At 37.1% G+C, this 54368-nt stretch overlaps 1 protein-coding gene across 1 annotated transcript; it reads right to left on the reverse strand.

Moving 5' to 3' along the window:
* Positions 1–8603: 8603 nt before the first annotated feature.
* Positions 8604–43924, reverse strand: LOC117339784 (keratin-associated protein 16-1-like). The gene is made up of 2 exons (XM_033901494.1): positions 43775–43924; positions 8604–9374 (listed from the first exon to the last, which is right to left on the reverse strand). The coding sequence occupies exons 1-2, from the start codon at positions 43922–43924 to the stop codon at positions 8604–8606; spliced, it is 921 nt and encodes a 306-aa protein (XP_033757385.1).
* Positions 43925–54368: the final 10444 nt, after the last annotated feature.

The raw sequence follows: 54368 nt of genomic DNA on the forward strand, positions 1-54368 counted from the left end.
TATAAATATGTGTCTACGTCTGGTTATTGGCTGAGAATGTGTTCATATAGATTATATACGTAACCTTCGGTACTATTGGCTGAGAATGTGTTCATATATATTATATACGTAACCGTCGTTACTATTGGCTGAGAATGTGTTCATATAGATTATATACGTAACCTTCGGTACTATTGGCTGAGAATGTGTTCATATAGATTATATTTACATTCTGTGTTGCATTTGCCTATATGTCGTTAGTAAACCAAATTGTATTCATCAGAGTGTATACTACAATTTACAGTGATTCGGTCAGAGTAGGGATACAGCCCCAGGTGCTGCTGGTCAAAACAATGGTCCCCAGTTACATTCGGCCAGGAGATATTTCGAATGCTAGCATTTATCTACGTAAACCACCACAAAAAAAAGCAACGCAAGTTATGAGAGTAAAATTTAATAATAGAAAAAATGAAGTCGACCGACTCGACACAAAATTATTATAAGCTCTATTCCTGATCTATAGGAAGTAATCAAATTGTCACTGTCGTCACACAGGGGCTCGTTGTCGAATTGTCAGAAATGCTAGACACGACAACATTTAAAGTCCAGCCTTTTAAAAAAAAAAAATCTTGCGAAAAATCGGCAGTATCGACATGGTTTCTGGTTGTGTATGCATACTGAATTATAGTTATGTGGTTATTCACTGATGTCAAATGCCTACCTTACTCCAAAATCGAGCCCCTGTGAAGTTGAACATCGTCTGCTAAGTTAGCGACACTGATGTGACCGGTTAGACTGGATTCTGTTTCTAATGAAATATCCTTGGAATCGTTTTCACCTACTGTCAAGACGACGTTCATTTAGAATTTAAGAGATGATATTCCTCTGAAAATAACGTAAATCCAGTCGATAGAAACATAAGTGTTTCCGAGGAATCGAGTCCGTCCTGTGCAGTACCCATTCAACGCCGCATCACTTCTAAATGTTAACCGTATATCATGCGCCGAAAAACGGCTTTATTTTTAAACAGTCAGAAATTATGCAATTGTGAACAATTTGAAGATATCTACAAACGTTTTTAAAATATAATATAAAGCCAAATTGTGTAAAAAACATTTCATGTGATTGCTATTGTTAACGACATGAGGGACTATATTATTCCTTCTGGAAATTTTGGCTGTTCCGGTATTTGAACTTGATGACGTCAGTGATAGGAGAAGTGGCAAATTTAAACGCGTCTTAAGCTGCAGTAAATAAAATAAAATTATGAATGTAAATATAAGCATTGAACTAACGGGCGACATTCTATTTATCTGTCACCCAAATTGTATTCATATCGACTGTATACTACCATTTGGTAACAGTTCAATGTTTAAATATACGTAACCTTCGGTACTATTGGCTGAGAATGTGTTCATATAGATTATATATAACCTTCGGTACTATTGGCCGGGAATGTGTTTATATGGATTACACGTAACCTTCAGCACTATATCAGATTGCTCCTGTTTCTGGCATTCTATAGCGACATTGGGACCAGCGATTGAATCGACAAGGTGATGTAAAATGGCCAGAATCTACTAATTGAATAATAATTTAGAATGGATCAAATAAACGAAATAGATTTGAATTTATTGTTATTTTACACCGTCATACTATCTTCCGCTCCCAACTAACTTCAGTCTCCTAAATAGCATCAAAATTACATTAAAGTAAATGTTGCAACAACGTACACAATCTTCAGTCAGAAGAAATGGCTATACCACTATCTCCACCGTTAACTATTAATGTCGCTGATTCTAGAAGTCAATTTGCGTCCCTGCTATTGTCGTGGGTTTTTTTATCCATAATTTGCACAATTTATGTGATCGTAAAGTTGCCGATCCTCTTTAGCGACACGAATCAGTTTTGTCTTACATTATATAATATTTAAACGTAAATGAGTTTTAAATTATATGCCTAATACTCAATGCACTGTTTTACTTAAACTATATATCAAATATGTTTTTAGATATGGTATATAAACTTAGCAAGAGCATAACTAGATATAGAAATACAGAATGATTTACCATGAATATCTCCAATACCATAAAAACCAAGATAAAATAATAAGGAAAGCTCCATTTTAATGAGGACAAAGATAGCTGTAATTAATCGCCCATTGTTAGCTGATGACGTTAGATGTGTCTTCCTTTGTTTCGCCTGTCGTTGGATCAGGCAACAATGTCAGTGCAAAATTGTTTTGAACTTAAATTAATTAGGCAAAGGATGGTTGATTAATTAATTTTCTGGACTTCCTTGTTTGAAATCAACTAATTTGAATCTCAGGTAGTTATCTTGATATGTTGATTTGTCAGGTAAAAACCGGACCATCTGAGTTCAAGTCGAGGTTGTAGTGTGTCGGTGACTTTAAATTTGGCCAGAGTAGTGGTTGGGAAGTATGTGAGTGAGCTATATGGACATAATGATATACAGTTATATAACATGAAGCACGATACACGAGCTTATGTAAGTGATTTCCAAGAACATTTGGCAACCTAATCTATTTTACAGTGTTTCAATAACTACTTTGTAGCATACGACATATAGCACTGATTAAAAAAAATCATAGATATTTTCCATTTTCCCACCTGAGATTTATATTTCTGATAGAATTTACTGTTCATCAGATTGATTTACGGGCGAATGTGTAGCTCCTTTAATAAAATATTATTTAATTGACTAGCAATTACTAAGGCACTTGATAACACCTTCAACTTACAAAATAACCATGATATCACAATACACAATAATCCTGATAATGTTAATGATAAAGGTGGGATGATATTGTAGGTAATTCTGAAGGGTATTGGATCACCTGTAACTAATGCTTCAGATAAGGACTGGAACATAGCTTCATCCTCCCTGGCACCGTTTGCCGGTCTTTCTAAATAAAAATGATCCCGTCGATTATAGGATAACATACTTGACATACATGTTATATAACTTAAAATCTAGGATTACTAATTTTTACTGTTTCCGGAAAGATCGTATCTCCAATGTAGGTGTTAGAGTTGTGAGATTTTGAAAGAAATGTTGAAGAAGTAAAAGATTTCCAGGGTAGATATATTTAATATTTTGATGAGTACGACATCCTGTCTTTCTCGCGAGTAAGTACAAAGCAGGATTAGTGTGGGAACACAAGCTACTTTTATTACACAAAAGTTATAACCAGCTTTTATTTTCCCTGATGGTTGCTTTTGATTTCATAGGCATACTTTTGTAGACTTATTTGCTTGAGTCCTCGAGCTCAACGAATTGTGCCAGTTTTTCTTGATCGAATCTGAAACTACATTTTTCCAGAACCATATCTTAGTTATTACGGAAAAAATCCATTACCCATGTTGAAACAGCGACGGATGAGGAAGTTATTGTAAATCTGAATTACTGACTTTAAAGATCGAATAGCTTGAAGCGGTAACTCATAGTAACAATTTTATCAAGCAGAAACTACCAATTGGAAGCTTATATAAGTTAATCATGCATTTCCTATTTGAAGCTTATCTAAGTTAATTATGCAGTACCTATTTGAATCTTATTTAAGTTAATTATGCAGTACCTATTTGACGCTTATACAAAAATGTACCTATTTGAAGCTTATTTAAGTTGATGCAGTATCTATTTGAAGCTTATATAACTTTGTTATGCAGTACCTATTTGAAGCTTATCTAAGTTAATTATGCAGTAACTACACTTTACATGTATGGATATTATAGAAATTAATTATGCTGTAAGAACATGTATGAAGCTGTATATAAATGAATGGTTTATTATGATGAAACTGCATGAGTGAAGTTGTATATAAGTGAATTATGCCGTAACTGCATATCTAAAACTGTATATAAGTTAATTATGATGTTGCTACATGTATGCAGATGTTTATAAGTTAATAATGTTTTAACTACATGTATGAACACGTGTAATATTGTGTGTAAGCTTTATACAGTATATACTCATGTATTTTGTTCACGGACTTTCAATATGGCACGCTAAAGTTTGTCTTACAGTACCAGATTGAGTGACTTTACACTTCCCAAACCCCACTCCTTAATTATCCGGCTGCCTGCTATGTGTATTTAATTTAGTTTAACAATATTATTATTCAAAATTAATTCAAATATATATACATTTTCAAAATTTGGGATCGGGAAACAAGCTTATATATATATATGGATATGTGTTACCCTGTCACTACACTTTTTCGTCCACTGAAAGGCCGTAATAGCGGACGTTGATATAAACAATTATAGACTTTTCATAAGGTCGATACATAGTTTTATAAAACTGAAAAAAAGATATCGACCGAGGACGAAGTCCAAGGTTGATATTTTTTTTCAGATAGTTAATACCATGTATTGACAGAAATCAAATGTCTATGATAGTTTTATCATAAAATGACTGTTTCGATGTTTAATAATCACGAAATGAATGCAAGTACATTACATTTAATGATGAAGGCTATTTGTTGAGCGATGGAAAATATTTCATTGTTACTTTTAATCACTGCCCAATCAAAAGGTAAACAGATACATTATAATGCATCATTAAATAACTAATTTTGACGATAATTTAATATTCTAACAATTAAGATATTACTTGTCATATTTCACACCGTTGGATACTACCAAGGGGAGGTAATTCATAATCAATCTATTTTTAGAAACACGCAGTTAACAAGCAATTTTTAACAATTTTTTTTTCACGGCTGATCAATATGACTTTTTTTATCGTGAATTATATGACACTCTTTTAGCCAATCAGAGAGTGTGAAAATGTGAATTCATAAATATATATATATATACATACGTTTCCCTTTGATCATGATCGGTTAACGTATAACAAACACTTCCGACAGAGTTATCTGGTTGTGATGGTTAAGAGTACCTATACAAATAATGTATTAAAAATATACTTCATTCCTGTTTTTTTTAAATCATAAGGGGCCGCGACAAAACAGTCGGTTAGAGCGCCGGCCATCTGATCTCGGGTGAAGACCCGAGGTGCGTGATTCGACGCTTCCAACGTTAACCCGTGCCGGTTTGTGTATTCCAGGAAGCTGAGAAACGGGACGATCTGTGTTGTTGTGGTTTTTGGCAGGACACCTTACCCTAATTGATCTAGATGGCATGCAATGAACCTCCTGTATGTTGTCAAGTGAGGTAGTCATTAACTACAACAATGAGCCTGCTGTATGTTGTCAAGTGAGGTAGTCACTAACTACAACAATGAGCCTCCTGTATGTTGTCAAGTGAGGTAGTCACTAATTACTACAAGGATCCTTCTGTATGTTGTTCAGTGAGGTAGTCACTAACTACTACAAGGAGACCCCTGTATGTTGTTCAGTGAGGTAGTCACTAACTACAACAAGGAGCCTCCTGTATGTTGTTCAGTGAGGTAGTCACCAACTACCACAAGGAGACCCCCGCCTCAAAATGACCTGGATGTTCCCAGGGCGTTATATAAACCAAACAAACATAAAATCATATTCCTTAATCCTTATAATTTAATCTACAATACACAATCTCTCTGAAAACTCCTTTTGTTGGTAGACTATTTGCATTTTACAAGCAGGATTAACTTGCAATAGATAAAGATATATAGTTTACCTGTGACGATCTGGTAGGCCTTATTACACTGATACAGAATGTCTTAAAGATATATATTTTACCTGTGACGATCTGGTAGGCCTTATTAGACTGATACAGAATGTCTTTACACTTGTTAAAGGTCGGAAGTCAATGTCATTGATCTGTAACTTGTTCAGTGCATTAAAATATGACAATAAATCAGAAAAGTGATTAGTGTTGTAAGTCGTGATCACGTTTATCGCCAGATTAGGACATTTTGCATAGTCACAATTATATATATATCTCCGTATGGGGGTATGACAGATTATGTCTGTCATTTGTTCCTCTTCAAAGTATTTTCTGGTATTCCTACCAAATCTGTCTAGACAGTACTTGTCGTTTTAAAGGTGATCTGCTTTAAATGTGTTCTAATTAATCAAATCAATTTAAATAATCATTACCGCTATTAATAGAAATGACAAAAAAAGTGCAGGTGTCAAATTGTAACATTTTGCTGATAAGATATGCAATTCTAGGGTGCACTTAGGTTATGATCTAGATTGAATTTGAGATAATATGGTGCTGATTAGCTTCGACACGTGTGTAAGTAGATATCTATTTGTTTTTGATACTACTGGCTGATAGACGTAGAGACTCGATACTCTGTCTGATGCACAAAATTATCAACAACCACGTAGCCATCAGCCAACACAACAGACTCATACCAACAAACAGGCAATCAAGGCATACCCATCACAAATCATTTAAACTACCACACTGCTAAACGTGGCCAGAAAACAGTCATTTTTTCCCACACACAATATCTGAGTGGAACAACATCCCACAAGATATCATATCCTCCTGTCCAACAGCTAAATCGTTTAAGACTGCCCTCCTGTCAGTATACATATCTCCCAAAATTAATATATACACATGTTTTTTTGCTTTTTTTTTTTTAGGAAACAACTGCATTTTTTTTTTCTCTCATGACATTATCTTCAAATTGTTGAAGTTAGTCATTATCATTTAGAAGTAAACGTATTAAATACGTTGACTTTATTTCTCCTGCAATTATGAACTTGTGCAAAGGGGTCTTCATGCTGAACAGGTAACCGATTAAAGAGCATGTGTACTATATCTATGTGTTTACTTTTCAAGGTCGAGTTGCTGATTAAAACATTTTATTCTTGCTACCCCCTGTACTTTAGAAGTTGTATTACAACCTTGACTGTCCTGTGATAAGATACACCGTACGTGTGTGTGCATGTCCACTGCGGTTATGTAAACAGTTACGTATTGAGGGATGAAGGAGAGAGGTGTGTTATCGCTGGCGGTAAACAAATAATAACCAGCCTCCTCTACTCTACTTAGTAAGTCAGTCTTGGCCGTCTTCCTGTGGTCGGGCGGACCGACTTCGAAGGCGTTAGAGTTACGGTTAAATATATAGGAAAATATATTTGGACAACAAACGTTCGCCAGTATCATCATTGCATAGCAATATGTGTTCGTAACCAGTATTTACCTGGCTTGACCTAGATTTACCTAGCGGATGTCAACAATAAACAACTTGCCCGACCTTTTTAAACAGCTATATTTTGTTTATTTTAAACCAATTTTGAGATGGATGACGACTTTGTACACTTTTCTAGAACTACGTATATTTTCTGGTCCATTTCCGATTTATCTATATATATTATCTAAACATCAAGATGTTCGGTAAATCAAAATAGCTATTACTCTGACAGGTAAGGTCACCTAAGTGCACGTGAACGCCTATAAAGGTATATATATATTTATTAACAATAGTATAGAGGACATTCGTACTTATCAATGCCGCCAGTTTACGATCAAACATAACCGCTCGTAATTTGTGTGTGTTCCGAGACAATCATGTGGTATAGATGTTATATAGAGGTAAAATGAGGCTGTTCACACAGGTCAAAATCAAATTATTTCTCGAACTGTATTTACCACGGGATAATAAACGTCGGTGGGTCATTAACAGTCGTGTATTTAATGTATAAATGGTAATAAGAGGAAAACATATAACCAGGTCTAACACTTTATAAATATACCAAACGTACGTAACAATATGGGCAATGATATCAATCACCACAGCTGAACACGGAACTTCACATTCCGGAGATTTTATGGCGAGTTTATACATGATGATTCGATCACCATTACCAGGTACATAGCTGGATATCGACGAGGAGAGAAAACTCCATGGTAGTGCCACATAGATAGATGATAGATGGTGTTATACAAACCAGCTTACACGAACTATATGAACTATATGAACTATATTGTTATATTATGAATAAACAACTTCATTAACTATTTCACACCAGACATCACCTGTTCCGGAATAGGATAGGACTAGAAGTATGTTGTCATTTGACTTACGATATTGGACGACTTCAACAAAAACAAACATCTAATGCTGTATACTATTAAAACACTTGATTCTTAGGGGAGTATATTCATGTCGCATAGATAACCTAAATGAAGGTACATGTATTATCTTGCCGAAGTTAAGGTGTTAAATACACTTAATTAGCATACGAAATTTGTCCTTATTATCACGAGCAGTTGACCTTTTGGCTTTGGATCAACAGGTACTTTTTTGAGTTGTGGCGGGATTTTGCCTTCTTAGTTCTTGGGCCACTAGAAGTTATTCAGAAGGTGACGATGTAGTGTGATAAGGGAAATAAAGACTCGGTCACGAGTCATCACTCGCCTGACATCTAGTCCATGACCACTGACCCATCTCCACATGTGGCGCTGTATTTGACGTCCGGACACAGTGGTTTCTGGCACTCGACGTCCGGACACAGTTGTTTTTGGACACTCGACGTCCGGACACAGTGGTTTCTGACACTCGACGTCCGGACACAGTGGTTTCTGGTACTCGACGTCCGGACAAAGTGGTTTCTGGTACTCGACGTCCGGACAAAGTGGTTTCTGGTACTCGACGTCCGGACACAGTTGTTTCTGACACTCGACGTCCGGACACAGTCATTTCTGACACTCGACGTCCGGACTCAGTTGTTTCTGACACTCGACGTCCGGACACAGTTGTTTCTGACACTCGACGTCCGGACACAGTGGTTTCTGACACTCGACGTCCGGACACAGTGGTTTCTGACACTCGACGTCCGGACACAGTGGTTTCTGACACTCGACGTCCGGACACAGTGGTTTCTGACACTCGACGTCCGGACACAGTGGTTTCTGGTACTCGACGTCCGGACACAGTGGTTTCTGGTACTCGACGTCCGGACACAGTGGTTTCTGACACTCGACGTCCGGACACAGTGGTTTCTGACACTCGACGTCCGGACACAGTGGTTTCTGACACTCGACGTCCGGACTCAGTGGTTTCTGGTACTCGACGTCCGGACACAGTGGTTTCTGACACTCGACGTCCGGACACAGTTGTTTCTGACACTCGACGTCCGGACACAGTGGTTTCTGACACTCGACGTCCGGACACAGTGGTTTCTGGTACTCGACGTCCGGACACAGTGGTTTCTGACACTCGACGTCCGGACTCAGTGGTTTCTGGTACTCGGCGTCCGGACACAGTGGTTTCTGGTACTCGACGTCCGGACACAGTTGTTTCTGACACTCGACGTCCGGACACTCGACGTCCGGACACAGTGGTTTCTGACACTCGACGTCCGGACACAATGGTTTCTGACACTCGACGTCCGGACACAGTGGTTTCTGACACTCGACGTCCGGACACAGTGGTTTCTGACACTCGACGTCCGGACACAGTGGTTTCTGACACTCAAGTCACATGATACAGGGGTGTTTGTGACGATCTTTCGTAGTGTTAAACCTGGAGTGCCAACAATGTGTGTGTGCAGCTGAATGGCGCTGACTGTCTCGTAAACTTCTCTCCTTCTCGTGCACAATATGCCAAGCATGTCACACATGCAAGGTCTGCCTTATCATGCATAAAGAGAGCATATCACATTTGTCAGCAACATGTGTGGCAGGCAGGAGGGAGCTTCATTGAGGGTGACATTGTGTGGTCGGTCATTTCAACCTGTGTCTGTTCTAGGTCTATGACTTGCATATGTTCTTTTGCTTTTGCAACATTTTGCACGCAAGCTAGACAGCATAATAGAAAACTCTCATTTATTTTATCTCCTTTTCCTGTGTACATTTCACTCTTTGTAAAAGAATAATATCTCGCGCTTTTATGTCATATGGATCCCGCCTTTTTATGCAAGGTCATTCGTGCGTTATTTACGAGTCATCTGGTGCCAAATGACGCTTGTAACGAGAGGAAGATGTGCTATACCAGCTGTTTATACACAAAATATATATTCGCACTATAGATGTGATTTAGTTTCGTATACGTTGGTAACGTCTGCTTGTTGAGATAATTAGCAGTTTTTAGCCTTTTTCTAACGACGGCGGGAAAACCTAACGAGCGTCTGCTTGCACAACGCGCCATTGACGTCGGCGTGGTCATCGTGTCGGAGCGGCCTTGAGAGTGATGAGGATTGGTTTATAACGCTAGACCAGTGGTCATTCATCAGAGCTTGCCCTAACAATTACTGCCTCGTCTCCCCTGACCTTCCGGTAATCAGGGCCGATCGATAGTGGCGGAGAGAAATCCAGAATAGACCACCGATCTCTCCCCTCATTCTTCCGACCAGGAAGTTAAAGACTGACCTAACAGTGACACAATTGTCACTCAATTCATAGAATGATTACATAGGTGCGATAGAATCGACACAAGGTCAGCCGTTAGGCAGCCCTAGTGGGGATCTAGAGTGAATGTACTGTCTAAACCGACGTCAGCACTGTCCTCACAGATCCCGTACATCCGATTTTGTACAGACAATTTCCCCCTTTTCGTAGTTTAGTTTCAGTCGTCGTTTCTATTTTCTACGACGACGGAAGACAACTCCCAGCAGGTCCAGCCTGGAACGTCTTTGTCATATCAGCAATGGTAATAAAGAGTTGTTTTATTCCATCGTTTAAACATTTCAGGAATGCCATTCCTTCAGTATCGACTATGGTCTACACCATTGCGTGACGTCGCTACTGACGTAATCATCTGATACCACACAATCAAAGTTCCGGTCAATTTCAGGTGTCTAACATCCTATTGTTTCATTAATGTTATACTGTAACCAGCCGTTAGCATGTCAAGGAGTTCGGAAGTTATCGATTTTAAGTACTGCTAAACATAGACTTTATTTAGCCTTCAGCAAAATTCCATTTAGTTTTCGTATGGCCAATAATGTATTCATCTGCAAAATACCAAAAGGATTATTCAATAATGTTTAATACAAATTAATGTAAAAGTTGTCCTGTCATAATGACATATATATCTCAACAGTAGGATACTCACTATATGTACTTTCCTCAACTTACAGGGATACCTTAAGACAATACATTAATTAATACAAAATGTCTTCCCCATGATGAAAGTATGCTAAGATGACAGGTCGTCCAGACGATACCAACCCGACGCGCCCCCTATCTCCGCCCGGAGGAGAACATGTCCCTCCCTGGAGTACGTTTTCCCGGTGATTTGTCTAATATTTATTCTTTCTCATAACTGATATATCAGGTGTAAGCTAATCTTCCATGATACGTCAGTTCCGACTTGTGCTATCGCCCAATCAAAATACCGGGCGCGTGAAACGTCTAGTCACATTTGACACGTTCCCACTAATCAGGGGCGACAACTCATAGTGTTTGTCACTATTTATCTGGTGTACTTCTGACGTGTACATGCTTGGGCGCGTTCGACTTCGTGTTTTTTCTTGATGGAATCTGACAACCACTTGTACTACACAGAATTTGACGCAGCCCTTGACGTGAAGACTGCTAAACAGTTACAGTGGTTGACCTGTCCTACACGGTCAGTATACATGACTTCGACCACGTGATCTGGTGCAAGATACTTTTTGCTGTCATTTTTGTGAATGTAGCGACACTGTTTAATGTAATAGAAAAAAATGCGCTTGAACCATCACACGGGTTGTTACAGCACCAGGGAATATCTTTGCTTCTTAAATTAAGGAATTAGCAACCTGCTTCTCTTTTGCTTATCTAAAGAAATACGCGAAAAGCCTAATTCCATGACAGAACAATTAAAATGTCACGATCTCAATATGAGAACAAGGGCAATCACTTTTAAAAGGATCTGTTTACAATGGATCCGTTACCAGAAGAACATATTAACATGTGTACATCAAATTTATCAAGCGATCGAAAAATGCCGACACGACGGTAGTAAGACAGAAGTTTAGGAAAAATTGTCTGGTTCGTCGACGACATTAGCCATGGAATTTGTTGGTACGACGGTAGTTAGAGAGGGGTTCCGAAAAAAGTGTTTCTGGTTCGTCAACGACATTAGCCATTGATTATATTGGTACGACGGTAGTTGGAGAGGGGTTTCTAAAAAAAAGTGTTTCTGGTTCGTCAACGACATTAGCCATTGATCATATTGGTACGACGGTAGTTAGACAGGGGTTTCCGAAAAAAGTGTTTCCGGTTCATCGACGACATTAGCCATGGATTATATTGGTACAACGGTAGTTAGAGAGGGGTTTCCGAAAAAAGAATTTCTGGTTCGTCGACGACATAATGCCATCGATTATATTGGTACGACGGTTGTTAGAGAGGGGTTCCGAAAAAAAGTGTTTCTGGTTCGTCGACGAAATTAGCCATTGATTATATTGGTATGACGGTAGTAAGAGAGGGGTTCCGAAAAAAGTGTTTCTGGTTCGTCGACGACATTAGCCATGGATTATATTGGTACGACGGTAGTTAGAGAGGGGTTCCGAAAAAAACTGTTTCTGGTTCGTCGACGACATTAACCATGGATTATATTGGTACGACGGTTGTTAGAGAGGGGTTCCGAAAAAAAGAATTTCTGGTTTCCTCGACGACATTAGCCATGGGTTATATTGGTACGACGGTAGTAAGAGAGGGGTTCCGAAAAAAATTGTTTCTGGTTCGTCGACGACATTAGCCATGGATTATATTGGTACGACGGTAGTTAGAGAGGGGTTCCGAAAAAAACTGTTTCTGGTTCGTCGACGACATTAACCATGGATTATATTGGTACGACGGTTGTTAGAGAGGGGTTCCGAAAAAAAGAATTTCTGGTTTCCTCGACGACATTAGCCATGGGTTATATTGGTACGACGGTAGTAAGAGAGGGGTTCCGAAAAAAATTGTTTCTGGTTCGTCGACGAAATTAGCCATGGATTATATTGGTACGACGGTAGTTAGGCAGAGAAAAAAAAGTTTACCGACAACATCACTCATGGGAAATATTGGTACAATATAGGGTTCGGTGACGTCAGCAATCTTAATATCGTATCGACTGCGACTTTAGGTATTAATGACCGAAGTGATCATTCAACTTATTACTTTTTTAAAGAAAGTACGCGTTCAAAATTCCTGATTGAGAAAGGACTAACCAGGCTTTTTGTTACCCGTATTGATAAGCGAGTTTGGCATGGTTTGTTCCTAACTATATGTCAAAAGGCCGGTGGAAAATCTGCATTAATTCTTACAATATTCTTTCTCAAACTATTGGTTTGGGTTTTTCTTGTTTACGATTTGAATACAACCATTCTGTAAACGTCATGATAAAGGGCGATAATCCTGAGTGATGATACTTGATTAATATTTCAATAACATCAGGCTATAAATAGTAACACAAACAATAAAGGATCATTCGTAATTTATCGCAGAACGTCATAAATCTCATCGATAACACGACAAACACACGAACTGCCTTATTGTTTGTGTTTTATAGATTACGCTTTATGATTATTGGTGCTGATGAAATGATGTCATAAATCAGCCCATCAGTCCGTGATTCGGACAGGTAGTTATTGCACGTTATGCTGGGTATGTAACGTTTACACCAGTGACGTCTTTACACGACATAGCACTCCTCATCAACACACGCCAAAGTCGTAAATATAAGTCCCGTCTTAATTATAACGTTCCCGTATCATGTTTAGTGACGGAAGAGTTCATTCTGGTACAGATATCCGGGTCAAGGCTGAAATGGGACAGGGTCTGTCGTGTATGTGGGAACCATTAAAGACAATATACCTAACTACCCAGATAATATCCCCCCCATATAAAGGCTAGTTTATATCATAGATACTTGTCACGTGATGAAACGGTCTGTCATCGAGTTCACTACTAACCAATCACTTCATCACAACGGTTCTTCCTCATCCCCTGAATGTGTCTTCAATTTTGTTTCATGGCAGTTGTAACGTCCCCAAATTGACGGTTCTGTTTGTTCAGAATAGCTCTTTATTTAGATTATGTTTGCGACATTTAATCACTTCCTTATCCTTCAAATAATTCTGTTTTAAACATCTTTTTGTTTTTGTTGATCGCATTTAAGGCAGGTTATCACTTCATCACACGATTTCATATTTCTACTGTTCTTAATTAGAGCATCTTTTCAAACAAAACAATGCTACTTAGGTCGTTACGGGCATGTAATCGTTATAAACAGGTTGTTGTTATAGAGAAGAAGTCGTTATATACAGTTGACCGTTATAGACAAATGATCGTAATAAACAGATGGTAGTTATATACATGTGGTCGTTATATACAGGTGTTCGTCATAGAGAGGTAGTCGTTACATTTGTATATTCATATGACTGGTATCGCAGATGATCGTTATATACAGATGGTAGCTATATACAGAAATTCGTTACAATGTATTTAACAGGCTTCGATATATACAGCAGATCGTTATAGACAGGTGTCATTATATACAGATGGTAGCTATATACAGATATTCGTTATTTAACAGGCTTCGATATATACAGCTGATCGTTATAGACAGATACCGTTATATACAGATGGTAGCTATATACATATATTCGTTATTTAACATGGTTCGATATATACAGGTGACCGTTATCAACAGGTAATCATTATATACAGATAGTAGATATATGCAGATTGTCTTTATAAACAGGGATCGTTATTTAACATGGTTCGATATATACAGGTGACCGTTATCAACAGGTAATCATTATATACAGATAGTAGATATATGCAGATTGTCTTTATAAACAGGGATCGTTATGTACAGGTGGTCGTTATAGACAAGTATATACGACTCGTACTTTTTAAAGGGGCATTCCTTCGTTCGGACATCAGAAACATGCACGATTTCTATTGATGAAATCTATGTGCAAACAATAAATGTATGGGTGTTTGTGCCTACATGTAAAGAAATTAACGCCGAAATGTACATGAAAGGGGCGTATCGTATACAAATACTGTAAATCTTTGCGGTGAATAGTGATACTGTGTTTTATCTTCAGAGTCAAACTGCCTTATTAATGTAAATATCATAACATTTACAATTTGAAAAAAAAATACATATTTTCCAGTAAGTTTAATTTTGACGACCTTAGCTTTATTCAAACGAAGGAAATGCTCCTTTAACGAGAATAAAAAAATCACTTCGATGAAAATTACCATAACTACCGCACTCGACGGAATTTTTGATCTAAGATAGACGTCATACATGTATATATTGTACATGTATATTTGGAACATGTTTTCATTGATAAACCTTTTTATCTTTCATCAAGGTATGAATGAGGAAATTATTTTGCGCATATACTTTGAATAGAGTATAGCCTAGGTTAACCGCAAGCTTTGTACCGTTTCATTGTGACGAGAATATCGATCGTAATATAATTAACATCATTACGTAGAATGTATCAGTTACGTATTTTCCTATTTTCAGTCTTGTTAATGAAGTCAGTCGTTAGAGTTTCTACAAACTTCTGTTAGTCAGCACTGGCGTTAATTGTTTGGTCTAAAGTAATACGATTGATACATAAAAAAACAAAATGATTTTTAGTTCCTGTTTATGTGAAGTGTTAAAATACGGCCGATAATGTTGTCATTATTTTATCATAGCGTGGCTTGGTTTGTTACAATTGTATACTAATTGACACAACTTCCAAGCATGGCTTCTCTCGGGCATGGCCTCTAGTTTGTCTCGTTCATAAACTGTCCTCTCCCTCATAACCAATAATCCTACCCTTGTAATTGATAACTTACCATTGCTGGGTACCTGCATATGTAACGAATTTTGTGTGAAGATAAGATCACAGGTATATATAGGTAATATAAATAAGGTTTGGACACAGGTATGGTATATGTAGGTAATATAAATGAGGTTTGGAGACAGGTATGGTATATGTAGGTAATATAAATAAGGTTTGGAGACAGGTATGGTTTATGTAGGTAATATAAATGTGGTTTGGAGACAGGTATGGTATATGTAGGTAATATAAATAAGGTTTGGAGACAGGTATGGTATATGTAGGTAATATAAATGAGGTTTGGAGACAGGTAAGGTATATGTAGGTAATATAAATGAGGTTTGGAGACAGGTATGGTATATGTAGGTAATATAAATGAGGTTTGGAGACAGGTATGGTTTATGTAGGTAATATAAATGATGTTTGGAGACAGGTATGGTATATGTAGGTAATATAAATGAGGTTTGGAGACAGGTAAGGTTTATGTAGGTAATATAAATGAGGTTTGGAGATAGGTATGGTATATGTAGGTAATATAAATTAGGTTTGGAGAGAGGTATGGTATATGTAGGTAATATAAATGAGGTTTGGAGACAGGTATGGTATATGTAGGTAATATAAATGAGGGTGGAGACAGGTATGGTATATGTAGGTAATATAAATGAGGTTTGGAGACAGGTATGGTATATGTAGGTAATATAAATGAGGGTGGATACAGGTATGGTATATGTAGGTAATATAAATGAGGTTTGGAGACAGGTATGGTATATGTAGGTAATATAAATGAGGTTTGGAGACAGGTATGGTATATGTAGGTAATATAAATGAGGTTTGAAGACAGGTATGGTATATGTAGGTAATAAGGAGACAGGTATGGTATATGTATGTAATATAAATGAGGTTTGGAGACAGGTATGGTATATGTAGGTAATAAGGAGACAGGTATGGTATATGAAGGTAATATAAATGAGGTTTGGAGACAGGTATGGTATATGTAGGTAATATAAATGAGGTTTGGAGACAGGTATGGTTTATGTAGGTAATATAAATGATGTTTGGAGACAGGTATGGTATATGTAGGTAATATAAATGAGGTTTGGAGACAGGTAAGGTTTATGTAGGTAATATAAATGAGGTTTGGAGATAGGTATGGTATATGTAGGTAATATAAATTAGGTTTGGAAAGAGGTATGGTATATGTAGGCAATATAAATGAGGTTTGGAGACAGGTATGGTATATGTAGGTAATATAAATGAGGGTGGAGACAGGTATGGTATATGTAGGTAATATAAATGAGGTTTGGAGACAGGTAAGGTATATGTAGGTAATATAAATGAGGTTTGGAAAGAGGTATGGTATATGTAGGCAATATAAATGAGGTTTGGAGACAGGTATGGTATATGTAGGTAATATAAATGAGGGTGGAGACAGGTATGGTATATGTAGGTAATATAAATGTGGTTTGGAGACAGGTATGGTATATGTAGGTAATATAAATGAGGTTTGGAGACAGGTATGGTATATGTAGGTAATATAAATGAGAGTGGAGACAGGTATGGTATATGTAGGTAATATAAATGAGGTTTGGAGACAGGTATGGTATATGTAGGTAATATAAATGAGGTTTGGAGACAGGTAAGGTATATGTAGGTAATATAAATGAGGTTTGAAGACAGGTATGGTATATGTAGGTAATAAGGAGACAGGTATGGTATATGTATGTAATATAAATGAGGTTTGGAGACAGGTATGGTATATGTAGGTAATAAGGAGACAGGTATGGTATATGAAGGTAATATAAATGAGGTTTGGAGACAGGTATGGTATATGTAGGTAATATAAATGAGGTTTGGAGACAGGTATGGTATATGTAGGTAATATAAATGATGTTTGGAGACAGGTATGGTATATGTAGGTAATATAAATGAGGTTTGGAGACAGGTAAGGTTTATGTAGGTAATATAAATGAGGTTTGGAGATAGGTATGGTATATGTAGGTAATATAAATTAGGTTTGGAAAGAGGTATGGTATATGTAGGCAATATAAATGAGGTTTGGAGACAGGTATGGTATATGTAGGTAATATAAATAAGGTTTGGAGACAGGTATGGTATATGTAGGTAATATAAATGAGGTTTGGAGACAGGTATGGTTTATGTAGGTAATATAAATGATGTTTGGAGACAGGTATGGTATATGTAGGTAATATAAATGAGGTTTGGAGACAGGTAAGGTTTATGTAGGTAATATAAATGAGGTTTGGAGACAGGTATGGTATATGTAGGTAATATAAATGAGGTTTGAAGACAGGTATGGTATATGTAGGTAATATAAATGAGGTTTGGAGACAGGTATGGTATATGTAGGTAATATAAATGAGGGTGGAGACAGGTATGGTATATGTAGGTAATATAAATGAGGTTTGGAGACAGGTATGGTATATGTAGGTAATATAAATGAGGGTGGATACAGGTATGGTATATGTAGGTAATATAAATGAGGTTTGGAGACAGGTATGGTATATATAGGTAATATAAATGAGGTTTGGAGACAGGTATGGTATATGTAGGTAATATAAATGAGGTTTGAAGACAGGTATGGTATATGTAGGTAATAAGGAGACAGGTATGGTATATGTATGTAATATAAATGAGGTTTGGAGACAGGTATGGTATATGTAGGTAATAAGGAGACAGGTATGGTATATGAAGGTAATATAAATGAGGTTTGGAGACAGGTATGGTTTATGTAGGTAATATAAATGATGTTTGGAGACAGGTATGGTATATGTAGGTAATATAAATGAGGTTTGGAGACAGGTAAGGTTTATGTAGGTAATATAAATGAGGTTTGGAGATAGGTATGGTATATGTAGGTAATATAAATTAGGTTTGGAAAGAGGTATGGTATATGTAGGCAATATAAATGAGGTTTGGAGACAGGTATGGTATATGTAGGTAATATAAATGAGGGTGGAGACAGGTATGGTATATGTTGGTAATATAAATGAGGTTTGGAGACAGGTATGGTATATGTAGGTAATATAAATGAGGGTGGAGACAGGTATGGTATATGTAGGTAATATAAATGAGGTTTGGAGACAGGTATGGTATATGTAGGTAATATAAATGAGGGTGGAGACAGGTATGGTATATGTAGGTAATATAAATGAGGTTTGGAGACAGGTATGGTATATGTAGGTAATATAAATGAGGTTTGGAGACAGGTAAGGTATATGTAGGTAATATAAATGAGGTTTGGAGACAGGTATGGTATATGTAGGTAATATAAATGAGGGTGGAGACAGGTATGGTATATGTAGGTAATATAAATGAGGTTTGGAGACAGGTATGGTATATGTAGGTAATATAAATGAAGTTTGGAGACAGGTATGGTATATGTAGGTAATATAAATGAGGTTTGGAGACAGGTATGGTATATGTAGGTAATATAAATGAGGTTTGGAGACAGGTATGGTATATGTAGGTAAAAAGGAGACAGGTATGGTATATGTAGGTAATATAAATAAGGTTTGGAGACAGGTATGGTATATGTAGGTAATATAAATGAGGTTTGGAGACAGGTATGGTATATGTAGGTAAAAAGGAGACAGGTATGGTATATGTAGGTAATATAAATAAGGTTTGGAGACAGGTATGGTATATGTAGGTAATATAAATGAGGTTTGGAGACAGGTAAGGTATATGTAGGTAATATAAATGAGGTTTGGAGACAGGTAAGGTATATGTAGGTAATATAAATGAGGTTTGGAGACAGGTATGGTATATGTAGGTAAAAAGGAGACAGGTATGGTATATGTAGGTAATATAAATAAGGTTTGGAGACAGGTATGGTATATGTAGGTAATATAAATGAGGTTTGGAGACAGGTAAGGTATATGTAGGTAATAAGGAGACAGGTATGGTATATGTAGGTAATATAAATGAGGTTTGGAGACAGGTAAGGTATATGTAGGTAATAAGGAGACAGGTATGGTATATGTAGGTAATAAGGAGACAGGTATGGTATATGTAGGTAATATAAATGAGGGTGGAGACAGGTATGGTATATGTAGGTAATATAAATGAGGTTTGGAGACAGGTAAGGTATATGTAGGTAATATAAATTAGGTTTGGAGACAGGTAAGGTATATGTAGATAATATAAATTAGGTTTGGAGACAGGTATGGTATATGTAGGTAATATAAATGAGGTTTGGAGACAGGTATGGTATATGTAGGTAATATAAATAAGGTTTGAAGACAGGTATGGTATATGTAGGTAATATAAATAAGGTTTGGAGACAGGTATGGTATATGTAGGTAATATAAATGAGGTTTGGAGACAGGTAAGGTATATGTAGGTAATAATGAGTTTTGGAGACAGGTATGGTATATGTAGGTAATAAGGAGACAGGTATGGTATATGTAGGTAATATAAATGAGGTTTGGAGACAGGTAAGGTTTATGTAGGTTATATAAATGAGGTTTGGAGACAGGTAAGGTATATGTAGTTAAAAAGGAGACAGGTATGGTATATGTAGGTAATATAAATTAGGTTTGGAGAAAGGTATGGTATATGTAGGTAATATAAATGAGGTTTGGAGACAGATATGATATATGTAGGTAATAAGGAGACAGGTAAGGTTTATGTAGGTAATATAAATGGGGTTTGGAGACAGGTATGGTATATGTAGGTAATATAAATGAGGTTTGGAGACAGGTAAGGTATATGTAGGTAATATTAATGAGGTTTGGAGACAGGTAAGGTTGATGTAGGTAATATAAATGGGGTTGGTATATGTAGGTAATATAAATGAGGTTTGGAGACAGGTATGGTATATGTAGGTAATATAAATGAGGTTTGGAGACAGGTAAGGTATATGTAGGTAATATTAATGAGGTTTGGAGACAGGTAAGGTTGATGTAGGTAATATAAATGGGGTTGGTATATGTAGGTAATATAAATGAGGTTTGGAGATAGGTAAGGTTGATGTAGGTAATATAAATGGGGTTGGTATATGTAGGTAATAAGGAGACAGGTAAGGTTTATGTAGGTAATATAAATGGGGTTTGGAGACAGGTATGGTATATGTAGGTAATATAAATGAGGTTTGGAGACAGGTAAGGTATATGTAGGTAATATTAATGAGGTTTGGAGACAGGTAAGGTTGATGTAGGTAATATAAATGGGGTTGGTATATGTAGGTAATATAAATGAGGTTTGGAGATAGGTAAGGTTGATGTAGGTAATATAAATGGGGTTGGTATATGTAGGTAATATAAATGAGGTTTGGAGACAGGTATGGGATATATGGGTAATATAAATGAGGTTTGGAGACAGGTAAGGTTTATGTAGGTAATATAAATTAGGTTTTGAGACAGGTATGGTATATGTAGGTAATATAAATGAGGTTTTGAGATAGGTATGGTATATAAATATTTGTAACATTTTTACAGGTATTTTTTTTAATATCTGTTAAAGCATAAGCAGTTGATAAACCAGTAAACAATAAGAAAGAAAAACTATTTCTGATGTGGACGTTTTGACAGTTTATCTTTACACACAGACAGAACAACCCGACAACTGGTGTAAAAGCAAAATAACCGAACCCAATTTGGTGGGAAAGGTAAACTACACGAAACGTTTCACAATAATATCATCTACCTAATTTTGTCGTATGCTGTCGATTTCCTTGAGGTAACAATTATGACGTCAAAATGGTCACGCATTGGGTGTCATTTTTAGGTTTTTAAACACCACTCCCACCTGTGCCGTTTATATAACGGTTTTGCAGAGGAAATGTAGATAGTTTACCATAAACGTTTGCACTTAATTAGTAACGCTCATTGCGTAATAGCCAACAATAAATACACTGCAGGTGGTTAGGCTTCAGTGTTAAGAGTTATGGCGAAACATGTATACAGGTATTAGAGAAAGTCTTCCGAGCCGGTCTAAATTGATATTTACGGTGCAGGATTTGCAGTCTGGTTGATGGGTTTGTGTTCGCCTGTATATTTTCTCCGAATGTTCTATTAATGTTTACGCTGCATTTATTATATAAACCTGAGTGGGTTTGAAAACAATTCATGAAGGATGCATTACGTGAAAAACGAGTTTTTCTCTTCTCGTATTCTATCTAACCCGTTGAGGTGTCGCCCTGCTATATTCAACTGTTAATTATCCAAGTTAACCAGTCTTTAGTGCATTGTAATAGAATACGAAAGTAGACGTGGTACAGCAATATTTAACCAACATTAAAATGGTGCACGAAGCTTCTATACAGATAATTATATATGGTTCGTGATAAGTTGCTTTGTTTTCGTTAACAAATATATCAACAACACAAAGCGCGATCAGACATTGAATATGGCCTTCAGTTTAACACAAATCTGCATAGAATAAGACGATGCTCAAACACGTGGTGTGCTGCACGTGAAGGCCTCGTTCGACGTCTTTGTCGGAGACCGATAACACCAGAGTTATTTCGGAGTAACGTGTGACAATATACACATGCATTGTTTAGATAAGCTTCTGTTAAAGCAAGCGACGGCAAAACACAATATCGAACAAAATGGCGACTGGAGAAGGTCGTGTCACGAACTAGCAGCGTGGGGCCTTATACATTTTACTACCATTCCACTGCTGTTTTTATTAAGTTTAACATCAAGGTCTGTCGGTATGTATATAACCATGATATCATTTTCCCGCTCATTTTTATCGCCGTTACTTGTGGAACCATTTATAATACTTTTTTTTTTATTTTCACATTTATCGTCATTACACACACACGTGACTGTTACATTACAACAATGAATCCAACATCCGTAAGTCATTTTAGAATGTTAGGTATCCCATTGGTTTATCAGATATATTTATATATCTTAATACATAGCATTAATCATCTGAAGGATACATAACAGTGCGTGCCTTCCCTACCCACCGGAGACTATCGCCATGGCTGCCCTCCAACATGCGGCCGATCTGTTACCCTTAGCTTCAGAGGCTGGTGGGTTCCCGCGTAATAAATGCACCGAGTGCACTGTCGGCTAAATCTTACTAAAACCCATAAAATCACTTCTTGTACGTAATTAAGCTTAAGATTTGTCTTCAATTAAGAAAATCGAACACTGAACTTAAGTGCAAATCCACCATTAATCACAAAGTTCACACACCGCGCGCCAACTAAAGTCTCTCAGTACATGCCTCCGATTCACACATAACAAGCGAACAACAACGGGCTGGCTAACCAAACACGTGACTTGTCGCAATAAACGTATTAGACAATGTATATACTTAACGAACACACACCATATACTTTGTATGGAAAAGTAGGAATGGGATATTACTGCACAGAGGCTAAATCAACACGGTACTAAAAACATATGACCAACTTCATTAATCCGGCAACATTTTCTTTTTTGTAAAATTACTGTAAAATGGCAAGCATTTTTTTAAAGCAAATGTTCATATTCGCAACATGACGCAAAAGTTCAAGCAAAGCTGATGAAACATCGCCATGTAGCCTTTATACGTACCGTTGGGGAGAAAAAAGGTACATCGGCAGGTAATTAGCGACCCCTACTGGAGAGAAACAGTACATCGGCAGGTAATTTAGTCTTATATAAAAGTACCAAATGAGCGACCCCTACCGGAGAGAAATGGTACAAAGGCAGGTTATCTAGTCTAATTAAAACAATATGAACTGAGAAATATAGTCCCAAGATTGGTCATCAAGTCTTACAATGGTATCAACTCAGCGACATCTAGCGGAGAGAAATAGTACCAAGATTGGCCATCAAGTCTTACAATGGTATCAACTCAGCGACATCTAGTGGAGAGAAATGGTACCAAGGCTGGTAATCAAGTCTTACAATGGTATCAACTCAGCGACATCTAGTGGGGAGAAATGGTAAAAGGCAGGTACCTGTAATGCAGTCGAACACAGTCGTATCACCTGAGCGACACCTAGTGAGGGGAATGCTTACCAAGGCAGGTAATCCAGTCTAATAAACTATATCAATTTTAACGAAATCTCCCAGTGATGTCTGGCCTGAAGCTTTACTTTTCCAAAAACGTTAGAGTGCTACCAACAGCATTCTTTATCAGTAAGCAAAGCAGTAAAGCTAGAGATAGATGGAGAAGCTCGCGGACGTATACTGATAATTTACTATGGAGTTTCTCTCATATGTAGCTTGTTAACAAGGTCTTTATGATTTTAACGTTTACCGATCATAACTAAACAATATCGCCGGCATTCGAGAAATAGCAGTATAATGTCCATCAATCCTGTATGAGCAGTCGGATCTCTCTGACTTTATCAATCATATTTAGTTTACAATTAATTTCCCGTCTGTACCCCTATAGATGGTGACGTCACAGACAGCAGGTACCCAATCACTGTTTTTAAGTATATTAGCGACTCAATCAAAGTAAACAGACTATTTATATCTATGTGAAAACCAACTCCAATATGGCTGACACAGCGACCAATTAATAAGTTACAATACCTGGATGGTAGTTACAAGACTTACTGTTGCCCTGCACGTTTAAAATCTGTTTCAGATTTACTGTATCAAAAACTAATTTTCATAGAGCTATTCACATGTTTGTCTAGTTTACAACCCTTAAATGAGTCTCGGCCGATTAACGCTTGGAAAACATCGCTTCTGAACTGATACATCAACAAAAACTTGGGAAAACTCCGAAGGTTTCATAATGGCGACCTGTACCTCAATAAACAGTTTAAAGCAACGAAACTCAGATTGGGTCTAAATACTAACCGCTGCTAGTCTGAATACTGGATAATATGGAACTTCGAATATAAATACAGCGACTCTTGTTTTATGTATTATTGTTAATATTGTGGTATGATTTATTGTTACATTATTGTTGTGTATGCTAACCACGAAAATTTGTACCAATAAAATAACTTGACAGCTCCAAACCACGAAAAAAAAGAGCACACGAATATTTTTGTTATACAGTAACTACACACTATGTTAAAACAACGAAATAAATTACGAGTACAACCATACATTAACACACGTGTAACATACAAATACAACCATACATTAACACACGTGTAACATATTACAACCATACATTAACACACGTGTAACATACAAATACAACCATACATTAACACACGTGTAACATACAAATACAACCATACATTAACACACATGTAACATACAAATACAACGATACTTTAACACACGTGTTTAGTAACATACAAATACAACCACACATTAACACACATGTTACATACAAATACAACCATACATTAACACACGTGTAACATACAAATACAACCATACATTAACACACGTGTTTAGTAACATACAAATACAACCATACATTAACACACGTGTAACATACAAATACAACCATACATTAACACACATGTAACATACAAATATAACCATACATTAACACACGTGTTTAGTAACATACAAATACAACCATACATTAACACACGTGTAACATACAAATACAACCATACATTAACACACGTGTAACATACATTACAACCATACATTAACACACGTGTAATATACATTTACAACCATACATTAACACACGTGTAACATACAAATACAACCATACATTAACACACGTGTAACATACAAATACAACCATACATTAACACACGTGTAACATACATTACAACCATACATTAACACACGTGTAACATACAAATACAACCATACATTAACACACGTGTAACATACAAATACAACCATACATTAACACACGTGTAACATACATTACAACCATACATTAACACACGTGTAATATACATTTACAACCATACATTAACACAAGTGTAACATACAAATACAACCATACATTAACACACGTGTTTAGTAACATACAAATATAACCATACATTAACATACATGTAACATACAAATACAACGATACATTAACACACATGTGACATACAAATACAACGATACATTAACACACGTGTTTAGTAACATACAAATACAACCATACATTAACACACGTGTTTAGTAACATACAAATACAACCATACATTAACACACGTGTTTAGTAACATACAAATACAACGATACATTAACACACGTGTAACATACAAATACAACCATACATTAACACACGTGTAACATACAAATACAACCATACATTAACACACGTGTAACATACAAATACAACCATACATTAACACACGTGTAACATACAAATACAACCATACATTAACACACGTGTTTAGTAACATACAAATACAACCATACATTAACACACGTGTAACATACAAATACAACCATACATTAACACACACGTGTAACATACAAATACAACCATACATTAACACACGTGTAACATACAAATACAACCATACATTAACACACATGTAACATACAAATACAACCATACATTAACACACGTGTCACATACAAATACAACGATACATTAACACACTTGTTTAGTAACATACAAATACAACGATACATTAACACACGTGTAACATACAAATACAACCATACATTAACACACGTGTAACATACAAATACAACCATACATTAACACACGTGTAACATACAAATACAACCATACATTAACACACACGTAACATACAAATACAACGATACATTAACACACGTGTAACATACAAATACAACCATACATTAACACACGTGTAACATACAAATACAACCATACATTAACACACGTGTAACATACAAATACAACCATACATTAACACACGTGTAACATACAAATACAACCATACATTAACACACGTGTTTAGTAACATACAAATACAACGATACATTAACACACGTGTAACATACAAATACAACCATACATTAACACACGTGTTTAGTAACATACAAATACAACGATACATTAACACACATGTAACATACAAATACAACCATACATTAACACACGTGTCACATACAAATACAACGATACATTAACACACGTGTTTAGTAACATACAAATACAACGATACATTAACACACGTGTAACATACAAATACAACCATACATTAACACACGTGTAACATACAAATACAACCATACATTAACACACGTGTAACATACAAATACAACCATACATTAACACACGTGTAACATACAAATACAACCATACATTAACACACGTGTAACATACATTACAACCATACATCAACACACGTGTAACATACAAGTACAACCATACATTAACACACATGTTATACAAATACAACCATACATTAACACACGTGTAACATACATTACAACCATACATTAACACACGTGTAATATACATTTACAACCATACATTAACACACGTGTAACATACAAATACAACCATACATTAACACACGTGTAACATACAAATACAACCATACATTAACACACGTGTAACATACATTACAACCATACATTAACACACGTGTAACATACAAATACAACCATACATTAACACACGTGTAACATACAAATACAACCATACATTAACACACGTGTAACATACATTACAACCATACATTAACACACGTGTAATATACATTTACAACCATACATTAACACAAGTGTAACATACAAATACAACCATACATTAACACACGTGTTTAGTAACATACAAATATAACCATACATTAACATACATGTAACATACAAATACAACGATACATTAACACACATGTGACATACAAATACAACGATACATTAACACACGTGTTTAGTAACATACAAATACAACCATACATTAACACACGTGTTTAGTAACATACAAATACAACCATACATTAACACACGTGTTTAGTAACATACAAATACAACGATACATTAACACACGTGTAACATACAAATACAACCATACATTAACACACGTGTAACATACAAATACAACCATACATTAACACACGTGTAACATACAAATACAACCATACATTAACACACGTGTAACATACAAATACAACCATACATTAACACACGTGTTTAGTAACATACAAATACAACCATACATTAACACACGTGTAACATACAAATACAACCATACATTAACACACGTGTAACATACAGATACAACCATACATTAACACACACGTAACATACAAATACAACCATACATTAACACACGTGTAACATACAAATACAACCATACATTAACACAGGTGTAACATACAAATACAACCATACATTAACACACATGTAATATACAAATACAACCATACATTAACACACGTGAACCATACAAATACAACCATACATTAACACACGTGTAGCATACAAATACAACCATACATTAACACACGTAACATATAAATACAACCATACATTAACACACGTGTAGCATACAAATACAACCATACATTAACAAACGTGTAACATACAAATACAGCCATACATTAACACACACGTGTCATATACAAATACAACCAAACATTAACACACATGTAACATACAAATACAACCATACATTGACACACGTAACATACAAATACAACCATACATTAACACACGTGTAACATACAAATACAACCATACATTAACACACGTGTAACATACAAATACAACCATACATTAACACACAGGTAACATACAAATACAACCATACATTAACACACGTGTAACATACAAATACAACCATACATTAACACACACGTGTAACATACAAGTACAACCATACATTAACACACACGTAACATACAAATACAACCATACATTAACACACGTGTAACATACAAATACAACCATACATTAACACACGTGTAACATACAAATACAACCATACATTAACACATGTGTAGCATACAAATACAACCATACATTAACACAAATGTAACATACAAATACAACCATACATTAACACACGTGAACCATACAAATACAACCATACATTAACACACGTGTAACATACAAATACAACCATACATTAACACACGTGTAACATACAAATACAGCCATACATTAACACACGTGAACCATAGAAATACAACCATACATTAACACACGTGTAACATACAAATACAACCATACATTAACACACGTGTAACATACAAATACAGCCATATATTAACACCCATGTAACATACAAATACAGCCATACATTAACACACGTGAACCATACAAATACAACCATACATTAACACCCATGTAACATACAAATACAGCCATATATAAACACACGTGAACCATACAAATACAGCCATACATTAACACACGTGTAACATACAAATACAGCCATACATTAACACACGTGTAACATACAAATACAGCCATATATAAACACACGTGTAACATACAAATACAGCCATACATTAACACACGTGTAACATACAATACCACGTGATTTAAGTGGTACACATCTTGATTTATAGAAAGAAAACACAGCCACTGGATCTGAGTGGTACACATGATGATTGAAGAACAAAACAAAAAGCTCAATATTTTGGTTGTGAGTGTAATTTAACAGTCGGTAATCGATGAGATTAGTACGGGTTTGTACGGAGAGGCTCCTCTTACATCACGTACTTATTACCTGCATGGTTTAAACTCAAAATTCTCGTGTTTTGTTGTTTTACTTTTTAATCAAGTCTCTAAGGAAAACACACATGCTTTAGGAACTCTTGTGTTTAAAACATACTTTTGTCTCGTTGTAGTAAGAAGAATATTTTTGTTGTATTCAGATGTTTTGACAAACAAGTATTAATACTAATATTTGCTTTAAAACATCAATGTAAGGACCAAACAAATATTGTACATTGTGTGTAAAGACTAACATTTACTTGTGTGCTACAATAAACAAAAAGAATACAAGGTCGCCCAGAGTGTAAGATATAATTTCAGTACAATGTATCATTCAAACTTGGCAATGCCCACATTTTCACAGAACTTGCAATGTTAAGCGTGTTGCAGATTTTAAGATGATAATTAGTTTATTTTTAAAAACTTTTTAATGACAATGTATTTTGGGGTCACAGACTTGACAATTATTACATTTGCAAATTAGATCTATGACACTTCCTGCGATCCTACCAAAATTAAACATTAACATAGAAAGTTCTTCTTTGAGCACGGAGTAATGAAGTGTTCAGGAAAATAATTTGTGCAGTATAAAACTGGAACCATAGAATCTCCCGTTAATTGTAGAATTACTTGGCATCAAAATCCCTTCTGTGGCCTCTAATCTGACAGTGCAAGCAAATTTGTAGCATGGCTATGACACGACATTACACGGTTGAATCAGAACAATAAAAATGTGACTTCACTTGTTTTTGCACCTGCAATTAATCAAAATTAAATCCGATGAACCTGAGGTAAAGGCCAGCCAGAATCACAATTCCTTTTAAATGACGTGCTATAATAATGACAACGTCACTATTCCTACAAAACCGTAGTAAATATTAGATGGTGTGTAGTCAGTATAAAATAGTCCAAGGATAGAATTAGTGATATACGGACATTCTAATCACTTATTTCTTATTTGTTATCAAAATATGTTATTAATTATTTGTTATCAAAATATGTTATTAATTATTTGTTATCAAACTATGTTATTAATTATTAAGTATTTGTTATAACTTATTTCTTATTACTTATTTGTTATTATTAATTTGTTATTTTCTTATTTGTGATAACTTATTTGTTATTATTCATTTGTCATTTCTTAATTGTTATAATTAATTTGTTATTAAAATCTGTTTCTAATTATTTGTTATTAATTATTTGTTATAACATATTTGTCATTATTCATTTGTTCTTTCTTAATTGTTATTGTTAATTTGTTATTAAAATCTGTTTCTAATTATGTGTTATTAATTATTTTTAATAACTTATTTGTAATAACTTATTTGTAATAACTTATTTGTAGATTATTTGTTATTTATTATTTGATATAGATTATTTGTTAGGGAAATGGAAGGACTTAGGTGACGAGGGGGTAGGGAAAAATGAAACGATTCATGTGACGGGGGGGGGGGGGGGGGGGGGGGGGGTTAGGGAAATGAAAGAATTTATTTGATAAGGGGGTAGGGATATGAAAGGACATATGTAACGAGGGGGTAGGGATATGGAAAGATTTATGTAACGAGGGGTAGGGATATGGAAAGATTTTGTGACGAGGGGGTAGGGAAATGGAAGAACTAAAGGTACCGTGTAAGGTTTGTGGTAGATAGAATGGTACCGTGTAAGGTTTGTGGTATATAGAATGGTACCGTGTAAGGTTTGTGGTATATAGAATGGTACCGTGTAAGGTTTGTGGTAGATAGACTGGTACTGTGTAAGGTTTGTGGTATATAGAATGGTACCGTGTAAGGTTTGTGGTAGATAGACTGGTACTGTGTAAGGTTTGTGGTATATAGAATGGTACCGTGTAAGGTTTGTAGTAGATAGAAAGGCACCGTGTAAGGTTTGTGGTATATAGACAGGTACCGTGTAAGGTTTGTGGTATATAGAATGGTACCGTGTAAGGTTTGTGGTAGATAGAATGGTACCGTGTAAGGTTTGTGGTATATAGAATGGTACCGTGTAAGGTTTGTGGTATATAGAATGGTACAGTGTAAGGTTTGTGGTATATAGAATGGTACCGTGTAAGGTTTGTGGTATATAGAATGGTACCGTGTAAGGTTTGTAGTAGATAGAAAGGCACCGTGTAAGGTTTGTGGTATATAGAATGGTACCGTGTAAGGTTTGTAGTAGATAGAAAGGCACCGTGTAAGGTTTGTGGTAGATAGAATGGTACCGTGTAAGGTTTGTGGTAGATAGAATGGTACCGTGTAAGGTTTGTGGTATATAGACAGGTACCGTGTAAGGTTTGTGGTAGATAGAATGGTACCGTGTAAGGTTTGTGGTAGATAGAATGGTACCGTGTAAGGTTTGTGGTATATAGAATGGTACCGTGTAAGGTTTGGTAGATAGACAGGTACAGTGTAAGGTTTGTGGTATATAGAATGGTACCGTGTAAGGTTTGTGGTAGATAGACAGGTACCGTGTAAGGTTTGTGGTATATAGACAGGTACCGTGTAAGGTTTGTGGTAGATAGAATGGTACCGTGTAAGGTTTGTGGTAGATAGAATGGTACAGTGTAAGGTTTGTGGTAGATAGACTGGTACTGTGTAAGGTTTGTGGTATATAGAATGGTACCGTGTAAGGTTTGTGGTAGATAGACTGGTACTGTGTAAGGTTTGTGGTATATAGAATGGTACCGTGTAAGGTTTGTAGTAGATAGAAAGGCACCGTGTAAGGTTTGTGGTATATAGACAGGTACCGTGTAAGGTTTGTGGTATATAGAATGGTACCGTGTAAGGTTTGTGGTAGATAGAATGGTACCGTGTAAGGTTTGTGGTATATAGAATGGTACCGTGTAAGGTTTGTGGTATATAGAATGGTACCGTGTAAGGTTTGTGGTAGATAGAATGGTACCGTGTAAGGTTTGTGGTAGATAGAATGGTACCGTGTAAGGTTTGTGGTAGATAGAATGGCACCGTGTAAGGTTTGTGGTATATAGAATGGTACCGTGTAAGGTTTGTAGTAGATAGAAAGGCACCGTGTAAGGTTTGTGGTAGATAGAATGGTACCGTGTAAGGTTTGTGGTAGATAGAATGGTACCGTGTAAGGTTTGTGGTAGATAGAATGGTACCGTGTAAGGTTTGTGGTAGATAGAATGGTACCGTGTAAGGTTTGTGGTAGATAGAATGGTACCGTGTAAGGTTTGTGGTAGATAGAATGTACCGTGTAAGGTTTGTGTAGATAGACAGGTACAGTGTAAGGTTTGTGGTATATAGAATGGTACCGTGTAAGGTTTGTGGTAGATAGAATGGTACCGTGTAAGGTTTGTGGTAGATAGAATGGTACCGTGTAAGGTTTGTGGTAGATAGAATGGTACCGTGTAAGGTTTGTGGTAGATAGAATGGTACCGTGTAAGGTTTGTGGTAGATAGAATGGTACCGTGTAAGGTTGTGGTAGATAGACTGGTACCGTGTAAGGTTTGTGGTAGATAGAATGGTACCGCGTAAGGTTTGTGGTAGATAGAATGGTACCGTGTAAGGTTTGTGGTAGATAGAATGGTACCGTGTAAGGTTTGTGGTATATAGAATGGTACCGTGTAAGGTTTGTGGTAGATAGACAGGTACCGTGTAAGGTTTGTGGTAGATAGAATGGTACCGTGTAAGGTTTGTGGTAGATAGAATGGTACCGTGTAAGGTTTGTGGTAGATAGAATGGTACCGTGTAAGGTTTGTGGTAGATAGAATGGTACCGTGTAAGGTTTGTGGTAGATAGAATGGTACCGTGTAAGGTTTGTGGTATATAGAATGGTACCGTGTAAGGTTTGTGGTAGATAGACAGGTACCGTGTAAGGTTTGTGGTAGATAGACAGGTACCGTGTAAGGTTTGTGGTATATAGAATGGTACCGTGTAAGGTTTGTGGTAGATAGAATGGTACCGTGTAAGGTTTGTGGTAGATAGACAGGTACCGTGTAAGGTTTGTGGTAGATAGACAGGTACCGTGTAAGGTTTGTGGTATATAGACAGGTACCGTGTAAGGTTTGTGGTAGATAGACAGGTACCGTGTAAGGTTTGTGGTAGATAGACAGGTACCGTGTAAGGTTTGTGGTAGATAGACAGGTACCGTGTAAGGTTTGTGGTAGATAGACAGGTACCGTGTAAGGTTTGTGGTATATAGAATGGTACCGTGTAAGGTTTGTGGTAGATAGACAGGTACCGTGTAAGGTTTGTGGTATATAGAATGGTACCGTGTAAGGTTTGTGGTATATAGAATGGTACCGTGTAAGGTTTGTGGTATATAGAATGGTACCGTGTAAGGTTTGTGGTAGATAGAATGGTACAGTGTAAGGTTTGTGGTATATAGAATGGTACCGTGTAAGGTTTGTGGTAGATAGACAGGTACCGTGTAAGGTTTGTGGTATATAGAATGGTACCGTGTAAGGTTTGTGGTAGATAGAATGGTACCGTGTAAGGTTTGTGGTAGATAGAATGGTACCGTGTAAGGTTTGTGGTAGATAGAATGGTACCGTGTAAGGTTTGTGGTAGATAGAATGGTACCGTGTAAGGTTTGTGGTATATAGAATGGTACCGTGTAAGGTTTGTGGTAGATAGACAGGTACCGTGTAAGGTTTGTGGTAGATAGACAGGTACCGTGTAAGGTTTGTGGTATATAGAATGGTACCGTGTAAGGTTTGTGGTAGATAGACAGGTACCGTGTAAGGTTTGTGGTATATAGAATGGTACCGTGTAAGGTTTGTGGTATATAGAATGGTACCGTGTAAGGTTTGTGGTAGATAGAATGGTACCGTGTAAGGTTTGTGGTATATAGAATGGTACCGTGTAAGGTTTGTGGTAGATAGACAGGTACCGTGTAAGGTTTGTGGTAGATAGACAGGTACCGTGTAAGGTTTGTGGTATATAGAATGGTACCGTGTAAGGTTTGTGGTAGATAGAATGGTACCGTGTAAGGTTTGTGGTAGATAGACAGGTACCGTGTAAGGTTTGTGGTAGATAGACAGGTACCGTGTTAGGTTTGTGGTAGATAGACAGGTACCGTGTAAGGTTTGTGGTATATAGAATGTTACCGTGTAAGGTTTGTGGTAGATAGAATGGTACTGTGTAAGGTTTGTGGTATATAGACAGGTACCGTGTAAGGTTTGTGGTAGATAGAATGGTACCGTGTAAGGTCTGTGGTAGATAGAATGGTACCGTGTAAGGTTTGTGGTATATAGAATGTTACCGTGTAAGGTTTGTGGTAGATAGAATGGTACTGTGTAAGGTTTGTGGTATATAGACAGGTACCGTGTAAGGTTTGTGGTAGATAGAATGGTACCGTGTAAGGTTTGTGGTAGATAGAATGGTACCGTGTAAGGTTTGTGGTAGATAGAATGGTACCGTGTAAGGTTTGTGGTAGATAGAATGGTACCGTGTAAGGTTTGTGGTATATAGAATGGTACCGTGTAAGGTTTGTGGTATATAGAATGGTACCGTGTAAGGTTTGTGGTATATAGAATGGTACCGTGTAAGGTTTGTGGTAGATAGAATGGTACCGTGTAAGGTTTGTGGTATATAGAATGGTACCGTGTAAGGTTTGGTAGATAGACAGGTACCGTGTAAGGTTTGTGGTATATAGAATGGTACCGTGTAAGGTTTGTGGTAGATAGAATGGTACCGTGTAAGGTTTGTGGTATATAGAATGGTACCGTGTAAGGTTTGTGGTAGATAGAATGGTACCGTGTAAGGTTTGTGGTAGATAGACAGGTACCGTGTAAAGTTTGTGGTAGATAGAATGGTACCGTGTAAGGTTTGTGGTAGATAGAATGGTACCGTGTAAGGTTTGTGGTATATAGACAGGTACCGTGTAAGGTTTGTGGTAGATAGAATGGTACCGTGTAAGGTTTGTGGTATATAGACAGGTACCGTGTAAGGTTTGTGGTAGATAGAATGGTACCGTGTAAGGTTTGTGGTAGATAGACAGGTACCGTGTAAGGTTTGTGGTATATAGACAGGTACCGTGTAAGGTTTGTGGTAGATAGACAGGTACGGTGTAAGGTTTGTGGTAGATAGACAGGTACCGTGTAAGGTTTGTGGTAGATAGACAGGTACGGTGTAAGGTTTGTGGTAGATAGACAGGTACCGTGTAAGGTTTGTGGTATATAGAATGGTACCGTGTAAGGTTTGTGGTAGATAGACAGGTACCGTGTAAGGTTTGTGGTATATAGAATGGTACCGTGTAAGGTTTGTGGTAGATAGACAGGTACCGTGTAAGGTTTGTGGTAGATAGAATGGTACCGTGTAAGGTTTGTGGTAGATAGAATGGTACCGTGTAAGGTTTGTGGTAGATAGAATGGTACCGTGTAAGGTTTGTGGTAGATAGAATGGTACCGTGTAAGGTTTGTGGTATATAGAATGGTACCGTGTAAGGTTTGTGGTATATAGAATGGTACCGTGTAAGGTTTGTGGTAGATAGAATGGTACCGTGTAAGGTTTGTGGTATATAGAATGGTACCGTGTAAGGTTTGTGGTATATAGAATGGTACCGTGTAAGGTTTGTGGTAGATAGAATGGTACCGTATAAGGTTTGTGGTAGATAGAATGGTACCGTGTAAGGTTTGTGGTATATAGAATGGTACCGTGTAAGGTTTGTGGTAGATAGAATGGTACCGTGTAAGGTTTGTGGTATATAGAATGGTACAGTGTAAGGTTTGTGGTAGATAGACAGGTACGGTGTAAGGTTTGTGGTAGATAGACAGGTACCGTGTAAGGTTTGTGGTAGATAGACAGGTACCGTGTAAGGTTTGTGGTATATAGAATGGTACCGTGTAAGGTTTGTGGTAGATAGAATGGTACCGTGTAAGGTTTGTGGTAGATAGAATGGTACCGTGTAAGGTTTGTGGTAGATAGAATGGTACCGTGTAAGGTTTGTGGTAGATAGAATGGTACCGTGTAAGGTTTGTGGTAGATAGACAGGTACCGTGTAAGGTTTGTGGTAGATAGAATGGTACCGTGTAAGGTTTGTGGTAGATAGACAGGTACCGTGTAAGGTTTGTGGTAGATAGAATGGTACCGTGTAAGGTTTGTGGTAGATAGAATGGTACCGTGTAAGGTTTGTGGTAGATAGAATGGTACCGTGTAAGGTTTGTGGTAGATAGAATGGTACCGTGTAAGGTTTGTGGTAGATAGAATGGTACCGTGTAAGGTTTGTGGTAGATAGAATGGTACCGTGTACGGTTTGTGGTATATAGACAGGTACCGTGTAAGGTTTGTGGTAGATAGAATGGTACCGTGTAAGGTTTGTCGTATATAGACAGGTACCGTGTAAGGTTTGTGGTAGATAGAATGGTACCGTGTAAGGTTTGTGGTAGATAGACAGGTACCGTGTAAGGTTTGTGGTATATAGACAGGTACCGTGTAAGGTTTGTGGTAGATAGACAGGTACCGTGTAAGGTTTGTGGTAGATAGACAGGTACCGTGTAAGGTTTGTGGTATATAGAATGGTACCGTGTAAGGTTTGTGGTAGATAGACAGGTACCGTGTAAGGTTTGTGGTATATAGAATGGTACCGTGTAAGGTTTGTGGTAGATAGACAGGTACCGTGTAAGGTTTGTGGTATATAGAATGGTACCGTGTAAGGTTTGTGGTAGATAGAATGGTACCGTGTAAGGTTTGTGGTATATAGAATGGTACCGTGTACAGTTTATGATAGAGAGAAAGGTCAAAACAAAGGCCGGGTATATGAGAAAGGCACGGTTCATGGGGGCGGCTAAAAGAAATGGGGGCAAAGGGAGGAGCTCTGCCGTTTTACTAATTCCAGTTTATAGTCGCGACACCAGTCATTAGACGGGATTTTAATACAATTGTGAGCCAAGCGATCCCACACATCGATACTCCACGTCATTGTCTCGCTCGTTGAACGGCGGCGTTCCTCGGCCCGAGAGGGGACACGACTGGCAGAGCGGGGACGGATACTGGTAGGATTTATCACGGATCACCTCAATTAGTGTGTTTTATTTGCTCATTGCCCCACTCCGTGGACGTAAGACATCCCCATACATTGTTCGGACGACAAGGTGATGGCAGCGTTGTACATGTGTAGGAAGGTGCCGCTCAGCAGTCGAAGCTGTGTTTGTTTGGCGCGTGTCGTTTGATTGTTAAGCTTTAAATATACCGGATCCACAAAGCCATACCATTTATGGTAGGACAATTATAAGATCATTTTGTTTTTTAGACAATATTTCCGAAAACTTTTGTTGTACGTTTCAGCGTGCAATAGATATAAAATATACGGTTGTTTTTGCTTTGTTTTCCCCTGGGATAAAGTCCACAAAAACTGACGACTACAATCAAGATGAGATAAGATAACGTACTGTATTCTTACTGACTAGAGTTCCACCGGGAATTTCTATTTCGCGAGTATCCACTTTCAACTCTATACTTCAAACATGTTTAGACCCCGTTCTTTTTATAGTGAACCATCAATAGGACGCGTTTAAAAAAATCCTGGGAACTTTTGGAAAACCTCGTACCACCATCATCGTTAGCTTCCAGTTATTATGTCGGACTTATTCAAGTAAAGCAAGAATGCTCTAAAACGAATGTCGCCATTTTAAAAAAAAACACTAGTTCTTCATTAGTCTACAGTGAACAACGTCATTTCCCCAAACAATGTATGTCATATTTTTCCCCGAACCGTGTCTATTTTATTATGGCATATCTTTACCACTTCTTTTACTTGAATCAATTTGAATTTCAGTCGGTAATCGCTGATAATTGTTAACAATTATGTACCTAGCCTTAACAACATCGCCCCCTGTCTTTATATATATTGCAAGAAAGAATTTCTCTCTGGTGATGCAGTTTAAATGTAACCCATGCAACGTGACTAAATGTCAGGGATAATTTGATTATTAACCGAATCATACTATACTTTCAACCCATTTCTACTTAACCATTAACCGATTCCTCCTATCCCATTAACCGATTTCCCTACCTTTAACCGATTTCTCCTATACCATAAACCGATTTCTCCTATACCATTAACCAATTTCTCCTATACCATTAACAAATTTCTCCTATACATTTAATTAATTTCTCCTATACCATAAACCGATTTCTCCTATACCATAAACCGATTTCTCCTATACCATAAACCAATTTCTCCTAAACCATTAACCAATTTCCCCTAAACCATTAACCGATTTCCCCTAAACCATTAACCAGTTTTTCCTAAACCATTAACCGATTTCTCCTATACCATTAACCAATTTCTCCTAAACCATTAACCTCCGAAACCATAAACCGATTTCTCCTATACCATTAACCGATTTCTCATATACCATTAACCAATTTCTCATATACCATAAACCGATTTCTCCTATACCATTAACCAATTTCTCCTAAACCATTAACCTCCGAAACCATAAACCGATTTCTCCTATACCATTAACCGATTTCTCATATACCATTAACCAATTTCTCATATACCATTAACCAATTTCTCCTATACATTTAACCAATTTCTCCTATACCATAAACCGATTTGTCCTATACCATTAACCAATTTCTCCTATACCATTAACCATTTTCTCCTATACATTTAACCAATTTCTCCTATACCATAAACCGATTTCTCCTATACCATTAACCAATGTCTCCTATACATTTAACCAATTTCTCCTATACCATAAACCGATTTCTCCTATACCATTAACCAATTTCTCCTAAACCATTAACCAATTTCTCCTAAACCATTAACCGATTTCCCCTATACCATTAACCGATTTCCAAACCATTAACCGATTTTTCCTATACCATAACCAACTTCTCCTATACATTTAACCAATTTATCTAAAACCATTAACCGATTTTTCCTATACCATTTACCAATTTCTCCTGTACCATTTACTGATTTTAACCAACGCTTTCTGTTCATTATTTGCAAATGGTTCCACATTTGAGATTACAGAATAGACACTACTGGTGCCATATGTTGTTACAATATAGGCTACACTGATACCACGTGCGGTGCGGGATAATCTTCTCCTCAGGAGAGACATCATTCCACTTCTTGTGCTCTGTTTTTGTCGCCTGTTTAGTTTGTTGTTACTTCTTTTTGTCTGAACTTTGAATTCGAATTTCTCTGCTAAATCTCGCAAGATGTTCTTGGTAGATTTCAGTCACATACAATTTGCTGTGTACGGGATGTACTAGATAATCTTTTAAAACTAAAGATCTGACTGCGAGCAATTTTGTTTAAACTTTCATTTCGAAACAAAAATTATCTTGCGTTAAAGATGTGATATACATTTATATTTTAATCAAAAACTAAAATAACGTGTACCTGGATGTTGATATGTAAAACTGTTTCAGCTAAGGAATTCATTCTAATGGCAAAGTTTCTGGGGTTATGTTTGGATACTCTGAGCACATTGTATTAATCTGGTAACACTAAAACTAAATAAACTAAAAATCAGCCGTTGTCTAGAATTAAATACGATATATTGGGTGCTGGTAAATCAGGCTTTAACATTAGACGGGTAAGCAGGGGTTGTTTTAGGAAAGATACAAAGGGGACTTAGTTTTGTTGATTGTTATTGGAGGATAGGAGTGTTAAACAACTAATGTATGTATCCTATGTCTAGAGATACTATATTAAGGATGAAACATTGTTTAAGTCTGAGTCTAGAGATAATATATTAAGGATGAAACATTGTTTAAGTCTGAGAAGGATATTCATTAACACGCTGTAAATCGCGTAGAGTTTACGAATACTTTGTGTCGCGAACTTAGCTCTTCAGACATATTCAAAGATACAGGTACTTGATTTCGCAAACGCCGATCTAGAAATGACTTACAATTTCGCGAATAATGAGCGATAAGAGTCATAGACAACCCTTACCCTATCGTTCTAGTTCTGTACCATTGTTATATTTGTTTCTATTGTTCTAGTTCTGTACCATTGTTATATTTGTTTCTATTGTTCTAGTTCTGTACCATTGTTATATTTGTTTCTATTGTTCTAGTTCTGTACTATTGTTATATTTGTTTCTATTGTTCTAGTTCTGTACCATTGTTATATTTGTTTCTATTGTTCTAGTTCTGTACCATTGTTATATTTGTTTCTATTGTTCTAGTTATGTACTATTGTTATATTTGTTTCTATTGTTCTAGTTCTGTACTATTGTTATATTTGTTTCTATTGTCTTAGCCCTGTACTATTGTTATATTTGTTTCTATTGTCTTAGCCCTGTACCATTGTTATATTTTTTTCTATTGTCTTAGCCCTGTACCATTGTTATATTTGTTTCTATTGCTCTAGTTCTGTACTATTGTTATATTTGTGTCTATTGTTCTAGTTCTGTACTATTGTTATATTTGTTTCTATTGTTCTCGTTCTGTACTATTGTTATATTTGTTTCTATTGTTCTAGTTCTGTACTATTGTTATATTTATGTCTATTGTTCTAGATCTGTACTATTGTTATATATATGTCTATTGTTCTAGTTCTGTACCATTGCTATATTTGTTTCTATTGTTCTAGTTCTGTACTATTGTTATATATATGTCTATTGTTCTAGTTCTGTACTATTGTTATATTTGTTTCTATTGTTCTAGTTAATTCTGTACTATTGTTATATTTGTTTCTATTGTTCTAGTTCTGTACTATTGTTATATTTGTGTATATTGTTTGAGTTCTGTATGACTATTTTCAGCTATGTTTTGATTAACGTAGATTAATTTCTTGTCATAGTTTGGATTACAATTATTTTTGTGTGTTAATTAAGATTAATTATCGCCTATTGATATGATTCTGTAACACCACTAACATGCTAGTCGATGTACTCAGAATCATCACAGAATCATCACAGAATCATCAGTCATCACAGAATCATCACAGTCATCACAGAATCATCAAGAATCATTGCAGAATAAATCCAGAATCATCTCAGAATCATCACAGCCATAATAGATGAAAGTAATACAGTCATACCTTCCTTAGAGGTACATAACAAAACACTGTTTAAAAGATAGCCTGGTGTTTGACCTACATAGACTGAGTACGTTGTATGTCCATGTATCACTGTATTAACCAACACAGCTCTTTTATCCCCAAATGTAGCGAAATATCCAAACTAAATACCTGGAAAACGGAATAGTCTACATTCAATATTTGAGTAGGAATAAATAATTCAAGTTCAATATCTTAGTTAAACGAAATTGCTCTATAGTGTCTTAGTAAGAAATAGTTATTTTAAATCAAAATCAATATTTCCCTGAGAAAAAAGTCGCAATTCAAACAAGGCGCTTCAGTATGGTAAAAGTGTTTGTATTTCATATACATTTAAGATAAAAAAAACTAGTATGCCACACCGTCATAATAGAAGTATGTGTTTCCCATGAGTTCGGGTGGAACCACTCATTAATTTCTAAAAAGCAAAATTATTCACAAATTTTAATTCCATTTTGGCAAAACACATTAATATCTTGTCTGAAATTAATTTCCATAAGAAATAAATTGCTTCCCGAACGGCAGGCGTCAATGTCTTAAACTAGGGGAAATATTCACCTGATCAATCTTCATTTAAAATTATCAGATATTCAAAACTTACAAAGTTGATGAATGTCTTGAATTAGGGGAAATGTACACACGCTTTAATCTTGGTTTTAAATAGATCAGATATACCAAATTGACAATTTGATCGATTTATTGAATTCGAGTTAATAACCTCGCGTGTCAAGTCTGCATTCAGAATCACAAGGTATCCCAAATTTACAAAGTTAAGGACTGTCTTCAATTCGGGGAGATATTATAATCATTAGATATCTATAGTCTACAAAGTTGATAAAAAAGCGGAGTTAGTATTTTAATGTTTATTCAAATATTTCCTAATTTCCACTCTGTGCCAAGTCTTCATACTTTAAATTATTTACGAGATCTAGACACATCAGGTAACTGCTGCAGTTTTACCTATCATTAGGCGACAACCTTACGGATACAATGGAACAATTCACATGTACTGTAGCTGTTACTTATTGTACGTAACTGTACGTAACAGTCAAAACTATTTTATTTCGAGTGAAAACTTGAAAAAATATTGTTTTGGGAGTTTATGTATTATGCAAAATATTAGAGGGTATATTTGTATGTGACATAATCAAAAATTGGTTATTCGAGAAAATTTAATTAAACCTAGTTCATTTTAATTATGCCACAAAGTTCGTCATATAATTGTATTTAATTATCTTTTGATGAACAATTAATGACGAGATATTGATAAAAGCCAAGATTTTAATGGCATATTAGTTTATAACTGAGATATCCTTAACCTATGACCAAGTTTAGTGGTAAATATTGGCACACATCCAGACTGTCGGCAAGGTGTACGGCCGATTGGTAATTTCTTTGGAATGCAGGTACAGACATTTATCGGCGATCGATAGCATCATTCTGCATAGTCTTAACACTCGATATACGTGAGTCAGTTATTCTACGTTTAAGATTACTGATATCTGATTTAATGCAGAGGCTAAACTTTCATATAATTCCTAAAGGGGTCCCCTAGCGTGCCTACTGTTATAAGATATTCTTTTAGGTTAAACGTGATCTCGTAAGATGCATTAGAATGAAGCTATGACTAGAAAGGTAAGTGAAAAAAATCAAACCAACCGCGTGAAGCAATAGGAGAAGAGTAAAGAAATCGTAAGTTGAGAGTTAAATATCGCCCAATAAAAGAAAATAATTTTTGTAAGCAATACAATGCTATGAAACCAGTATAACAAAAATAGCTGATTATCATATATTAACAACATGGAATGCACATTGTTTAGAATAACATACATCGGATCATCAATACACAACGATAGTGGAAGTCAGATTTGATATGATTAGAACAATATTGGTAGAAAACAACAATACGAAATGATATAACCACAGAGAGTTAAACCGACAAAGACAATAGAAGAAGCTTGCAGCATATTAAGTTGAGATCAAGAAAAATAAGCAAAAAGAGTTCATAGACAAATATTAACAGGCTGCAATAACCAAACTACAGGATGAATTAAAGATAGCTTTTTGTTTGACAACGTGAAGTCTGTTGACAGCGTCAGAGATCGCTGGTGTTTTACAGTGTTGTCTGGATTGACAGTATATATCATGAAGACTATTCAAAGCGTTTTAGATGGCTGATGTAAGCTGAATGTAATGGTTACGGTGAAGAACTATTTTAACTTTGATATGGATATAGAGGTCAAAGGCCAGCGTCCATTATTGATATTATCTCATCCTCATACAAGTACGATTACCAAGTTCGTCAACGTCGTCTGCTCGCGACGCTGATTCAGACCGATTAAACATGGAATCTGTTTAAAAAGAAATGTTCTAGCAAGTATTGTTCTCAGTGATATGAAGACTTTCATTTCCTGTAAACAACATATATCCAGTCGATGAAAGCTTACCAATTTCCTTGGAATCACTAGAATCTCTCGATGTTATCACTGCACGATAATTACTCAAAAATCAGCGACAAGATGACACTTTTGGAAAATAAATAAAAAGTCATCAAGTGTGTTCACAATATTTTTGATCGCTGATGTCTGATAGCTTCCTTGGTGGACAGGTTCATCACAACTCGGTGTCTGACAGTCTCCTTGGTGGACAGGTTCATCACAACTCGGTGTCTGACAGTTTCCTTGGTGGACAGGTTCATCACAACTCGGTGTCTGACAGTCTCCTTGGTGGACAGGTTCATCACAACTCGGTGTCTGACAGTTTCCTTGGTGGACAGGTTCATCATAAAGTGTGTTCACAACTCGGTGTCTGACAGTCTCCTTGGTTGACAGGTTCATCATAAAGTGTGTTCACAACTCGGTGTCTGACGGTTTCCTTGGTGGACAGGTTCATCATAAAGTGTGTTCACAACTCGGTGTCTGACAGTTTCCTTGGTGGACAGGTTCATCATAAAGTGTGCTCACCATGTTTTAGATCTTCACGTGATTCATCATGAAGTGCGTTCACGGCGTTTTAGTTCTCTGGTGTCTGACAGTTTCTTAGTTGATAGGATTTTACAGTTTCCAATGTTGACAGGACATGTCATTAAGTGTGTTCATAGTATTTTAGAATTCGCCCTTTTTATTATATTAACACGTGGCAGCGCCGCTTAATATCGGTAATAACGACACAGACTTTCTGTTAATCCATTAGAAACCTCATCATAAACTCGCATACATTTTTCATAAAAGTAGGAACAGTTATTATACTAGTGATGGTGGTGTAATAAAAAGAAGGGAATACCTTTGGTGTGGAAAGCAGTGTGTCAATGTATAAAATATACATTCAAAACATATGTCAGCCCTGCCAGGTGCAGTGGTAATGGGGATCATATCCAAGGCTAGTGTTATGTTAGGAAATTTTATTACAATTATAAATGTAAGTATGTGATATTTGATTTATCGCCTTCACTAGCTAAAGTAGCTCACTTTTTATTGCAGGTTTAAACACGTTTTATGTACAACATAAAACCTAGTCTTTACCTTTAGCAAAACATTACGTCACCTCTTAAGTTAAACAAAGACCTGAACTTGTGGCTTCATTACATTCGAGTTACCCCGAGGTTTTACATAGACCTTATCAAAGAATACTGAAAAACGAAAACTAATTCTAACTCAAAATCGATGAATTGAAGATAAAGCATAGATAAGACCTTTGATAAAGTACGAGAAGAACATGTGTTCTGGACGGTTAGGCGTTTCCATCATCAATCACCCGCGCCCTTGCAAATTTTGATTAAAGTAACACCCTCAAAATAACTGTATTTGTACTTATTAAAGCGGTTTTTTTTGTTGTTGTTAATATTATGGCCTTTTGAGCTCAAGTCATTGCGCTAATTCAAGTGCTGCTCTAAAATTTCTCTAACCTATCATTCCGTATACACAACAAAACTAACGATTTTATTGTAGAAAAATGGTGTAGTGTTCAAAGTTCAGGGTTAAAATATTGTCTGTTTCAATAAAGACCTTGTGATATTAATGTGGAGATAAAAGACCTTATAATAGGGTCATCCTGTACAACTTGTACAGCAGACCTTCTTAGCTAAAACCCTCACGTTCGAGTCGCCTCGAGGTTATACATTGACCTTGGCTCTACAACCTTTACATTCGAGTTCCCCCGAGGTTGTACATGGCTTTTCTTAGCTATGCATAAAAACTTTGCATTCGAATCACCTCGAGATTATTCATGTATAAAACCTTTGTGCTCGAGTCGTCTCGGGCTATACATGGACCTTCGCTAGAACCTTTACATTCGAGTCGCATCTTGGTTTTACATGGACTTTAGTTAGAACATCTACGCTCACCTGTCGAGTCGTCAAGCTACACTTAAGCATTAAAAATCACTCCAGCAAGAAAATCGAAATAGATATTTAGTGTGTTCGATGAAAGCTTTCTTTTTCGGGAAACTTAACTAGGGATTAGAACGTCGGCCATGAACCCAGAGACGTATTCTGATGACCCAAACATACCTGGTAAACTGGGAAGTCGCTTAGTATACCCGTCAACAGGAAATGCAGCTAATGCTTGCTCTTTTCACCCCGTAAGTGTACAACTTCCTGACACCAATTTGTCATTTTAAGTACTCTTTGTAGAGTCGTATACTTACCCTGAAATAACCTACCTACACCGCACGCGCGTTCATCACCGACCTTAACACGTGGGCGGGACAATGCCCCGCTAGATGTCGCTGATGTGTCCTTAAGCTCATCGAGTGATTTCAAATAAGGAGTTAATTTTAAACTGTAGACAGGTTAACACTGCCTATCCTTACTCTGTCTATACGTGTACATTTTTCTATCAGTTCAATATGTTATTGACCGACATCTGAACACTTACAGCGCGTGTGTTTTAATCGATATAAAAGTCTACAAATCCTTCGATGCTGATTAATTAGTATGATATATGATTAATTTCTCTCAATTCGTGTATGATTAAAATCTCACTCTGGAATAACGTTTGTATACAGCACATCATATGTAATCAATCCGGATAGAAACTATCGCCGCCTCCAACCAACGAAACATCCCACACGATATAAACTATCGCCGCCTCCAACCAACGAAACATCCCAAACGATATAAACTATCGCCGCTTCCAGCCAACGAAACGCCCCACCCGATATAAACTATCGCCGTCTCCGAGCAAGAAAACATCATAAGCAATTTAAAGTATCACTGTTTTGACACAGGGAAACATCCAATGCGATATAAACTATCGCCGCCTCCAACCAACGAAACATCCCACACGATATAAACTATCGCCGCCTCCAACCAACGAAACATCCCACGCGATATAAACTATCGCCGCCTCCAACCAACGAAACATCCCACGCGATATAAACTATCGCCGCCTCCAACCAACGAAACATCCCACGCGATATAAAATATCGTCGCCTCCAACCAACGAAACATCCCACGCGATATAAACTATCGTCGCCTCCAACCAACGAAAAATCCCACGCGATATAAACTATCGCCGCCTCCAACCAACGAAACATCCCACGCGATATAAACTATCGCCGCCTCCAACCAACGAAACATCCCACGCGATATAAACTATCGCCGCCTCCAACCAACGAAACACCCCACGCGATATAAACTATCGCCGCCTCCAACCAACGAAACATCCCACGCGATATAAACTATCGCCGCCTCCAACCAACGAAACATCCCACGCGATATAAACTATCGCCGCCTCCAACCAACGAAACATCCCACGCGATATAAACTATCGCCGCCTCCAACCAACGAAACACCTCACGCGATATAAACTATCGTCGCTTCCAACCAACAAACATCCCACGCGATATAAACTATCGCCGCCTCCAACCAACGAAAAATCCCACGCGATATAAACTATCGTCGCCTCCAACCAACGAAACACCCCACACGATATAAACTATCGTCGCCTCCAACCAACGAAAAACCCCACACGATATAAACTATCGTCGCCTCCAACCAACGAAAAACCCCACCCGATATAAACTATCGCCGTCTCCAAGCAAGAAAACATCCCACGCGATATAAACTATCGTCGCCTCCAACCAACGAAAAACCCCACACGATATAAACTATCGCCGCTTCCAACCAACGAAAAACCCCACACGATATAAACTATCGCCGCCTCCAACCAACGAAACACCCCACCCGATATAAACTATCGCCGCCTCCAACCAACGAAACACCCCACGTGATATAAACTATCGCCAACTCCAAACAAAGCAACACCCCACGTGATATAAACTATCGCCGTCTCCAGCGATCCTACGATACATAAGATAATGTTAATGTTTCATTTTTTGACCTATGGGTCGACAATTATCAACATTTCCTTTTTCTAATTCTACTTTTAGTGAAAACAATCTTGTCTTTAGGTTAATTACCACAAACTTGTTCCTTTGTAGAAAATGAGTCAAAAATGAATCGGGAGTTTCCGGAAATTCTGCTGAGACAGCGTCGTCAAAAAGTGACCTTTCAAATTCCGTCGCCGTAACCTTGACCTTAGACCAATGATTGCCTTTGTTAAAAACATTTAATGAAGAACGTTTTTGCAGTTTCACGACAATCTATCAAAGTGCACGGAAAAGTTAACAAGCTGTGCAACGCTGAAACGTTTTCATATGGTGAACTTTGACCTTGGAATTATTTATACGATATAAATATACATCGAAAAGCAAATGCAAACAATCAAAGTAAGACCCAAGGTTTCATGAAATTAAGATACTACCACTTGAGTGTCGATAATTGGTGTAAGGAAGAGTATCTGATGAACAACCACCTCTTATCTTACGTTGTTAGAACTCACTTCATGTAAATATCCTCATAGAAAAACGAGAGAAGGAGCAGTGTGCATAACACGTACGAATCTTGACATCCTCGCACGAGACGCTGTTCTTCTGAAGGAATAGAGAACAAAATAAGAGGAAGGCACGTGGCCTTGTAGAGATGGTAATGTCACGACAAGCATAATGGTCACAGGAAAGGTTCCGACAGAAGGACCATACAACCTTGATAGTACTTATATAGGTGTATCAGACGATTCATACTGGCATTAGTAACGTCTACGGTACACGGGTGGAAAAGGGAGGTCTGCTCAAACATCAAACTGAAGATCTGCTCAAACATCAAACTGAAGGTCTGATCCAACATCAAACTGAAGGTCTGATTCAACATGGAACTGAAGGTCTGATTCAACATTAAATTATAGGTCTGATTCAACATGGACCTGAAGGTCTGATCCAACATGGACCTGAAGGTCTGATCCAACACTGAACTGAAGGTCTGATCCAACATTGAACTGAAGGTCTGATTCAACATGGACCTGAAGGTCTGATTCAACATTAAATTAGAGGTCTGATTCAACATCAAAATGAAGGTCTGATCCAACATTGAACTGAAGGTCTAATTCAACATCGAACTGAAGGTCTGATCCAACATCAAATTGAAGGTCTGATTCAACATCAAATTGAAGGTCTGATCCTGAAGGTCTTATCCAACATCAAACTGAAGGTCTAATTCAACATCAAACTAAATGTCTGATCCAACATCAAATTAAAGGTCTGATTCAACATCAAACTGAAGGTCTGATTCAACATCAAACTGAAGGTCTGATTCAACATCAAATTGAAGGTCTGATTCAACATCAAACTGAAGGTCTGATTCAACATGGAACTGAAGGTCTGATCCAACATCAAATTGAAGGTCTGATTCAACATCAAACTGAAGGTCTGATTCAACATGGACCTGAAGGTCTGATCCAACATCAAACTGAAGGTCTGATTCAACATCAAATTGAAGGTCTGATTCAACATGGAACTGAAGGTCTGATCCAACATTGAACTGAAGGTCTGATCCAACATCAAATTGAAGGTCTGATTCAACATCAAACTGAAGGTCTGATTCAACTTCAAACTGAAGGTCTGATCCAACATCAAATTGAAGGTCTGATTCAACATCAAACTGAAGGTCTGATTCAACATCAAACTGAAGGTCTGATTCAACATCAAACTGAAGGTCTGATTCAACATGGACCTGAAGGTCTGATTCAACATCAAACTGAAGGTCTGATTCAACATGGACCTGAAGGTCTGATCCAACATCAAATTGAAGGTCTGATCCAACATTAAACTGATGGTCTGATTCAACATGGACCTGAAGGTCTGATCCAACATTGAACTGATGGTCTGATTCAACATGGACCTGAAGGTCTGATCCAACATTGAACTGAAGGTCTGATTCAACATGGACCTGAAGGTCTGATCCAACATTAAACTGAAGGTCTGATCCAACATCAAATTAAAGGTCCGATCCAACATTAAACTGATGGTCTGATTCAACATGGACCTGAAGGTCTGATCCAACATTGAACTGAAGGTCCGATTCAACATGGAACTGAAGATCTGATTCAACATTGAACTGAAGGTCCGATTCAACATCGAACTGAAGGTCTGATCCAACATTGAACTGAAGGTCTGATTCAACATCGAACTGAAGGTCTGATCCAACATTGAACTGAAGGTCTGATCCAACATTGAACTGAAGGTCTGATCCAACATTGAACTGAAAGTCTGATCCAACATTGAACTGAAGGTCAGATTCAACATGGCCCTGAAGGTCTGATTCAACATCGAACTGAAGGTCTGATCCAACATTGAACTGAAGGTCTGATCCAACATTGAACTGAAGGTCTGATCCAACATTGAACTGAAAGTCTGATCCAACATTGAACTGAAGGTCAGATTCAACATGGACCTGAAGGTCTGATTCAACATGGACCTGAAGGTCTGATCCAACATGGAACTGAAGGTCTGATCCAACATGGAACTGAAGGTCTGATCCAACATTGAACTGAAGGTCTGATCCAACATTAAACTGAAGGTCTGATTCAACATCAAACTGAAGGTCTGATCCAACATTGAACTGAAGGTCTGATCCAACATTGAACTGAAGGTCTGATCCAACATTGAACTGAAGGTCTGATCCAACATTAAACTGAAGGTCTGATTCAACATCAAACTGAAGGTCTGATTCAACATCAAACTGAAGGTCTGATCCAACATCGAACTAAAGGTCTGATCCAACATTGAACTGAAGGTCTGATCCAACATCGAACTGATGGTCTGATCCTGAAAGTCTAATTCAACATGGAACTGAAGGTCTGATCCAACATCGAACTGAAGGTCTGATCCAACATTGAACTGAAGGTCTGATTCAACATTGAACTGAAAGTCTGATCCAACATGGAACTGAAGGTCTGATCCAACATTGAACTGAAGGTCTGATTCAACATCAAACTGAAGGTCTGATCCAACATTGAACTGAAGGTCTGATCCAACATCGAACTGATGGTCTGATCCAACATGGAACTGAAGGTCTGATCCAACATCGAACTGATGGTCTGATCCAACATCGAACTGATGGTCTGATCCAACATCGAACTGAAGGTCTGATCCAACATCGAACTGATGGTCTGATCCAACATCGAACTAAAGGTCTGATCCAACATTGAACTGAAGGTCTGATCCAACATCGAACTGATGGTCTGATCCTGAAAGTCTAATTCAACATGGAACTGAAGGTCTGATCCAACATCGAACTGAAGGTCTGATCCAACATGGAACTGAAGGTCTGATTCAACATGTAACTGAAGGTCTGATTCAACATCAAACTGAAGGTCTGATTCAACATCGAACTGAAGGTCTGATCCAACATTGAACTGAAGGTCTGATCCAACATCGAACTGAAGGTCTGATCCAACATGGAACTGAAGGTCTGATTCAACATCAAACTGAAGGTCTGATTCAACATCGAACTGAAGGTCTGATCCAACATTGAACTGAAGGTCTGATCCAACATTAAACTGAAGGTCTGATCCAACATTGAACCGAAGGTCTGATTCAACATCAAACTGAAGGTCTGATTCAACATGGAACTGAAGGTCTGATCCAACATCGAACTGAAGGTCTGATTCAACATCAAACTGAAGGTCTGAACCAACATGGAACTGAAGGTCTGATCCAACATTGAACTGAAGGTCTGATTCAACATCAAACTGAAGGTCTGATTCAACATCAAACTGAAGGTCTGATCCAACATTGAACTGAAGGTCTGATCCAACATCGAACTGATGGTCTGATCCTGAAAGTCTAATTCAACATGGAACTGAAGGTCTGATCCAACATGGAACTGAAGGTCTGATCCAACATGGAACTGAAAGTCTAATTCAACATTGAACTGAAGGTCTGATTCAACATTGAACTGAAGGTCTGATTCAACATCAAACTGAAGGTCTGATCCAACATGGAACTGATGGTCTGATCCAACATGGAACTGAAGGACTGATTCAACATGGAACTGAAGGTCTGATCCAACATCGAACTGATGGTCTGATCCAACATCGAACTGAAGGTCTGATCCAACATGGACCTGAAGGTCTGATCCAACATCGAACTGAAGGTCTGATTCAACATCAAACTGAAGGTCTGATCCAACATTGAACTGATGGTCTGATCCAACATTGAACTGAAGGTCTGATTCAACATGGACCTGAAGGTCTGATCCAACATCGAACTGAAGGTCTGATTCAACATCAAACTGAAGGTCTGATCCAACATTGAACTGAAGGTCTGATTCAACATGGACCTGAAGGTCTGATCCAACATCGAACTGAAGGTCTGATCCAACATCGAACTGAAGGTCTGATTCAACATCAAACTGAAGGTCTGATCCAACATGGAACTGAAGGTCTGATTCAACATGGAACTGAAGGACTGATTCAACATTAAACTGAAGGTCTGATCCAACATCAAACTGAAGGTCTGATTCAACATCAAACTGAAGGTCTGATTCAACATTAAACTGAAGGTCTGATCCAACATCAAACTGAAGGTCTGATCCAACATCAAACTGAAGGTCTGATCCAACATCAAACTGAAGGTCTGATTCAACATCAAATTGAAGGTCTGATTCAACATGTAACTGAAGGACTGATTCAACATCAAACTGAAGGTCTGATCCAACATCAAACTGAAGGTCTGATCCAACATGGACCTGAAGGTCTGATCCAACATTGAACTGAAGGTCTGATCCAACATCGACCTGAAGGTCTGATTCAACATCAAATTGAAGGTCTGATTCAACATTAAACTGAAGGTCTGATCCAACATCAAACTGAAGGACTGAAGGTCTGATTCAATTTTAAACTGAAGGTATGACCAAAGGTTGATTCTGTTATTTTTAACCTGAGGAAATAAACCAGTTGTATTGTATAAAGTCACCATTCACCATCAACTTCTACTAAAATTGAAAGGCAGAATTAACACTGCTTTCAACTTGTTCATCTTTTTGAATCCTCTTTGAAAAATCAGTTTTGCTATTTTCAAAAAAGCTCTAGATTATTAATTTGGATCTCAAACTGAATACCCCACCAATTCCAGAACGCCATTGATTGATATACTGTTAATCAGTTAGATTTCATGAATACTTTATTTCACGAACTTCAGACATATTTGCGAATATATGATTTTGTTAAAGCTGATCCAGAGATGACTTTAAGTTCATTAATGACAAGCTATTAGCCATGGTCCCTGGAAGACCTCTTTATCGGTATACTAACCGATCGGTAGGTTGGTTGCTATCCAAAGGTTTTATTTCCATACAAATAATCAGGAAGGATTTGAATTTGCGATAGACTTTCCTCACATATTAACGTAAAAATTAAATCCGACGAGAAATATAAGTGATTTACAGTACTATCAGTCTGCTTACCATAGGTCATATCATGGACATTAACCTCTTGGTTATCAAAACGAAGTGTGTGTTTTTTTTGTTTTTGTTTTGAAAGAATTCAAAACATTTGACCCCTACCTGTTACATTTAAAATAGGTCAAGGTAATTCATTTAAGGATTGAATCTTGATTTGGTCGATTTCATGGGGTCATGAATTGAGTTGCTCTTGAGACAAATTTAATGAACTGCGAATCATGTTGAATTTGTCTCAAGAGCAACTCAATTCATGACCCCATGAAATCGACCAAATCAAGATTCAATCCTTATATTTCAATTGTTTTTTTTTTTCGAATAAAAAAAGTCGGTCTAGATATTAATGTCTCGAAGCTTGTGAAAGTCCAGATGCGGAAAAGCCCGAGGAGTTCCGGATTGTGCATGGCTAGTCGGTCGAGTAAAATAGTCCGCAATTTTAGGATTAAAAACAGCATTATTTTGTCAAAATAGAAGTATCTAGCATATCTGGTCTTTCAAAAATTACAAGAATACATTATAAATTTGATAATTTTAATAATTAATCCATGTTTATAACAACAATGTAGAAAAAGTGAAATCGTTCCGCGGAAGGATTTTAACCATGTATTCATACGCACTGATCAGTGTTAATCTAGTCAAATTCATGAGCAAATGAAACAGATTAAGTTTGGTAGTTTCATATCGTTCCGCGGAAGGATTTTAACCATGTATTCATACGCACTGATCAGTGTTAATCTAGTCAAATTCATGAGCAAATGAAACAGATTAAGTTTGGTAGTTTCATTGAGTCCAACTTGAGTAGAAATTGAAATATTTGACCTTCAACACTGCACCTTTTGGTTTTCAGCAGATTTCCACATGTGGCATACTTCATAGCATTTTATCCCAGCTTGTCTCTGGTATAATGACACTAGGAATCTTCGGCATCATAAAAATGTCTTTTAAACAAAACACTTGAAACTTGACTTAAGACAGACAGATTCTGCACAATGTCATCAAGTGGCTTCGTTTCCTATACCACATGCCTTCTCCATTGTCAGATGTTTGTATCTCGAATGCCTGATATCTGTCCCTCAAATGTCAGAAGTTTGTGCCCAATGTCGATCTTCAATACCAGATGTCTGTCTCCAATATCCGTTGTCGATCTTCAATACCAGTTGTCTGTCTTCAATACCAGATGTCTGTCTCCAATATCCGTTGTCTGTCTTCAATACCAGATGTCTGTCTCCAATATCCGTTGTCTGTCTTCAATACCAGATGTCTGTCTCCAATATCCGTTGTCTGTCTTCAATACCAGATGTCTGTCTCCAATATCCGTTGTCTGTCTCCAATACCAGATGTCTGTCTCCAATATCCGTTGTCTGTCTTCAATACCAGATGTCAATCTCCAATACCAGTTGTCTATCTCCAATACCAGATGTCAATCTCC

This window comes from Pecten maximus, chromosome 12, assembly GCF_902652985.1.
Source record: "Pecten maximus chromosome 12, xPecMax1.1, whole genome shotgun sequence".
Classification (NCBI taxonomy): Eukaryota; Metazoa; Mollusca; class Bivalvia; order Pectinida; family Pectinidae; genus Pecten; species Pecten maximus.

Bases quoted from the DNA above. Each gene is read 5' to 3' on its own strand.
- LOC117339784 (XM_033901494.1), bottom strand. From the start codon at position 43,924: ATGAACCTGTCCACCAAGGAAACTGTCAGACACCGAGTTGTGATGAAC. The intron at 9,375-43,774 runs GTCAGACACCGA...CTTGAGTGTCAG, and splicing joins ACCTGTCCACCAAGGAGACT to AAACCACTGTGTCCGGACGT.